The sequence below is a fragment of the Myxocyprinus asiaticus genome, chromosome 46 (assembly GCF_019703515.2).
Source record: "Myxocyprinus asiaticus isolate MX2 ecotype Aquarium Trade chromosome 46, UBuf_Myxa_2, whole genome shotgun sequence".
Lineage (NCBI taxonomy): Eukaryota > Metazoa > Chordata > Actinopteri > Cypriniformes > Catostomidae > Myxocyprinus > Myxocyprinus asiaticus.
In genome coordinates, this window is record NC_059389.1 from 17253379 (window position 1) to 17318920 (window position 65542).

Genomic DNA, 65542 nt, shown 5'->3' on the forward strand with positions numbered 1-65542 from the left:
CAATACACTTATACAAATACAAATCTACAGCAAAGACAATTACACTTTTGTACAGCGCTCCTTCTCTTTTAAATAATGACACGCTTCCTGCCTCCTCCTCCACGAGTGACCTTACCAACGAGCTTACATCATCCCTCTCATGAGCGCGTGTCACAGAGATGTACGGAAGCGAACATCTGTAGTTAAAAAGTATACAAGTATTGTTATGTTTCTAAAAATAATCAATCGTTTGGATTCAGAAGAACTTTATTTGACCAACTGGAGTCGTGTGGATTATTTTGATGCACCCTAAAAATGCATTTTGGACTGTCAAAAAAATGGAGTACATTCACTTGCATTGTTTCAAGGAGGAGGCCTGAAATGAAATCCTAAAAATCTTAAATTCTGTTTTGATGAAGAAAGAAACTCAGATACATCTTGGATGGCCTGAGGGTGAGTAAATTATCAGCAAATTTTCATTTTTGGGTGAACTATTCCTTTAATGGCACATTCAAGTCACATCAGAATGATCATATTTATGAGATGAGTGTAAATGAACACCATAGTCTATAAAAATTGAAAGACTGAAGGAGGGAGTTGAGTCATATTAGTGAACAGAACAGAGACTTGTGGGGGTGGGCTCTTTTCATTTGGGCCAATAAGCAACCACCCAGAACACCCCGGCAACTGCATAACAATGTGCTGAAACACAGTTAAAACAACTTAACAACAGCATAGCAACAACCTGGCAACCACATACGGTAGCAACGCACTAGAACCCACAGCAGAGATCACCTTGACAACTGCATAGCATTCCCCAGCAACCATCCAGAAAACCCTAGTCACCACATACTGTAGCATACATGTGCTACAAAGAAAATATAACACTTTAGCAACCACCAGAAAACTAGTTTTGCTTAGGCAAAGACCATTCACATCTTCATAAAATATAAAAATAAATATCATGAGCGCTGGTACAGTAATTATTCATACACATTATACCTTGTTGAAATGTAAAATGTAAACGCATGTGATTGACTTTTATATGAACAGGTCTCCTGGAAAGGCGGGAGACTGATCGCACATAACTTCATTATTTAAAAGCTTTCATAATGTTTAAGCCTAAACGTGTAAAATTAATTAGTAAAAAAAAAAAAAATTTAACTTGCACGAGCAGTTTCTTGTCTTCCCCAGTAGAGACAGACAACGTAACACGTAATCTAGTGCGCGCTTCTCTTGTGATTTTTATTCAGATTCATGATTCGCAAAATGAATCATTCATACCACTTTTTGAATCTTTTTGGTCAGTTCAGAGGAATCAAATTTAAAAGATTCGAATCAAATTAATCTTTCAACGAATCACACACATCACTATCACCGATCTGCATGCATTTTTGCATGTACAGCTGTTATTTTTTTTTTGCGGTATTCAGTCGCAAAAGTAACGAAAGGGTCTGGAGAATTTATCGGGGTAAAAGTATCAATATTCTCTTTAAAATGTAAATTTTATCTTCAAAGTGAAAGTAAAAGTCCAGAGAAATATTTATACTCAAGAACGAATATTAAAAAACTGTACTTCACTACAGTAACAAAGTATTTGTACTTCATTACTATACACCTCTGGAAACACATTACAATACATATTGCAACAGTTTCTCGGTGAAATTAACACAAGACACTACAACAATGACTTTATTACCTTTCAAACAAATCATGAGTAAAAGGGCAGATTATCAGTTCATAAACACATACTTTTCACCCTATTCCTCACACAATTCTCACATCAAAACACTTTTACTACAGCACATGATTTGTATGGAGATATATTTTTAAAATTTTGCATTACATTACAATTTATACAGTAAGCTTGTTTAAATGCAATTACGTTGTGCAGTAGCTCAGCTGATAATTGCATTTTTCATCGCTCATTTGCTTTTTCTGACACAATCGGTTAGGTTTAAGGTTTAAGGTATTGGCAGGTCGATCTTGTTGATATAAAACTTGATAACCATTAACCTTAAAAACCTCATCTGTTTGGGAGAAAAAAATAACAATCCAGTGGACAATTCACTTTCACTAAGCAATAAGTAGCCATGTAATATAATTTTGCAAAAATGTTTCCAGTCATAATCTGTATATATGCTTTTGTGTACAAGTAAAAAAAAAAAAAAAAAAAAGGTTAATGGCCTGTAGATTTGAAACTATTATTTTTTTATTATTATTGTCTAAACTACAGTTTGAGTTTCATAGCATGAATAACCACTTTATGTAGGCCTACTAATTAGGTTTTCTTTAAATCCATGGTAACTTAGCCCTTGTGCGTCAATAAAATAAAAAGTTACTCAGAGGTCCTTAGAGGACAAAAATGTCAGTGTCAAAAAACTGCCATAATAATATTATATATTAATATTATTTTCCATTTTTAATGAGTTAATTTTTTTTAACCAACATCAGTCCTGATCATAACTACCAAATATTTATTCATTTTCAGGATTTTAACCCTTTAAATGCCAGTTTGTTTACATAATTCCACTGTTTTTACACACACACACGCACAATTTCTCAATACACACAAACAAAACACACTCTGACATCCATACCAACACACCCACACAATTTTATCTGCATCATTAATTCAATTAGCCTGTAGTGCTCTATAATACAGCAAACAGAAAATAGGAAAAAAGCATGTATATGCTCCATAGGCTAAACAGGAGAAAAATGGCACCATCTGGTGGAAAACATTACAAATGTACATTTTGAAGCCAGGGCTCCAGAATAAAAGCATAATATCATAGAATTCATGATTTTATGCTTTAATGTCACTGGGATCAAATATTGCTGTTTTAATGGGTTCCAATGGGAAAATTTTTATCCTTAAGGTCCTGAGTGTAACTATTTTGTGTATACAGTGTATTAAAGATGTATTATAGGTCGCACAAGAGTTAATAAACTTGGGCAATATAAAAAACAATGCACTGTGCTCATAGGTTATTTTTCCAAAATACAAAGTGAAAAACAAATAAATAAATAAAACCACACTCATCAAAAAGGGGAAAATATCTGAGTATGATGTACAAGTTTACACATGCTTTTGTGCATACGGAAGAAATCTCACTGGTGTTCTATTTCACTTCTGCTTTCCTGCTCTTACACATATTGGGCTGGGCTGGTTTTCTACCAGCTCACATACTTATATTTTTTTCACAGGCAACAAGTGAGCTTCAGTTCATGTGGTAAGTGAAGCAGGTTGCCTTGATTTTCTAAATTGTTTTTTTTTTCTGAGGGGGGGAGGTTTTGTTTTAGCTCAATTACAAAATGTACTGTCATTTACTGGTTACTTGCTTCCATCAAAGGTTGACAAAGAAGATGCATTACATTCCCGTCTCTATATTAGTATTCCTGTGCATATTATCTCAAGTGTACGGAGGTGCAGTGTTGGTATTTCCAATTGATGGAAGTCACTGGGTGAATATGAAGGTGCTTACTGAGGAACTACATACAAGAGGGCACCACGTGACGGTGCTTAGAGCCTCTAACAGCTGGTATATCAAGGAGGAGTCTCCTTTCTACACCTCAATCACTGTTTCTAACAAAGGTGGCATTGAAAAGGAACTGCTTGATGCATTTGTGAGACAGATTCTGGTCATCAGAAGACAGAAACTGTCCTTCTGGAACCACCTCATAATGGCATTAGAGGTTGGAAAAGTATTTGAAGAGATGCACCGCAATCAACTTTTGATGATGGGAGAAATTTTTGAGAATAAAACCTTAATGGATTCAATCAAGGATGCCAAATATGACATGGTTCTTACCGATCCAGTTTTTGGAGCTGGAGTGTTCCTGGCCCACCGCCTTTGTCTCCCTCTTGTTCTAAATGCACGTTGGACCATGCATGGAGAGGCACATTTTGATATAGCTCCTTCTCCACTTTCATATGTTCCTGTACCAGGAGTAAAACTAACAGATAAGATGACTTTTGGTCAAAGAGTGCATAATATAATCGGCTACTTTTTTTCGCTTCTTCACAAAAAATATTTTGTCTACTCACACTACCAATCTTTCTGCAATAAATACTTCGGATCAGAAATCCATTATGTTTCCCTCCTTCAGGATGCAGACATTTGGCTCATGAGAAATGACTTTACCTTTGAGTTTCCACGACCGACTATGCCAAATGTGATCTATATGGGCGGCTTCCAGTGCAAACCCGCTAAGCCACTTCCATCTGATCTTGAGGAATTTGTGCAGAGCTCTGGACAGCAAGGTCTTATTGTCATGTCTCTAGGGACCCTGTTTAGCTATCTCCCACAGGACATCACAGAGGAAATTGCTGCAGCTTTTGCCCAGGTGCCACAAAAAATAATTTGGAGACACACTGGATCTCGTCCTGTTAATATTGGTAATAATACATTACTTGTTGATTGGTTACCCCAGAATGATCTGCTTGGACATCCCCAAACTAAAGTGTTTGTAACACATGGAGGCACTAATGGAATTCAAGAGGCCATCTACCATGGGGTGCCCATTTTGGGTCTGCCTTTAGTATTTGATCAACCTGACAATCTTTCTAGAATGAAGGTTAAAGGCACAGCTAAACTTGTGGATATTGCTGAGTTGGACAGGACTATGATTCTACAGGCACTGGAAGAATTGCTGTATAACTCAACGTATAGGGAAAACATGCAGAGATTGTCCCGTCTGCACCATGATCAGCCAATGAAACCCCTTGATCGTGCTATCTTCTGGATTGAGTTTGTCATAAAGAATGGAGGGGTGTCTCATTTAAGAACACAGTCATTCAGAATGTCCTGGATTGCTTACCACTCTATAGATGTTATTTTCACTCTAGTGGTAACATTTGTGACATTTTGTTTTGTGATTTACAGTGTCATAAGATGTATGTGTTTTAAAATGATATTTAAAAGGAAAATGAAATCTGAGTGATTTAGTGTTAAAAGTTTGCCTACTTCTAAGATAACATTTTATAATCAATATTGTTTTTTTTTGTTGTTGTTTTTTTTATGTGAAAAATGAAAATCTACTTTTGTTTATTTTTAATGCAATACATAGCTCATACATGAATCACAAACTCATTTGCAGTGTACAATCACTGAATAAAATCATCTTTTTCTATGTTATCTTTTCTGCTTGTTGTCAAGATCACAATTCTGGTAACTAATTGTTATCTTTAATTCAATAAAGTCCACAGGTGTAAGCTCACTGCAATGTTGCTTAACTATTCTGCATAAAAACTGGACTCACTTGCGAAAAACAAATTTATTTCAGTTAATCTTATACAATGTATGAGTATTAAAAAACCTTGTTGAACAACAATGTGTGCTGTGTTTGTTTAGGAATGGAGGAAACAAACAGTTCTTTATAAATCTGTAAAAAGGTTTGCATTTCAAGAAGGAAATACCAGTGCCTGCAAGGCAGCAAAAGAATACTGTTAAAGTTTAGATGAAATGATAATTAGATTGTAAAGAGAGGGGCAGAGATTGATAATAATATACAATATAAATGGAGCTGCTTCTGTGCCTAGAATATGGCTTAGAAATGAAAAAAAAAAAAAAAAAAAAAACAACAACAAACAAATAAAAAACAATCCCAATTCAGTAAGCAAATGTAAAAATTATATTATAGACCTTTTTCACAGACTGTGATGACATGTTTCCGCCTTATGTATCAGTGTAAATATATATATATATATATATATATATATATATATATATATATATATATATATATATATATATATATATAAAATTATATTATACATTTTTTAAATATTGAGTGTAAATTTATAACATTATACTTTGCTCACTTGTTGCCTGTGAAAAACCACAGCTGCGAGGGGTTTTTTATTACAGCTGCTGAGAGAGTGACAGTAAATTTGGCATCTTCTCCCATTTTACTGTGTTAATCCAACACTCTCTTTTTTTAACTCTTCTGGAAAGTCATTAAAATGTAATAGTGGATTTTTTCCTTTGATCTTGGAGCAAATGGGTAAGTAAAAATAATATTTGCTGTGATCTCCCATTCACTCCCATTCACCGCTGTCAAAGTTTACCCTGCAAATGTTTACTTCCATTCCAAAACCCAGAGTGTGAAAAATATAAAGGTAAAATAGTGCCTAAATGATTTGCATGTGCAAAGATTTGTAAAAGCATAAATGAAGTTACAAGTGTGATAGAAAAATGTACACGCACAGAGGAAGATTTGTGGAAGCGTAAACCAAATTGCAAGCTTAAAAATAAATTGCATGCGCACCGGACGTTTTGTAAAGGTGTAAATCAAGTTGTAAGTGTAAGAAAAAAATATTAGCTATACTTTAATGCTTTGCATAAGTGTAATTCATGTGTTGTGTATCTGTAATTGTGTATTAACACAAAGTAAATTTGGTGTGTATTCCTCTGACTTCTTTTTTTTTTTTTTTCACGCTTACACTTTTGGCACTGTTTTTGCACCTAAACATGGCCAAAAATATTGCAAACCTACAATCAGTGATATGCAAGCAAAGAAAGGGCGTCATGAACAGCTAAATGGATTGACCGCGTATAATCAGTCTGTATGTGTAAAATAAACTACTGCAAACGTGTAAATGACTTGTATTTGTGGCAAAAATATTTTCCAGAATTAATCCGATATACACTGTTCCACCTTCCCTTTGTTGCGCTCACACTTTTGGCACAAATTCCTTTCAGTTTTGCAAGCGCAAGGGGAAGGCAGGTCTACCTGATTCTAGTAACCAATCAAATTAGGTTTTCCTTGACCAGTTTACTCTGACCTGATTGGTTTAATGATGTGACATTAAACTGAAATATTAATACATACAAGATTTATTTATATTTACTATTAATCATCATTGCCAAGGCATTTTGGTGAATAGATGGAATTAGCTGGTATGACAAAACTCATGCTAGAAAACAAATGAATAAAGTAAGCCTCTCTGTAAAACTCTGTGAACTCTGTTTTTAGAATGAGTTCAATGATACCAGCAAGTTCCATCCATCCATCCATCCAACCAACCACCCATTTGCCATGCCAATGATAATTGAAAGTAAATGAAATATAAATAAAATAATGAACAAGAAGAAACATTTGAACACCAGTATATCACATTACAGTATATCAATATATGGTGTCAGCTCAACATTACACTCGCAATAAAAGAACGTGTATGTATTAATATTTCAGTTTAATATTTAAGAGAGGAGAGATACCCAGAGGAAGGACACTGAGCCATATGAAGAACAAGTGATCTGTCACGATATTAAACCAATCAGGTCAGAGTAAACTTGTCAACGAAAACCTCATTTTATTGGTTACTAGAAGCAGGTAGACACGCCTTCCCCTGCACACTTGCAAAACTCTTTTCAGTGAGAAATTTGCAGAAGTTTATTTGACACATTCAGACTGATTCTACACGGTCAATCCGTTTTGCTGTTCATGACACCCTTTCTTTGCTTGCATATCGCTGATTGTAGGTTTGCAATGTTTTTGGTCATGTTTAGGTGAAAAAACAGTGGCAAAAGTATAAGCGCAAAAAAAAAAAAAAAAGGAAGTTAGAAGAATACACAGCAAATTGACTTTGTGTTAAAATGCAATTTCAGATTCACAACACATGAATTACACTTATGCAAAGCATTAAATTATTGCTAACATTTTTTCATATGCTTGCAACTTTCCGTGCGCATGCAATTTATTTTTTACGCTTGCAATTTGATTTACGCTTTCACAAATTTTACTCTGTGCATGCAATTTTTTCTAACAGCTTGTAACTTCATTTTTACAAATCTTACTCTGCACATGCAAATTATTTAGGAACTTAGGGGCGTGGTTGTGTGTCTGTCTGGGGGAGAGAGAGCGGTAAGGCAACGAAGATAATCCCAAAGGTTGATCTCTAACACCTGTTTATTATTGTAGTGATGATGGAGGGAGACATAAAAAGGCGCACGAGGCTTCAGAGTGACAGAGAGAGAGAGAGAGAGAGAGAGAGAGAGAGAGAGAGAGAGAGAGAGAGAGAGAGAGAGAGAGAGAGAGAGAGAGAGAGAGAGAGACTGTACCATTGTGTGCTCGATAGAAGCCTTTACTTGTTTGTTTGTTTGTTTGTTTGTGTATGAGAGAGAGAGAGAGAGAGAGAGAGAGAGAGAGAGAGACTACTTGGCCACTGAGTGATTTTTTGTTTACATTTTATGAACCATGCTGAAGAGTAATAAAAATAGTCACGTTGACAGTTCGCTGCCTCCTGACTCATTCATTACCCAGACAACGAACCTTCTACAGCACTATTTTAACTTCATAGAATGACTACAGACCTGTCGCTCTCACATCTGTGGTCATGAAGTCATTTGAGAGACTGGTTTTGGCCTACCGGAAGGACATCACTGGACCCCTGCTGGACCCCCTTCAGTTTGCTAACTGAGCAAACAGGTCTGTGGATGATGCCGTCAATATAGAACTGCATTATATTCTGCATCACCTCGACAGAACTGGGACTTATGCAAGGATCCTATTTGTGTACTTCATTTTAGCCTTCAATACCATCATGCCTGATCTTCTCTCAACCAAACTGACTCAGCTCTCCGTGCCCACCCCAAACTGTCAATGGATCACCAGCATTCTGACAGATAGGCAGCAGCTAGTGAGACTGGGGAAACTCACATCTGGGACCCTCACTTTTAGCACTGGTGCTCCTCAGGGACGCGTACTCTCTCCATTGCTCTTCTCCCTGTATATGAATGACTGCTCTGCAAAAGAACCCACTGTCAAGCTTCTGAAGTTTGCAGATGACACCACGGTCATCGGCCTCATCTGCGATGGTGACGAGTCTGCATACAGACGGGAGGTTGATCAGCTGGCTGTCTGGTGTGACATGCTCAAAACAGTGGAGATGATAGTGGACTTCAGGAGAAATCCCCCCCCCCCCCCACATTCACACACACACACACACACACACACACACACACACCACCATCCTGAACAGCACTGTGGCAGCAGTGGAGTCATTCAGGTTCCTGGGCTCTACTATCTCTCAGGACCTGAAGTGGGAGACCCACATAGACTCCATTGTGATGAAGGCTCAGGAGAGGTTGTACTTCCTTTGTCAGCTGTGTAAGTTACATAGTGCAATAATGTAAATACATATCTCATGTACAAATGTAAATTCAAATTTAATTAAATAACTGTACATACCCCTACCTTGCACATACATTACCACATGCACATGTACATACGCCATTCTGTTATTTGTCTTATCATTTGTATATCTACTGTATTTATACTCTTACCTTTCTCCTATCACCAAAACAAATTGTGTACGTGAGAACACTTGGCAATGAAGCTCATTCTGATTCTGAAAAAGGTCTATAGCTGTCAACTAAAATATTCTAAACATCTAAACATTCTAAAAGTCTATATTTTTTCAAACTATAATTTTAAATGTGTCGTTAGGGATTTTTTATGGAATCGCATGCAGAAAATGTTCCTTCTCCCCGAAATATTATCACTGAAATAAGTGCCCTGAGATATTTCACTGGTCTCTCTGACAGCACTAGATTGTGTAACAGCTAACAAAAATGTGACCATGGGCCACAGACACATTCTATGATCAGCCAATCAGAACACTTTGATTTGCTTTTTGTCTGTCAATCATTTTTTGCTTTCTCATAGTGTAGTAGTTGAAGTGGAACATTCATGTCATATTCATATTCATAATTCTGAACATGTCATATTCATAACAGTTGTAAGCTGAGGGCGCTATTTTGCTAATTTGCACAAATGTATGTTGTGTTTAACAACTCTGAAAAGTCGCAATGCTGCTCTACTGTTTGGTGATGGTCTCAACGGTATCTTTGAAGGGCGGTGTTTTGAAAAGAGAGGGCATGTCTAATGTAATAGCTCAGTCTCATGGAAGTTCCAGAACGGCGCAAACAGTAGCACCTTCAAATTTATTTTTTAAAAGTATAATATTTGTAAGGACTACAATAGATATTACACCTATGACTGAAATTATCTACAAAAAAAAGTTTGAATGGAGTCTCTGTGCGGATTATACAGTGCTGCCTTTTTTTTAATTTTTATTTTCATTTCAAACTATACTTTGGGTAGTCATTCAAAATAATGTGGTGATCATGCTTCTTATTGCTTAACCTTGTCTGGAGGGTATGTGCCAGTATTCTGAGAGTGCAAATGATATGCAAATGACACATTGCTGTTTTAATTAGCAAAGAAGAAGAACATAATATTTCATGCCAGAGGCATCATTAGACATCACAAGCTTCATCAGAATTTGTTCTTTGTTACTTTCATTGCTCATTGCCCATAAGATGCCTAGTATCCTCTAGATATTATATTATTATTAGCCTACTGGTGAGGACAGATGTTAAGATGAGCAAAGTTTGCATGAATTAATTTGGAGGCCTGAAAAGCAGAGAAATCAGACATCATCAAATGTCCCTAAAACAGATTTTGTTCATAATAAATTGAGAAAAATAAAATGTAAGTTGTTTGTCATATTAGAATAACTAGAAAAATTTGAAAAAGCATATGAATCTTAAATTCAAATAATTTGGCAAAGTGATATGGGACTGTAATGCGGTCGAAAAACCTGAAACTACTTTACTGCAGTTATAGAAAATTAATCAGCACATTGTATCATCTGTCAACCAACTAGAATGAAGCATTGACATTCAACAGTGCTGTGGAATAAAATTCTATATTTTCAGTCTTAGCGAGAACTAAGACACAAAGTCACACATAAGGTTAAAGCATATACTGTATATGTCTAAATAATTATATCAATTATTATTATTATTATTATTTATTAATTTTATTTTATTTTTTCTGAGGAATATAAGATGCCTATCTACTTAGTTTGAGCACAATGTGGGACAGATGATATAAGGAAAAGAGATGGATGTAAACAAATGCTGCAGCCCCAGGCTATAGAAAGAGCAAGTCATTAGAACATCCATACACTGTTTCAAGCAACAAGATTTGGTTCACTGTTCAAATCTTTTCTACTACAAATCTCCACTTTCACTTTCAGGATGTGAAAGTGGAGATTTATAGTAAAAAAGGACTTAAATATTGATCTGTTTCTCACCCACACCTATCATATCACTTCTGAAGATATGGATTTAACCACTGGAGTCATATGGATTACTTTTATTCTGCCGTTATGTGATTTTTGGAGCTTGAAAGGTCTGGTCACCATTCACTTGCATTGTAAGGACCTACAGAGCTGAAATATTCTTCTAAGAATCTTCGTTTGTGTTGTGCAGAAGAAAGAAAGTGACACATCTGGGATGGCATGAGGGTGAGTAAATGATGAGAGAATTTCCATTTTAGGGTGAACTATCCCCTTTAAGACAAATGAGTCTTTTGTATCTGTACAGATACCATACAGATAATATAGGTTGTCAACCTCTTCTGACTCTTTTTCCATATTTAAAGAATATATTTAAGAAAAAGAAAGTGACAGAAATACAACATTGTATCATAACTCCCCTTTACATTGCTCAAACAGGGGTAGGGACAATCCATTTTATCTCTGTGAGAGAAAGAGATTAAAAATCAGTAGGGTGAAGTAGAACTAATCTGTTGTCATTTCTAACAGAAGGACTGCCAACATTGGTTTATCATCGCCAGCATAGACAGTGTCAGTTTGAGTAAACACCCATGCATCCCTATATAAACTGGTGAAAACATGATGTTTATGTAGACATAAATATCACAGTTAACATCTATTCTGGTCATTGCCAGTGAGAACAGCTTGTTCTTGACATAAAGTGCCATGTCCGCCTACTCAGGATGGAACTTTATCGACACAAGTGCAAATAATCACAAACTGGAGTGCAACATGAGAGACCCACAAATGAATTAGCATACAGGTGTCAAAATGTTGCAGTGGTGTTGTTCAGTTTGGGTAGACCGAGTGCAGTTGTATTAGAGTACAGTTGTAACACTGCGAATATTTCCCTTCTAATGCAAGTTTGTCATTTTCATTTTCACATTCACATTAGTATGTGATCTCTGTGTGGGAAATTTCAAGATCATAGTCTACATTGATTAGAAATTATTAGAGAACTTTTTTAGGGGGCACATTTTTCATTTTCTTACTTCTCTTTCATTGTGAATTAATCATTATTCCTGAATAACCATGAAAGGAAACTTTCCTTGTAGTAATTACTGATTTGTCTACTTCAAATTAACATTTTGTGACATGCTAGGATGCAAGGTCACTGAGAAAATCAGGCAAACATGCAACGTGATCAGAGGTGGACAAATGTAACACTGTTACATCTGTCCCCGCTGCATATGAAACATGGTTGCCAATGCTCCTAATAGAGTTTTTTTTAGCTTTTATTCAGTCAGAAAGCTTAGATAAGACAAATAAATGTATGAATTAATTGGTAGAAAGCCAGCCAGATATACAGTATATTATAAATAGGTGTGTGTGTGTGTCCAGGTATTCCCTACGTTGTGGGGACCAAATGTCCCCACAAGGATAGTAAAACCTGACATTTTTGACGTTGTGGGGACAATCAGTCGGTCCCCACGAGAACAACAGCTTATAAATCATACTAAATTATGTTTTTTTGAAAATGTAAAAATGCAGAAAGTTTTCTGTGAGGGTTAGGTTTAGGGGTAGGGTTATGGTTAGGTTATAGAATATAAAGTTTGTACAGTATAAAAACCATTATGTCTATGGAGAGTCCTCATAAAACATGAAAACCCAACATGTGTGTGTGTGTGTGTTTGTGTGTGTGTGTGTGTGTGTGTGTACAGACGGATAGATAGATAGATAGATAGATAGATAGATAGATAGATAGATAGATAGAAAAAAGAACATTACGGAGTGGAAATGATTTAGAAGATTTTGATTTTGAAGTAGATTTAGTCCAGATATATGATTGTAAATGTGTATTTTTGTTTGTTTGCATGCATATATGTTCATGTCACAGGATGCCTTGTATCAGGGTGAGGAAAACTAAGAGGGTATTTCCAGCTGATGTGTAAGAATTGATACATATGCAAGCATTAGAAATATTTGAAAACAATGTATAACATTTTATTATAAGTATAATGCCTTTTTTAGCTCATTACAAATGAGTGTTACAACTGTCCTGGTGTAGTGTTACAACTGTACCTGGTATGAGGACAGTTGTAACAAATGCCCTCCCTGTCGTCACACATTAATTGTGGAAAAATGGAACAATGTATGCAAGTATTTTCATATTTATTATGTTGGTGGACTACTTTGTTGGTTGGTCTATGATATATTAATAAATCACAACTATGCTGCAATTTAGATAACTTTTTTCCTCCACAAATTATCTTCTGCCACAACAGAGTATATGCTATTGGTTCAAAATCCCAATATCATATTTAGCACATTCTATTAACGTTTCTCATGTTTAAATGTTTCGGGTTTTTGCAAACGTATAAGATATTGAGAAGCTTGGACTTGACAAAGAAATTTAATCATTCAATTTATTAACCATATTAATTAATCAGAATAAAACTGCAAACTCATATTTGAGATGTCTTCTCTGAAATAGGAAATGCATGCAATAATTTGGACATGGCACAATCCTAATAAACCCACCAGCGAATTAAGAAAATGCTGTCTATTGCTGTAGTACGTTTATTGTTCAGCAGATGGCAGTAGACCGTCATAATGAGAACTATAGATTATTGTATACTTGTATTTTTTTCCTCAAGTGTTTGTTTCAGCAGTGAACAGCAATGTAGGCAGCACCACATCATAAGTGTGGTTGTGGTGGTAGAGTAGTCTTTGCACTTAACCTGGTAATCCAAATATTAAACAAACAAAAACTAAGCAAATCAGAACTATGATGTTAACCCCCATCGCTTTCAGCTGCCCCTTGCATTAATATATATAAAAAAGAAAAAATAAGTACATTTAGCAGAGAAGAATCTCTAATCTACTGTAAAGCTAGTTATATCAAAACTATAGAACAAAATAATAATAATAAGACCCTTACTGTTATAATGAAAGTAGTTTTGTACCAAAATTCTGTTACATTACATTTAGCATCCAAAATTGGGAAAGTATTCATAAACTAAACCATTGTCGTCTGATTTTTTTCATATATTAGACAACGTCTTCAGTGTACCAGTATGTACTATACAAAACAAGGTGTTGGGGAAGCTACTTTGAAACTGTAGTTTGACAAGCTACAAGCTATACATAATTTTAAGTAGTTAAGCTACAGTCAAGCTACTCTTTTGAAAAAGTAGTTAGCTACACTACAAGTTACTATCAAAAAAGTAGCTAGCTACATTGAAGCTACTTAATGAGGCAATATATATATATATATATATATATATATATATATATATATATGTTACTATCAAACCAATAATATTAATAACAAAATGTACACTAATGACATTTATTAATTAATGTATTAATTACATGAATTTAATGTGTTTAAATATATTAAATTTATTTAATACATTTAATGAATAGTAACATTAATACAGTTAATAATGGCCATAAAATACAACAGTATAAAATAAAAACAAAAACAAAAAAGATCAGATGCCATTAAAAAATCTTTCTTATACTATACTTCACACTTTTCAGTCCTGCTGTGGCCAGGTGTAGCCTACTTCCCTAAAGATCACATTTTTATGACAAACTCTCCTTGGGCTGGCATTTTTTGTTCTTGTCACATAATATTTATTGTGGATAATATGTCAATAAAGACTCGGGGCTTGTTTCTCCCCTCACCTGGGTTCATGCTCATTGTATTTTCTGACTTTTTTGCCATTGACATGCAAGTGCCAGCTTTACAGGTCACATAAAGAGGTTGCTATACAAATATTTTTGTTCGCTTTGTTCAGGTCCAAAGAAAAGTGGGCGGATGGTCATCCTAGATTGTTGCTTAATAATACATGCCATAAATGATTTCTTTTACCAATCATTTTATTTATTTTACATGAAAATAATAGTTCATTAAATGCTAAGAAATGGAGAAATCAAATTGTTCTGCATGATAGTCATTATTATAATAATATATACTGTATATTTATAAATATTATAATAATAATTCACTCGCTGCCCTCAATAACGCACAGATGATGCGAAGCGAAATAAACATATTTAAAACAGAAACAAAATCCCTCCAAAGGCAATAATAACTTTTTGAATTATTTTATTTAAAATAGTAAAGGTAAATATGCTGTTGTGTGATCTAATAAGAACAAAGTGTCTGAAACATTCTTTGTTTCATAGAAGAATAAAATGGTGTTCTTTCATCATTTTCAGATTTATCTGCCCCTGTATGTCTTGTAAAGGTAAACAAACTGTGGTTGCTCGCTTTACATAACCATCAGACAATCTCTTCTCATCCAAGTGAGCTGTAATAAGTTCTCAGTAGATGGTGGTAATTCACTATTTTTGTTTGTGATCTGCCATTACAAAAGAAGAAGACCATGCTGCTTGATTCTGATCAGCAGACAGAAATATGCTGCCAGATGGTCTGACGTTTTGTCGGTAAAAGTTTGGCTTCTACGCAATAAGGAAGGCTATTAGTTATAATCTGACCAGCATGATGTAGCGTTTGGTCACGCTACACCGCTACTTGCTGGAAAAAGTAGTTTGCTACTGGAAAAGCTACTCTGTTTTAAAAGCAGCTGAGCTACTGTCAAGCTACTGAAGAATGTAGTTAAGTTAGTAGCGTCGCTACATGTAGTTAGCTACTCCCCAACACTGCAAAACAGACCTAATTAAAACAAGAATTCTAAGGTTATAGTAACAGAGTAATAATTTATTTAAATTACTTTTCTGAAATGTATTTAGGGTTATTAAAGATAAGAAAAAGTGAACAGTGAAGCAGTGATCATAATGCCTCATAAGAATGTGTCTTAAATTATTACCTATGTATGTCATCTATAAAAAGTGTATTTTGCCATTAAGTGATCAGAGATCTTAGAAAGATAGCTAGGATGATGTGAAACTCAACCCAGTTCTAAAAGTAACATCTGAGGACTTCTAGGGTGTGAGAAGTTCATCTCACACATTAGATGTATCAGCCTATTTATGTGGTGTCAGCACCGTGTTGGCTTGAAGTATGCCTGTAGTCAGGGTTGGGGAGAAACAGAATACATGTAACAGGATTATGTATTTTACTGTATTCCACTACAGTTACAGTTTAAATCATTGGTAATTAGAATACTGTTACATTCTAAAAGTATTTTGATTACTGAAGAGATTACTTTGCATTTTATTGTCATTTGTTTCATTTGATATTAAATCGTTTCAGATGGAAAACATTTATACATATGAATGATGCGATTCAAAGTGCATTTGAACAGCGGTGAAACACTTTCTTATGATGTGTTACATTCATACGAGCAGACAGAGAAGTAAAATTGAAGTAAGTTTGGAGCAGAAGAAATAGAAATAAACCTTGTGTAAATTGTCAGCTTTATGCTAAGCTAAAATGCTATTTCTAGCCATTTTACATGCACATGTTACCAGGCACGATCATATTTTTTTATCAAGAAAATTCACGTTGGATCATAATTTCTTTTTTTCTAGTAAGACCTTTGATATTAGGGCAAAAATCACATTCTTGATAATAATTTTTGTATTGTTTTCCTGTAAAAATATCTACAAATCCTTAAAACAAGATCAATTTGATTGATCTTGTTTTAGAAACAACACTGCATAAGATATTTAGGTTTTTATAGTCAAAACAAGTGAAAAAATCTACCAGTGCTGAAGAAGTAATCCAAAGTATTTAGAATACGTTACTGACCTTGAGTAATCTAACGGAATACATTACAAATTACATTTTACAGCATGTATTCTGTAATCTGTAGTGGAATACATTTCAAAAGTAACCCTCCCAACCCTGCCTGTAGTTCATGCCAGTCAATATCTTTATGAGCTATCTCACATTCACAAATTAAGAATGCCTTGCTTTGATGCTGAATAAAGTCAACACTCTCCTCACTGATCTCAAAATTTAAATAATTCAAAATGAAATAAACTTTAATTGATCCTTGCAACTATGTTAGATATGTAGGGTTAGATAAAAAAATTATAAAAAAAACTGTTAACCTTTAGCAGAAATTAGCCTACTTTAGTTTGAGGGAATGGGAAACATAATGTAAAGAAATATGAGACACTTATTTAGGCAAAACTGGCAATTACAATTGAAATGTGAATATCTTATTTTACAGGATATGGATTTAATGGAATATTCGGTGTTTAATAAAAGTTAAGCTAAATTGACAGCATTTTTGTCATAATGTTGAATACCACAAAAATTCATTTCAACTTGTCCCTTTTTTTTTTCTTAAAAAAATAACAAATAAACAAGGTTATAGTGAGGCACTTACAATGGTAGTGAATGGGGCCAAATTTGGGCAGAAATGTGAAGCTTATAATTTTATATAAGCAATAAGCACTAACATTAATTCTTTTGTTAAAACTTGTGCATTTTTTGAGCTGTAAAGTTGTTTAAATCATTGTTTACAGTCGTTTTAGGGTTTACGGCATTACATCGTCATGAAAACGAAGTTGTAAAATTGTCTATAACTTTACACAGAAAGGCTAGTAAGCAATTTTATCACACTAAAATCATGTTAACACACATATTGTTTGTCTTGTGGCTATACTTTTGAAACTGAGTATTTTAATGTTTACGGATTGGCCCCATTCACTTCCATTGTGAGTGCCTCACTGGAACCCAGATCCTTTGTTTAAGAAAAGGAGAGACGAGTTCCTAATTATATATATATATATATATATATATATATATATATATATATATATATATATATATATATATAAATTTTTGTGGTAATCAACATTATGCCACAAATGCTGTGGATTGAGCTTAACTTGTAGCCTATTGAACAATCTTGTATTGACTTGTATTGAACACTCAAGTAAAATTTCTCCCTAAGGGTCTCCATATAACTCTATTATAAGAGACTTAACGAGATGCTTTAATTTGATAATCAGTTCTGTACACCTGAGGATTCTGACTCTCTATCTTGAATGAAGGCAGGACAGGTCTGCTGGTGCTATCGCGGGAATTTAAGAGGAGAGCACCAACGTCTTCTAGCCTCTTTTGAACCGGATATAAGTACAGCGGCGGCATCTACTTACCCGAGCGCGCTATTGCTAGGCGACGGGCTTCTGTGTGACCCGATTCGAGCTCCATCAAGGGTCGCCTCGTCATTGTAGCAGCTCTCTCTTCACTCACATCCTCCTCGACAACCCACTCGCCGCTTCTCCCTCTTCCTCCGCATCCCTCCACACAGATTCCAGGTAGTCAGACCTAGAAAATGTCTTGCGCGGGGAATCCGTTGGTGATATTATTCGGAGTCTTGATGCTGCATTCGGGCTCCGCTCAGAACGGTAAGGACTTTTTTTTATTATTATTTATTTTTTATTAATAATGTGTGTGTGTGTTTTTTTTTACTTGGCCTAAGGAATGGTGTGATCACAAATTATGAAGGTTTCCTGTGGGACGAGGCGATTGATAAAGGAATGATGTCTTCATGGTTGCGGCAGGTGCATGTAATTTGCCTCGACTCAGTGCACAGGATAAACTCACCTCTTTGCAAATACTCAGAAGTAAATGGACGCTCATGAGATGTGACAGTGTTTATTTAATATATATATATATATATATATATGTCCTTGTAGATTTAAGCGGCAAAGCGTATCGCAGATCAGTTTTTAAACAGAACTCAACCAGTATAAGGGGCCGTTCACACCGAATACGTTCTTGCACTAAAAAAAAAAAAAAAAAAAAAAAGCGCTATGCGTAACGCATATAAAAGAACGCAGGTGTCTCGAGACGCGCTTTTAAAAGTTGACGTCTTTTTCTTTTTTTTTTTCTTTTTTTTTTTTACCTGAAAGGACGTCTCAACCCACAGCTGGGCGCAGCGCAACGGTCTAAGATGGAAAACGATTGAAAACGAGCGCAGACGGACACAAAAACGCGTTCGGTGTGAACGGCCCTTTAAATTCGACTTCCCATTCCTGCCTACTTAAACATACTCGCAAATGGGTTAGATTTTAATATTTGGCCACTCGTCCCAAAGGGAGCGTCTATTTGTGGCTGTACGCGAGAGGCTGTGATCATTTGTGTTCAGGCTTCTTTTAGAGTCGATTCCCTTTCAAGAGAATCATTTAGATAGAACGATGCAGGAACCGATGAGATGGATCTGCTCCTTGTTGATGAAACCCAACCTGCCTGGTCCAACACAGACCGACTATATCGAGAATTTAGTGCGAACAGAATGAATGATAACGAATCTTTCGTCTTTTGTGTTTGATTTGCATGTGACAATCTAATGCTGAGGCTTATGACTCAGGAATTCATTCCAGCGCTTCAAAACCATTTGGTTTTCGCTTAAAATACGATTTCCAGTGACTTCTAAACTATTTTTGCGCATATGCTCGCTATCCAACTGGCCAAATAGGAAATAATGGTACAGTAGAGTCAGGTACAGTGCCAGCTTTGAGCACCGGTCCTCTGCAGCGACATAAATAGCACCGGTCAATTCTGCTGCATGTTTCTATTTATAGTGCCGATGCAGCAGCGGGATGCATGGTGTTAATGTCCTCCACGTGCGCGCGGACCTGTTAGTCTCAACAGAGGAGCGCCGCGGTGCATTATGACGTCATAGACGCTCTCAGTTAGTGAGCTGTAACACATTAGATCGTCTGACTTTAGTGGAGGCATCCATCTAGGGGCCCTGGAATGCACCTGAGCATTTGCCCATAACCTATAATTAATTACTGCCGTTTAAAGCTACACTAACTTTTGACCCTCTAACTGTTAAAAAATGAAACTGCATGCATCTTGCGGAAGAACATTGTTTTGGTAATGATGCAAGTTGTGCTTCGGCTCTGCTCAGTAGCAGTTTTAACCACAACGCAAACCACGCAATTGTGTAGGGCCCCGGACATCGGTGGGGCCCCCGCCCCTATAGGAAAGCTCCACAAAAAATGCTTGAGGGGTGACATGTTGTTCTGGGTATACGCGTGAATACGCTGTTATCAGCGATCTTAGAGCAGTTCACGTTAGAAGCCGCTGGGGTCGGGACAGGTGAGTTTTTTTAAAGTAGGGTTCTGGTTTGTAATTTATGAAAAAATATATAGACCGTCTGAACTTGTTTTGCGCACGCGCTCTCACTCACAGATACAAGATATGCGCAAATGGATGAGTGGGCTGTTCACACCGAACATGTTTTTGCCTGTGTCTGCTCTGTTTTGCCATTGTTTTCCTGAGTAAACACGTGCTGGACGAACATCCATACTTGCTGCACCACGTCTCGCTGTTTCTTCAGTGTCTCACGGAGGACTGGCACATTTTTAGACACTGTGTGAAGTTAATAAGAGCTTCAGGTTTCAAAAATGCATGTCGAGACACCTGCGTTCTGTATCAGTCGTTGAACTGTGTCTAGATTGTTTTTTTCAGCGCAGGTGTCACAAAAATGTAAGGTTCTGAACAAGTTCAGGTTGCAAAGAGGGGACTGTTACAATGTTTAACATTATTCCAGATTGTTCTGCAACAAGCAAAGTTTCAGCGCTTGATAAACGGCAATGTTTTTTTTCCTTCTAGTGTGCTGAGGAGCCGCCATGCTTTATATGTTTATTGTTACAATACGAACGTTGCCTACGATGCTTACATAAAATACAGCCTCAGTGTCAGAATATAAGCTCCAGGTGAAAGTAAAGTAAGTAAGACAGGAATATATTACTATTGCATACAACAAATCCTTAAAGTAATAATAATAATACTATATCATATTATAATGGAAAACTGGACAACAATAAATAATTGTTGGGTTATAAAATTAATAAATAACAACTGAATTCCAAAATGTTACTGGGTGAAGTAGTAGGTTTTGCACACCCTGTTGAAAATTGTTTTGTATAAATTTATGTAGGTAAATATTGCTTTTTTTATTACTGTATTTTGGAAAAACAGGTAAACATGAATTAATTGTCTTTAACGATTTTTATTTCATTAAACATTTTGAATGTACTTGGCTACAATGGTTGTTAGGATGAGTTTAAAATTATGATTTAAAATACAATTAATGTAATTTAAGCCAAAAATTTCAAAATGGGGCCACAGCTTTGTCGGTTGCTTGGGGCCTCAGAAATCATAAACCCGCCCCTGGCTCTGCTCCTCTGCGTGGATGAATGTAGTTCGAGGCACCGGTGTACACATGGATACAGGACATCTTATCTGAGCGAATGGACAAATAAATAATGAAAGAAAGGAAAAGACGAATATCCGAAAACATGTCAGCTGAGCAGATCTCATGCTGTTGTTTTGACTTATTGGAAATGTTGTTGTTTTGAAATAAATGACGTTACAAAAGTTAGGCAACGTTTATTAACATTAGACATAACGATTGCTAGTCTGATAAGGTCAAACATTGTAAAGTTTTTATAACTGCAGAATATTCTGGCCAAATAGACCACGATAGTAACTCCTTTATAGATTGTCATTGTTACCAAACAGTGGTCAACATCATTTCAAGACTCACATGTCCTTGATTTATTTATATAAATTATTGCTGTTATAAAGAAAAATACAAACATGTGCTAGCAAGTGAAAAGTTCTGCACCGATTACAATATAATTACTGTATTTCACACAGACGTGTGTGTGTGTGTGTGTGTGGTTACACAACTATACCTAAACCATACCAATAAAATATCTGTTTTATTCAACTGTTGAGTAAGAAAAAAGCCATCTCTGGGTCGCTTTTAAATCCTTTTAGATCTCGGAGTTGTCACCACCTCTGAAAAGCCAAGCTGATGTTGATTCGGGTTTTATTATGGACTCTGTCGCTTTCCCATTTTGCTTGTAGACTCTGCTCTGTTCGGGGTTTCTTTGTTTTTACAACCGGTGATTCCCCAGAGGTTTGCCATTTTGAATGATCCATGCTCAATTTTTCTCATTAGTTGTGACAACAAATTTTCACCATGCACGCGCTACAGTAGCCAGATCTTATTTTCTCTGTGTATGGATATGACGTCAACACGCACGGGCGAATGACATATGTATGCAATTTTCCGTGAAATCCGTCCCGACAGCTCTAAAATATAAATAATTATTATAGGTTTATCAAAGTGTATTTGGGTAAAGACATGGTTTGGAAGATGGATTTTGTTTTGCACTCTCTCATTAAAAACATTTTGTTATTTTTTGACAAAAAAAAGTAACATTGTGTAGCTTTAACTGACATGTTCTTTATTTTGACAGATTATCACCTCTTGCATCATAAATCTGACCAATTATAACCTCGTACACACATGACCTGTAAATAAATTCAGGTGCAAAAGTAGTTGATTTCTAAATAGCTGGTGGTGAATGCATGACTGAAGGTGACCCATTGATTGGACTAAATTGTGTCCTAATTAGGGATGCACTGATATGATTTGTTTGGGCGATAACCAGTACTGTAGATTTACACATTTATATTTCATCTTAAAAAAAAAAAATTTTTATTTTGCATTTGACCTTTTGAATTTTTTTTTATTTTTATAGTTTTAACAGTGGTATTTGTAACAAGACCATAGTAATCACATAGAAGCATGAATCTTCTTTACTTCCATGGTTAGATGTAACATGATTTTTGTAAAACAAACTATGGCATTTTTGAACTACTCTAAACACATGTAAAAACAATAAATACAAAATATAAATGTATAAGTTGTAACAAAAAATGAATATATTCCCTCACTCCCCTAATGTAGCCTATGACAAATTTAAAAGAGCTGAAGTAATGATATGATAATATGTATTATGAATCTATTTCTGCCTAAAATACAGTTAGTGTTACTATAGTAAATTCAAGGGTGGTCGTGTAGAAATCTGTGCCAAATTCAAATGGTTTCCATGTCTCATGGCGTGCTTCTCACTGGTTCTTGCAGCACTAAAAATGATCAGAGCTGCACGTTTAAGAGCTCGAGACCAGTCTGCGAGTAAAAACGCACCTTCTTTGTGCTCGTGTTGCTCTGTCCATTGAGACTTATCCACCTACAGAGCCATACAGGTGCATTAGTGGAGGTTGTGCCTCTGCCTGTCTATCTGACGCTGCTAAACCAGATACTTCAGCTGTGTCGCTAGACTTCAAAATCAGATGAACCGTGGTACAAATGCATACCAACCTGTGTAATTGAGAAGCAACTGATATACTCCAAGTCTAGATAAATATTTTAATGTAAAGAGGAACTTGATGATAGATTTGATTATTATGAGTGATAAACATCTCCCATTTGTAACCTAATGCCCCTCTCTCTACTAATTTGCTCTCAGCAACCCCTGGCATCCTTTGAACGTCCCCTGGGGGGCAGTACCATTTCGCTGCAGAATTTTGAAGCTGAGCATTGTCGATGTGTCCATACCTTTTAAGAAAATAACTGTTTGAAATTTACAATGCGCCAGGTGTGTCCGGTGTGCGACCCCCTTTAATTTACCCTGCCGCTCACACTTTACCAAAGTTGTGATGAGAAAAATGTTTGACAAGACAAACACTATTTGCAATGTTCAGCCCTATTTGTATCTGAAAAAAATCCAGATATATTTCGAATTGGAAAATTGTTCAGATTATCGATGCATGAAAAGGGCATCGATCCCAGGCCTAATGGATATCATATTGATATCTCATAAGTCAAAGTCTGCTGGTTTTAAAGTGTTTTGGATGGTTTTCGTAGTCATGTATCCTATAGGTAAGTGCCGTTTTCACAGCTGTCCCAACCATTTATGGCAATTTTTCTGCATTAATGTGAGAATGAGACAGAATAAAAATATTACATGTTCTTTCAAAGTGCCAACCCTTCTACATACTATGGCATTTTACAAAGTGTGTTACTAATTTCTTATAAATAAACTTCAGTTTTTCATATCAGCTTTTCATATCAGCATTTTATTGCTTATTACGATATGCAGATGGATTTAATTTGGTCAAAAAATTCTCCCATCCTAAACAAATTGAACAACGTTGCTTATGTGTTTCTTGTAAAGGGCCACGATATCACGAGATCAAAACCGACACCTCTCCTTTCATCTCACTCATGCTTTTTATCTTGCACATGCAAATGGATGAGCACACATACATGGCATACACATTTGATCAGATGGATCATTCTGCCATAGTTGTCTTTGCATGGTTCTGGTTATCAAGAGAAAAACAGGGCTATCTGCCTTCAGGGTAAAAAGGTTTTCGCTTCCATTCTTAGTGTGCAGCTATTTGTGTGGATTCATTAGCATGCAAACCCTGTCCACATATACAGCAACTACAAGTCTATACAGTGGTGTGAAAAAGTGTTTGCCTCCTTCCTGATTTCTTATTTTTTTGCATGTTTGTCACACTTAAATGTTTCAGATCATCAAACAAGTTTAAATATTATTCAAAGATAACACAAGTAAACACAAAATGCAGTTTTTAAATGAAGGTTGTTACTATTAAGGGAAAACAAAATCCAAACCTACATGGCCCTGTGTGAAAAAGTGATTGCCCCCTAAACCTAAGAACTGGTTGGGCCACCCTTAGCAGCAACAACTGCAATCAAGCATTTGCGATAACTTGCAATGAGTCTTTTACAGCGCTGTGGAGGAATTTTGGCCCGCTCATCTTTGCAGAATTGTTGTAATTCAGCCACATTGGAGGGTTTACGAGCATGAACTGCCTTTTTAAGGTCATGCCACAGCATCTCAATAGGATTCAGGTCAGGACTTTGACTAGGCCACTCCAAAGTCTTCATTTTGTTTTTCTTCAGCCATTCAGAGGTGGACTTGCTGGTGTGTTTTGGATCATTGTCCTGCTGCAGAACCCAAGTTCGCTTCATCTTGAGGTCATGAACAGATGGCCGGACATTCTCCTCCAGGATTTTTTGGTAGACAGCAGAATTCATGGTTCCATTTATCACAGCAAGTCTTCCAGGTCCTGAAGCAGAAAAACAGCCCCAGACCATCACACTACCATCACCATATTTTACTGTTGGTATGATGTTCTTTTTCTGAAATGTGGTGTTACTTTTACGCCAGATGTAATGGGACACACACCTTCCAAAAAGTTCAACTTTTGTCTCATCAGTCCACAGAGTATTTTCCCAAAAGTCTTGGGGATCATCAAGATGTTTTCTGGCAAAAATGAGATGAGCCTTAATGTTCTTTTTGCTCAGCAGTGGTTTTCGTCTTGGAACTCTGCCTGCAGGCCATTTTTGCCCAGTCTCTTTCTTATGGTGGAGTCATTATCACTGACCTTAACTGAGGCAAGTGAGGCCTGCAGTTCTTTGGATGTTGTTGTGGGGTCTTTTGTGACCTCTTGGATGAGTCGTCGCTGCGCTCTTGGGGTAATTTTGGTCGGCTGGCCACTCCTGGGAAGGTTCACCACTGTTCCATGTTTTCGCAATTTGTGGATAATGGCTCTCACTGTGGTTCTCTGGAGTCCCAAAGCTTTAGAAATGGCTTTATAACCTTTTCCAGACTGATAGATCTCAATTACTTTCTTTCTCATTTGTTCCTGAATTTCTTTGGATCTCGGCATGATGTCTAGCTTTTGAAGATCTTTTGGTCTACTTCACTTTGTCAGGCAGGTCCTATTTAAGTGATTTCTTGATTGAGAACAGGTGTGGCAGTAATCAGACCTGGGTGTGGCTATAGAAATTGAACTCAGGTGTGATAAACCACAGTTAAGTTATGTTTTAACAGGTGGGGCAAACACTTTTTCACACAGGGCCATGTAGGTTTGGATTTTGTTTTCCCTTAATAGTAACAACCTTCATTTAAAAACTGCATTTTGTGTTTACTTGTGTTATCTTTGAATAATATTTAAACTTGTTTGATGATCTGAAACATTTAAGTGTGACAAACATGCAAAAAAATAAGAAATCAGGAAGGGGGCAAACACTTTTTCACACCACTGTAGCATAGATATGCTTACACTACAAGGGGATATCACACAGTTTTCATACATTTAAACAAATCCCTTTAAAGAGGCTGCTGGAAGCATGTTAACTCAGTTAGTTGTGAAGGTCAGACACTATGTTGGTTTCTTTTCATGCACACAAAGGATCTGGGAAGCTCCTCATTAGTTAGCCTATGTGTTGCCTCCTCAGATTGCTTAGGCCTGGAAAACAAATTTTTAGAGTCTCATCTAAATCAACCTCAGCTACTGACTGTTTAACACATGCAATGCAATAAAATCCCTGGTAACTTGCATCACACTTGTTGAGCATAAAGGTGGTCTAGTTGTAATGATCGCATCTAGTTCTGCTGTATTTCTCTTTGTGATAAGTTTTATTTTTACACAATCACTATCAACAGAAAAAATGGTGCTGTATGTAAAAATAACTGTTTTGTTTAACATAATAATGAAATGCAATCATCAAAAAGCTCCTCTGCACATTTATACAACATAATCTCAAAGGAAACATTTTGTATTACATTTTTATTTGCTCTATTGATCTTTTTTGTCTGTTCTTCCCACTAGTTCAAATCTGACCCACTGATAATACATTCTTTAAACAAAGTAAATATTGACACATTTGCCTGATTTACATTTTTTTTTTTTAAACCGTTAGTACATTAACCAAAAAGTTGTGTATCGGAATATGAAACAAATGTTTCTCAAATATTTAACAAAAGTGGGCGATGCAAGAAGAAAACAACACTGAAAAAAAATTATATGCAGCATGATGCAGTAAGATTGTCCTCAGTAACATTGCTAATTGATTTGTTCACTACATGCAAAAATTATTGTTGCGTGAACTACTAATTTCTTGTTCAGCCAACTATCAGTTCACAATATGAGAACTTTCATTTTGTCACCACTTCAATTACTTTTATATGAAGTTTAAGGGATAGTTCACCCAAAAATAAAAAATTATTTTATCAACTCACCCTCATGCCATCCCAGATGTGAATGATGAAGATTTTTAGAAGAATATCTAAACTCTGTAGGTCCTCACAATGCAAGTAAATGGGTACCAACATTTTGAAGCTCTAATGTGCACATAAAGGCAACATAAAAGTAACAGATCAATATTTAAGTCATTTTTTACAATAAATTCTCCTCCTTGCCCAGTAGGTGGCGATATGCACGAAGAATGTGAATCACAAAAAAATTCAAATATCATGGCTTTCGACATTTATTTATGCATATACCTTTGTACTTTAGTTGTTGCTGTTTAGTTTTTGACATCATGTAAATTACTGTGCTTCCACTCACTGTTCAGCTTTTGTTTTTAATTTCAACACAATTGATTTTAATTCATTTTTTTTCCCGCTGCTGACATTGATAAGCAGAAAGCACTATTGGTAGATCACTATGCCTTTCAAATTTAGTTTATATAGACACTTATTGCATTACAGATTGTTTACACTTTGCGAAGCGTCATACCTCTGAATGCAATCAGCTTACACTGCACAGTTAATGAGCGGGCGGAAGAAAGCATGAAGTGTGGTTTGCAGCCCTACCCATTTTAAAAGACCTACCTGCTCAACTACTGTAGTACGCTTCTATGGAAACAGCCTGTCTGTCAGCACACCCACACATGAATAATGAGATTGCACTGAGGTGCTCGGATTCAAAGCGCTATAGACATGGCGTCACACTGTTCAAGGCCATCCACCTTTCTTAACGGCATCAAGGATCTCTGCATTATCTCCAAACTTTATGGCTACTGTATGTTCAGAATAGCATACTACCATACTACACCTACTTTATTTGTATTGTATAGAATTTATACTATCCACAGAATGCAAATTTTCTGTATCCATGGAACAGACTGATATCACTGTTAATTCGGTGACAGTAGGTCGAAAGTTCTACTGCTGAAATTGGTCTGTGCTTACTTAGGCCACACCCACACTAATACATTTTAGTTTGAAATGCATCTTTATCTCTACGTTTTGTCCTCCTGTTCACACTGAGATGCTGTTTTGTCAGCGAAAACTTAGCTTTTCGAAAACACTGCCAAGTGGATAAATTTAAAACTGCTGTCTTCACATTGTAGTGTGGACAGGGGAAACAGAGATATCTGAAAACAATAATTTATTTATTGTCATGTGACGCAGTCATGTGATTCATTCAACCCAAAACATTCAAGATGGTGGCGCCTGTTGTAGCGGCGTTGTTGTGCCTGATATTCACTTTGATAGCATTGTTAAAGATAAATGTTACTTTGTACAACCTGCACATTGCATTCCTTCAAAGGCGACAGGAAGATTACTCAGAATTGCTATCTGGCGATGGAACACAAGGACGACTGTGTTTCTGACAGAACATGGAATGGTGTTTTTTTTGTTGTTGTTTTTTTTTTTTTGCATTCATGCATGCATAGTAAAGTGATTTAAGAGTTTTGATACGCTTTAGTGTGGGCAAGCAACTTTTGGAAAACGCTTGAAAATGGCAGTGTGGATGGAGAGCGTTTCGAAATGAATCTGGATTAATGTGGATGTAGCCTGATATTCTAACTACTTCCCCCATTGGCCGACACTGGATGTGTTGTATCATGTATCAGCATGTGTGGTCCACAATGTGGAGCCAAATGTTTCACATACGGTAGCCTATAAAAAGAAAAAAATAGACAGTATAAACTGTGCAGTACTTAATTATTTGAAAGCTAGTATTCCATTTTAAAACACATTCCTTACCTTTGTTTTATCTTCTTGAGTTCAGTCATTTTCTATTTTTATTGTTTCTTTCTTTTTAAATGTTTTGTTTGTAGTTTGAGTTTAATCTTATGTTTTTTTTTCTTTCCACACACTGTTCTCTCTTTTACTGTCCTTCTTTTTCTTTCTTCCCAACCCTTTTTTTGTCATGTTTTTTCCCCACCATTTTCATCTGTTGTCCTTCCTCTTTGCCACCCCTCAGCGGGGTTTGTGAAGTCCCCTCTCTCTGAGATTAAGCTGATGGGCGACACCTTTGAGCTGTACTGTGATGTGGTGGGGAAGCCCACCCCCGAGATCCAGTGGTGGTATGCAGAGGTGAGCAGGGCTGACAGCTTCTTCCAGCTATGGGATGGCGCGCGCAAACAACGCGTGTCCATCAACACGGCGTACGGTGTCAATGGAGTTAGCGTATTAGCCATCACTCGTGTCACCATCGAGGATTCTGGGATTTATGAGTGCAGAGCCAGTAACGACCCACACCGTAATGATTTACGCCAGAATCCATCCATTACCTGGATACGAGCCCAGGCAACAGTTAAAGTGTTGCAGAGTGAGTTAACTGTAAAATTCCCTGGGTAGTAGGGGGGACTATAGAAACCAAACACCCCCTTGATTTTTCCTCAGTTAAGTATAGTGTGGTGGCCTGTGTTAGTGGATGTGGGATCTAGTTTTAGTGGATCTTCCCTTTTCCTCTTCCCTTTGTTTGAGTCCGATAAATCCTGTAACTGGTCTACTAAAAAGTCTGAGCAACTCCCTGTGTACATCACTCTTGCCCTTGTAGTCTCTTGATATGCTGCAATAAACAGTGCATTCAGAAAGTATTCAGACCCTTTAATTTGTTTTCCACATTTTGTTATGTTGCAGCCTTATGCCAAAATGCTTTAAATTATTTTTTTTTCACATCAGTGTACACGCCATACCCCATAATGACAAAACAAAAGCCATATTTTTAATAACTTTGTAAATGTATTAAAAAGAAAAAAACTGTAATATCACACTGACATAAGTATTCAGACCCTTTGCTATGACACTTGGAATTTAGCTCTGGTGCATCCCATTTCTCTGGATCATCTTTGAGATGTTTCTACACTTTGATTGGGGTCCACCTGTGGCAAACCCAATTGATTGGACATAATTTAGAAAGGCACACACCTGTTTATATAAGGTCTCACAGCTGAAAATGCATATCAGAGCAAAAACCAAGCCATGAGGTCAAAGGAACTGCCTGCAGAGCTCAGAGACAGGATTGTGTTGGGGCACAGATCTGGGGAAGGCTGCAAAAACATTTCAGCTGCATTGAAGGTTCCCAAGAGCACAGTGGCCTACATAATTCTTAAATGGAAGAAGTTTGGAAAAACCAGGACTCTTCTTAGAGCTGGCCAAACTGAGTAATCCGGGAGAGAAGGACCTTGGTAAGAGAGGTGACCAAGGATCATGTGTGGAGATATGAGAAACTTGCAGAAGGATAACCATCACTGCAACACTCCACCGATCTGGGCTTTATGGCAGAGTGGCCAGACAAAAGCCTCTCCTCAGTGCAAGACACATAAAAAAGCACCTAAAGGACTCTCAGACTGTGAGAAACAAGATTATCTGGTCTGATGAAATGAAGATTGAACTGCTTGGCCTCAATTCCAAGCATCATGTCTGGAGGAAATCAGGCACTGCTCATCACCTGAACAATACCATCCCAACGGTGAAGCATTGTGGTGGTAGCTGCTTGTGGGGGTGTTTTTCAGTGGCAGGGACTGGAGGACTGGTCGGGGTTGAAGGAAAGCTGAACACAGCAAAAAACAGAGATATCCTTAATGAAAACCTGGTCCAGAGCACTCAGGAACTCAGACTGGGCCGAAGGTTCACCTTCCAACAGGACAATGACCCTAAGCACACAGCCAAGACAATGCAAGAGTGGCTTAGGGACAACTCTGTGAATGTCCTTGAGTGGCCTAGCCAGAGCCTGGACTTGAACCCAATCGAACATCTCTGGAGAGACCTGAAAATGGCTGTTCACCGACATTCCAATCCAACCTGACAGAGCTTGAGAGGATCTGCAGAGAAGAATGGCAGAAAATTCCCAAATCCATGAGTGCAAAGCTTGTTGCATCATACCCAAAAAGACTTGAGGTTGTAATCGCTGCTAAACGTGCTTCAACTAAGTAATGAGTGAAGGGTCTTAATACTTTTGTCAATGTGATATTTCAGTTTATTCTTTTTAATACATTTGCAAAGTTATTAAATATCTGGTTTTTGCTTTGTCATTATGGCGTATGGAATGTATATTGATGTGAAAAAATAAATAATTTAAAGCATTTTAGCATAAGGCTGCAACATAACAAAATGTGAAAAAAAATGAAGGGGTCTGATTACTTTCTGAATGCACTGTATAGGCAATGGCATATATTTGTAGTCAACAAGCCCTTATTGAGTGTATACATCCTTGTCCTTCTCCTTGAGAAATTTCAGTGTTTCTTTCTTGGACAATAGTACAGTTTGTTTCTGTTCCAATTAATCCTTTGAATCTGGTAAGACAGCCAGTTGTAAACCAATAGGAGGTGATTTTTCAATGACAGATGCCGATATCTAGAGGGCAGAGTGGCTGATGGCTGATATTATGCCAATGCATATCATATAGGGCTTTATCATATGTGATATATAGTAGAATATGATACTTACACAAACATTAAATACTTTATTTGATTTAAACATTTAAAAATATAAATTGTAGTAATTTTATAAAAACTATTAACTTTTTATTTAAGTTATTTAACACTATATTTACTGAAAATGCACTCAAAAATATGTGAAAAAAGAATAGGGCACTCTGAAGTTCACACTTCAACACAAGTTAAGCTCAGTTGACAGCATTTGTTGCATATTGTTGATTACCACAGAAAATAAATTAATCTCATCCCTTCGTTTATTTAAAAAACAAAATTCAGAAATCACAGTTACAGGAAGGCACTTACAATGGAAGTGACTGGGGCCAGTGACAGTCCATAAACATTAAAATACACACCATTTCAAAAGTATAGCCTCAAGATGTAAACATGTTAGCATGATTTTAGAATGATAAAAAATTTTCACAATTATTTTATTGTGATAAAATTGATTACACTGTTTACCAGTGTTACATTGGCATGGCATCAGAGTTGTAATATTGAATATAACTTTACACATATAAGGTTAGTAAGCGATTTTATCACATTAACATTATGTTAACATGAATAATGTTAAAGTTTTGTGGCTTTACTTTTGAAACAGTGTGTATTTTAATGTGTATGGACTGGCCCCATACACTTCCAGTGTAATAGCCTACTTTAACCGTGATTTTTACTTTTACTTTTATTAAAAGTCGAAATTATTTTTGTGAAAATCAACATTATGCCACAAAGGTCCTCTATTGAGCTTAACTTGCATTGAACTCGGAACATTCCTTTAATCGGCCAAGTGGACATAATCTCAAAATAGCGAAATGTTGTGAAATGAATTGGCTTGGCTAATATTTTAGTCTGCTGTCAAAGGTAGCAAATACTGTTGTGAAGATGGCCACATTGTTATCGTACATCATCAATGTGTCACAATGTGTCATAATGAGTATGCTGGATTGGGTGAGTATGAAGAAGTGACACATAATGTAACACATGTGGTGTCATAAATGCTCAGTTGTTTAGAAACATCGTTGTATTGTTGAAATTGTCATAACCTTACCTTGCCTGATGTTTTTTCCCTAAAGATAGCTTTTTATCTTTGTAATAGATTGTAATAATTTTATAGTCATGTTTGTGTCTGATAGATTCTTAAGTATATGGTAAGTTCGATATTTATTTTGGAATATATAAGGGGTAAATATTTAGTCAGAAGGTCATTATTGCAAAATACACCATAACAGGGTGATCGGGTATCATCCTGAAGGGGTTTAGCGAGAATGACCGGCTGACTGTACATTATCCTGCTTATTACACAGCTGTTTACCAAATAAATGGACCTGAAATATTGATTCAAGTAGTTGTTTAATATGTAATAATATAAAAGGCTCTGAGAGCTACAAGAGACATGAAGCACAGCTTGTAGGAAACTGGTTACCAGGGACAACTGTCAAATATTCAGTTAACGGTCATTATATAAAAATGTTTGACAGCAGAACCCTGCAGTTGACCAACCAGAATTAAATATTCCAGAGAGCTGTGTAATAACAAATGATATTCTATGGAATATCAAACAATATTCTGTAGGTGCCAGTTAATAAATTGATTCATATGTGTGATTGTTTGTTTAGACAAATTGGCATGAAAGGCTGTGAACAAGCTCAGTTTCCTTTTTTTTTTAATGCAGTATATACAGCATATAACACACAGAGTATATAGAGGTATATTCACTGTCCTCTTCAATCAATACGGTAGTATGTCTTTGGCCTTGACTGAAGCATCTGTGTTTTCAGAACCAACAATCTTTTCATCAGATCACATGATCTTACCCATGGGTTACCACAGCCCACCAATCACACTTCAGTGCAACCTCACAACTTCTCAAAACGCCCACCAAGAGAGCTTCTGGATGAAGAATGGGGAGGAGATCCCAGACACAAAGAGCTACGACAAGAACACTGAGTACAAGTACGTGCTTCTGTGGTATTGAACATTATGTGTGCTGTTTAAAATTGATGGCTTCTGCTTGAGTTTGGTACATATTATAACATATAGGCGTATTGCTTATATGTTATATGGGGGGGATGAATTATTCAAACTTCAGGAGAGTACATTTGCCAGATCAGATCAAAATATATATAAAAAAAAAGCTTCTAGGGGATAATAATTGGTAGCTTTTAATCATTTTCATTAGCTGAGTCAAACTTTGTTTTGTAAACGTTTAATATCGGTGACTTTCAAGCCCTGGTTGACTGTCTATTGTTGATGGCGCTCTGCACTGGTCTAAATCCAGTCCAAGGCCTCCCTCTCAACTGCCACGTTTTGCTAATCTCTCTGCATGACTACTAATCTAATCAGACTAATCATATGTGCACAAGCTAGTGCACTGCTAACATTTAACCTGCTTTAGTGTTTACTCTACCTAAGGGTTATTCATTCTGTGTGAGTGCACTGATTCTTTTACCAATAATGCCAATGAGTTGAATTTATTACTGCCTGTTTAAACAGCGCTTCTCAACCTTTTGACTCAGGTCCCCTGTGTAGACTAAGATATTTCCTCCTGGTACTTCTGCTGTAATGATGACAAAGCTAATTGTTTTCAACATTTTTATGAACAGAAATTATTAGTGTCAAAAGATTAAAATAATTACAGTTCATTTTGTGATTCCAGAAGTTTCAAGAACTGTATGTTCTTATATATATAGTATCAGTTTACATGTTGTACTACTAAAAATCTAGATGAAATGTAATATATTATTTTAACATATCATAGATGATTATATCTTATTTTAAATTAATTTAAGTCATATTGAGGCCCCTTGGATGAGAACCACTCACCACTTGGGTAAACACGCTTAATAAGTAGTTTTTTTTTACAATACACACAAGGTTTAAGCTTGGGCTGGGAGTGTAAACTCTGGTTTTAATTTAAATCATAATATGCATTATGATTATGACATTGATTTATCTAAACATGTGACCTTGAGCTTTGCAGAGAACAATGTTTTAACCCTACAATAAAGTACAGTGGTGGTACCATAGTACAGTCTGATGGTACCACCATGGTACTTTGATATATACCATGGTACTGAATGATTACGTCACAGTGACATTCTTTTATTGTATACAAAAAGTCGCAGAATTACGCTAAAAATTGTGCAAACGCCTTTATGCATTTTTAAGATATGAGCAATCAAACATAGTGGCCCCGTTGTTTTGTGACGCCATATATAAGATATATACATATATATATAATTATGCATGCATAATAATTAAAACTATATGGAATATCTGTACTTTTAAAAAGTTAATCTCATGTTTTCTTTTACACAGACTTACTAAACCGAGGCCAGATGATGCGGGCGAGTATATGTGCGTGTACAAGTTTGACATGGCCCCCCCAGCAAATGCCACCATTGAGGTTAAAGGTAAGGTTCCCTCTTGTATCCTCACATTTCTCAGAATTTGATATACAACATAACATTTGAATGGTCAATGGCAGTGATACTCAAAGTCTGGCCTGGGGGCCAAATCTGGCCTCCTACGAGGTTATAAGTTGCTCGCCGTTGTATCTTTTCATTTATTTGTCCATTTTCCACTAAATTACATGATCTGAAGCACTAAAGCACTCTAATACTCTCATATGGTGTGAGTTCCATTCACCCAGGAAGCCAGGGAGCGCTCACGTGCATATCTTGTTCTAAATATGGTCATAGAATAAGAAAGTTATTACATTATGCCTACCTCAATGCCCCAAAAGATGTTTTGACTGATGAAACCTGTTATAAATAAAAAGACAATTACCAAAAATATATGGTTTGTTTACAGTATCCACTATGCACTCAGCCATGTAGTGTATGAATTTTCAAAGTGTAGTATCATCCAAATGGAACACTTAACGTTTTTACTACACGGAAGCATTCGCCATTTACCAGCTGACTAAAGTGACATTTCAAACGCATGAGATGTGTTGCCACTAGCTTTAACGCATTATCCAACCTTAGTTCAACACTTATATCTCAAACAATGTACATATTCACACAGCGTGGTTGATAGTAAAGCATTCAACTTACATTTGTAAGGTGTTGTTTTCACTGAAGTTTCACTGTAGCTAGTTGCTGCATTCTCTATTATTTACAATTCTTTTGTCAGACCAGCAACGCAGCCAGGTAACTCCGCCCCTCCTGCTATGTAAGGCAAGCCTTGCTCTAAATACATGAAGTGTCTAATATTTCACACTCTGTTTTGATGGTTAAAAAAGTGCATCATTAAGGTACTCATAGATTATTATAATTGTTTTTTTTTTTTTTTTGCAGTTTCACCGTTAACATACTACACACACTACAAACGTAGTGCAGAAGTGTGCGGTTTGGGACGCACCTTATATTTTCCAAACAGTCTTTGGTATTTTTAGATGTTTATTGTCAGTTCTGGAGCTGTCACTGCTGTACACTGGATATTCTATAAATAATCTGCTTTCTGCTTCGTTCTATGAATGTAATCCACATGAAATCAGTAAAAGCAGCTTTTTAAAAAATTCTATTATTAGTGGAATTAAGATTGTGTAATTTTTTTATGTTCATTCTGCATTTATGGCGCTAATGCTAATTGATAATACTATAAGTAGCCAGAATCACATTACATGGTCCTGGAAAATCTGTCATAATTTTTCCGATTAACACATTTTATTGATTCTAACCAATGAAACACTTTTTGTTTTGAAACACGTACTCATTCTTTATTATAATTTTTTTCTTCACATTTTAGAATAATAGTAAAGTCATCAAAACTATGGAATAACATAAATGGAACTATGGGAATTATGTTGTGACAAAATCCAAAATAAATAAAAACTGTGTTATATTTTAGCATCTTCACAGTAGTCACCCTTTGCCTAGAATTTGCAGACATGTACTCTTGTCACTTTCTCAACCAACTTCTTGAGGTATCACCCTGGGATGCTTTTTAAACAGTACTGAAGGAGTTCCCATCTATGTTGGGCACTTAGTGGCTGCTTTTCTTTATTATTTGGGCCAAGTCATCAGTTGTTTTATTTTTTTATTAAATTTTAGTTTTATAATGAAATAAATTAATATGGTGGCACAATTATATTTTTGTCTACAAAACTAATTTCAAATATTTAAGCATACACCTTCAGATCAAAAGATTTCTAAGATCATGAGAAACATTTCAGTCAAGTGTTTCAAAACTTTTGACCGGTAGTATATATGCACAGTATCAACTTTTAACCCCCATTATTCCTCTTCCCCCTCCCAATCCCTAACCTCATCCTGACCCCCAACAAAAATCCCTGTGGTCAAAGCCAAAGTACACACACACAAAAAACAAAAAAAAACTATATATATACAGTATATATACATATATATAAACTCGGCAAAAAAAGAAACATCTCTTTTTAAGGACACTGTATTTTAAAGATAATTTTGTAAAAATCCAAATAACTTAACAGATCTTTATTGTAAAGGGTTTAAACAATGTTTTCCATGCTTGTTCAATGAACCATTAACAATTAATAAAGATGCACCTGTGGAACGGTCATTAAGACACTAACAGTTTGCAGATGGTAGGCAATTATGGTCACAGTTATAAAAACTTATGACACTAAAGAGACCTTTCTTCTGACTCTGAAAAACACCAAAAGAAAGATGCGCAGGGTCCCTGCTCATCAGTGTGAATGTGCCTTAGGCATACTGCATGGAGGCATGAGGACTGCAGATGTGGCCAGGGCAATAAATTGCAATGTCTGTACTATGAGACGCCTAAGACAGCGCTACAGGGAGACAGGAAGGACAGCTGATCGTCCTCGCAGTGGCAGACCACGTGTAACAACACCTGCACAGGATCAGTACACCCGAATATCACACCTGCGGGACAGGTACAGGATGGCAACAACAACTGCCCAAGTTACACCAGGAACGCACAATCCCTCCATCAGTGTTCAGACTGTCTGCAATAGGCTGAGAGAGGCTGGACTGAGGGCTTGTAGGCCTGTTGTAAGGCAGGTCCTTACCAGACATCACCGGCAACAACGTCGCCTATGGGCACAAACCCACCTTCGTTGGACCAGACAGGACTGGCAAAAAGTGTTCTTCACTGATGAGTCGCGGTTTTGTCTCACCAGGGGTGGTGGTCAGACTTGCGTTTATCGTCAAAGGAATGAGCGTTAAACCAAGGCCTGTACTCTGGAGCGAGATTGATTTTGGAGGTGGAGGGTCCGTCATAGTCTGGGGCGGTGTGTCACAGCACCATCGGACTGAGCTTGTTGTCATTGCATGCAATTTTAATGCTGTGCGTTACAGGATCTCATACTCATGTGGTACCCTTCTTGCAGGCTCATCCTGACATGAACCTCCAGCATGACAATGCCACCAGCCATACTGCTCGTTCTGTGCGTGATTTCCGGATTTTCAGGAATGTCAGTGTTCTGCCATGGCCATTCATACAAATATTTACTCATGTTAAGTTTGCTGAAAATAAAAGCAGTTGAAAGTGAGAGGACGTTTCTTTTTTTGCTGAGTTTATATATATATATATATATATATATATATATATATATATATACAGTTGCAATAGAAATTATTCAAACCCCCCCCCCAAGACAGTAAGGATCTACAAAGGAAAGCTTTTCTGATGACCCAGAATTTTTAAACTTTACATCTATATCAGTTGACTGACACATTCAAAGTCATAGTGTGAATATATAACCTAATATTTCTAAATAGCAGGATTTTTTACAGCCATGTCATAATTATTCAACCCCTATTGCATGTAGCTGTTTCTTAAATATGTAAGGCTACACAAGTAATTGATTTAAAACAAAATTAAGTAATCAATCTGCAATGGCACTTAAGTTTTAAAATTTAAGTTTAGCGTTGTAAGCAAAAATTTATTTCTATGCATAAAATGCAATTAAAAATAAGCTGTCTCAAAAGCTAATAGAGGAGATTATTTCATTACACAAGAAAGGTCATGGCTAAAAGTACATTTCCAATGCACTTCAATTTCCAACAGACAAAGTTGGCAGCACCATTCATACATTTTTTTAATATGGTACAACTGCAACCTTCTTGGGGTGTGGAAGAAAGCAAAACTTCACCAAGGGAAATGTTGACTTGAATATTCAAGAAGTAATTAGGAAAGACCTGTGGAGTCCTGGAAGAAGGTTTTATAGATGTATGACACTAAACTGAAAATGAGTTTTAGACCCATGGGTCAGTAGTATGTCTGGAGTAAGATGACAAGGTGATGACAAGAAGACACCATCCCCACAGTCAAGCATGGAGGTGGGTCAGTCCTGTTATGGGGGTGTTTTGCAGCTGCAGGAAACGGCTATCCTGACTATGTGACTGACACCATGGATTCTTTCAGGTATCAGGCCATTTTGGCATGAAAAATTTGATGCCTTCAGTGTGTAAATTGAAGCTCGGTGATCACTGGACTTTCCAGCAAGAAAATAACACCAAGGATATATCCAAGTTGTCCAAAATCTGATTCAGGGATAGGTTGTGGAATGTCCTTAAATGGCCCTTTCAGTCCATCATCAAAATCCCATTGCAAACCTTTGTTGGGATTTCAAGGAAGCAGTGGCAGCACAGAAACCAAAGAATGTCAATGAGCTGGAAGCTTTTGCTCATGAGAAATGTGTAAAAATTCTAATAGAGAGGTGTCCGAAGCCTGAGAACACTTACCTGAAACATTTATTTGCTGTTATTAAGGATAAAGGATGCTCCACAAATGATTGACTTTGGGGGTTAAATATTTTTGACATGACATTTGTGGAGAGAATTAGTTGTTTTTTATTTAAAACTTTGGGTAAACTGAACTCTTTGTTCTCAAAATCACTCAAATGTGTATTAAAGACTTACTTTGACTGTTTACTGAGGTTTTAGTTGATGTGTTTTAATTCACATCACCAGAATGTATTACTGGTCAGGGGGTTGAATAATTTCGATTGCAACTGTATATATAATCACACACATTTAAACTATAAATCCCTCTCCACTGCCTCTCCCAGAAAGCCTTCCAGAAAGGTCAGATAGCTGCCCCACTTCTTATTAAACACCTCCAGGTTGCCTAGACTTCTATCTGACATCTCCTCAAATGCCACCACCCTGCCCATCTCTGTGCACCACTCCCAAAATGAGGGCGCACCAGCCAACTTCCATCCCCTCAGAATGATCTATCTACCAATCATAACACTGGCTAGGACCCAATTTCTTATGTATTTATCCCCTATACTAATAACCACCCCATCACCTAAAATACAGAGTCTGGGGCAAAATGAAATTTGAGTGCCTAATACATCACACATAAAACTCTGAACCCTCAACCAAAATTCTTGAATCTTAACACACCACCAAAAAATATGAGTTGTGTCCCCATCTTCTGATTGGCATCACCAGCAGGTGGGTGTGTCTTTAAGACCAAGCCTATACAATCTAGGGGGCATCCAATAGAATCGATGTAAAATCTTAAATTGCATAAGGCACACCCTTGCATTTCTAGATGCAGACTTGACATTTTTTAGAATCCTAGCCCACACTCCCTCCTCCAATACCAAGTTTAAATCTTTCTCCCATAATCTCTTGAGAGAAGTTGAAGCTTCGTCCCCAGACTCTGAATTAGCAGGGAGTAATACACAGTTGCCTCATGGCCTTTTCCAAAAGCAGTAATCACCACTTCCAGAGCATCTGCCGCTTTAGGGGGGTGCATGCTACTCACAAAAATAGTACAAAGCAGATGGCGCAGCTGTAAATACCTAAAGAATTGAGACCTGGGAATCCCAAAATGTTGAACCATATTTTCAAAGGATCTCAACACTCCACTCTCCTATAGGTCACTGAGTGTATTAACCTCCCTCATAATCCACTCTGTCCAGCAGAAAGGGGACTTATTAATACATAACTTTGGGTTCAGCCATATGCTCAAAGCGACATTTAAATAAATGTCAGAATTAAACACTCTGGACACTTTTGTCCATACCGCGTGCAAATGCGAGATAATGGGGTGTAACTTAACTTCTCCGGTTAGTTTGATAGAAAGGCTTTGCAGTGGCGAAATAGGGGCAAGAACTTCCTGTTCAATACAAAACCAGGGAGGAACCAGTGAGCCAAATGTCTGAGACCAAATGCATAATAATAAAACAAAATCTTGGGTAGGCCTAGCCCACTTTTGTCATCGGTCTATGCAATTTACTGAAATGTAATCTGGGACGTTTACCATTCCAAATGAAGGACATCGCTATGCCATCACATTGCTTGAAATAAGAGAGGGGGACATCTATAGCGAGAGATTGTAGCAGGTAGTTGAATTTTGGAATACAATTCATTTTAATAACATTAACCTTCCCAATCATAGATAAATGTAATGAAGCCCACCTGCCCACATCGCTCGAAAACCTTTTTATTAAAGGGTCAAAATTAACTCTAACAAAATCAAACAAATTTGCTGGGAATAAAATACCCAAATACTTAATGCCCTGTTTGGGCCACAGGAAGGTGCCCGGCTGAAAAGCCGCTACCGGGCAGTACGCTGTCAGAGCCAAAGCTTCGGATTTAGACCAATGAACTCTGTATCCTGAGAATTTAGAAAAGGAATTAATAATTCTGTGGAGCCAAGGCACAGATCTAGTAGGGTCAGAGACGAATAATAAAATATCATCTGTGTAAAGCAAAAGCGTAGGTGCCACACCTCCTGCCATCTCCCCTGGAAAATCATCCTCCTGTTTTATCATGGCTGCTAATGGTTCCAGGGCAAGACAGAACAATAATGGGAAAAGAGGGCAACCCTGCCGGGTGCCCCTATCCAGAGTAAAATGATCTGAAATTAATCCATTTGTTTGTACCACCGCTACCGGGTGTCTATAAAGTAACTTAATCCATCCACTAAACGTATTCCCAAACCCGTACATTTTCAAAATCTTAAAAAGATAATCCCATTCTACCATATCAAATACCTTTTCGGCATCAAGTGAGATGGCAACGATCGGAGTCTGATTGTTCACCACTGACCACATGACATTAATGAAATGCCTAATGTTATTAGAAGAGTTACGGCCCCGAATAAACTCCACCTGATCTATATGTATAAGAGATGTCATAACTTTAATTAATCGGGGAGCTAAAATTTTTGACAGTATTTTAACGTCTAGCTGGAACAGGGAAATTGGACGGTAACTCGTACACTCACTTGGATCTTTGTCTTTTTTTTCTCCCCATTTTCTCCCCAATTTGGAATGCCTAATTCCCAATGCGCTCTAAGTCCTCGTGGTGGCATAGTGACTCGCCTCAATCCGGGTTGCGGAGGACGAATCTTAGTTGCCTCCACATCTCAGACTGTCAATCCGCGCATCTTATCGTGTGGTTTGTTGAGCGCATTACCGCAGAGACACAGCTATTCTCCTCAGCATCCACGCACAACTCACCACGCACACCACCGAGAGCGAACCACATTATAGCGACCACGTGGAGGTTACCCCATGTGACTCTACCCTCCCTAGCAACCGGGCCAATTTGTTTGCTTAGGAGACCTAGCTGGAGTCACTCAGCATGCCTTGGATTCGAACTCGTGACTCCAGGGGTGGTGGTCAGCATCTGAGCTACCCAGGCCTCCCCGATCTTTGTCCTTTTTAAGAATCAGACTGATCCGGGCTTGTATCATGGTTGGCTTTCCATTCTTTAATGATTCCATATAAACATCTAGAAAAAGTGGAGCCAGTTCTGTAGCATAAGATCTAAAAAAATTGGCAAGGCCTTATTTACCTCGCCAAGCTCCTCCAAGGTTATCTCAGAATCAAGAGAATTTTTCTGTTAGTCATCAGTTTAGGAAGTTCTAATGGTTCCACAAAGTTTCTAATATCTTAATCAGTAGACGAAGACGTGGAACTATAGAGATCAAGATAGAATCCTTTAAAAGCATTATTAATATCAATGGCCAAGGTAAATATTTCACCGCCAGCAGATTTCACTGAGGGAATGGTAGAAAAAGACTCTCTCTGTTTTATATATCTAACCAGAAGTTTCCCTGCCTTTGTCCCCTGACTCAAAGTATGACTGGTCTTGCCCTGAATAGCCAAAACTCTACCTTCTGTGACAAAATAGTATTATATCTGTATTTCAGTGAGGTCAATTCTCTGAGGCCATTAGACGACATTCGGCACTTCAGCTCTGCCTCTGCACTTTTAATATTCCCTTCCAATTCCACGAGTTCTTGTGCTTTGGATTTTTTGGTGAATGAGGCATACTGTATGATCCGGTCCCTAAGAACCACCTTAAGTGCCTCCCAAGCCATGCCCACAGAGGATACTGAGGACCAGTTGGTCTCCATAAAGACACTGATTTCAGCCTTTAACATTTGTTGGAATTCAGGATTTTCCAAAAGGGATACATTAAAGTGCCAACTATATGATTTATTTTTCTCCGTATGTGGCAACACCTCTAAACACACTAGGGCGTAATCTGAGACTAAAATGTTTCCAATTGAGCAATCAACAACAAATGAAATGAGGGACTAATATATATATATATAAAAACATTCTAGAGTAAATCTTATGGACTGATGAAAAAAATGTATAGTCCCTACCAAATGGGTTCAAAAGTCTCCAAATATCTGTAAGACCAAGATTTTTACACATCCTGTAAAGCGTCATTGTTGCTCTAGGGGGCTTGCACACTTTTGCTTCACTATGATCAAGGACTGAGTCTATCAAAAGATTAAAGTCTCCTCCCAATATTATATCATGAGGGGTGCCAGCGGCTTGCAACATCCCTTCAAGATCTATAAAAAAGCCCTGATCATCAACGTTAGGTGCATATATATTAGCCAAAATAAGACTTTGTCCCTGAATTTCAGCTAAAACAATAGTGACTCTTCCTAATTTATCATTACTCTGTTTGAGACATTTGAATTGCAGATGTTTACTTATCAGTGTAATGACTCCCCTGCTTTTATTCAAGACAGTTCTATAAAAAAATGCCCACCCCATATCTTTCCAAATTTTTCAAATTCCTGCGGAGAAAGGTGCATTTCTTGAAGAAACACTATATCATATTTATTATGTATAAGAAGAGAAATAACCTTCCTTCATTTATGGGGTGCCCCAACCCATTCACATTCCATGTGGAGAGAGACAATCCGCTCATATTAACATTTGACATTTTGACATTGTAACACACTTCAATGGAAAGGAGGAGGCGAGAACTGGCTTGATGATATAAATAATATTTTAATGAGAAACTGAACCAAAAGACACACACACAGGTGTCGGGCAGCTGCCCGTAACTCTCTCTCTGTCGCACTGCCGTCTCCGGTCACCTTTATCCCTCTCGGGATTTATCAGCCTAATTAGGGGCCGGGTGTGCGGAATCACAACCCGGCCCCGTCCTCCACCCTGCCACATTCCTCCCTCATTCTCTCAGGAAAGGGGGAGGGCAGGTCATCCCTCTCTACCTGGATCAGGGAGGGGACAAGAGGAGGGAAACAATAACAATAACAAAACGCAGTACCTATATACTGTAACAGTGATCGTACCAACTAAAAAACACCATAATAATATTTAAAAGAGAGGGAAAGGCCAACGCGGAGCAGCAGCGGGAGAGAGAGAGGAGAGAGAGAAAAAAAAATGTACTCACCGGTTCTCCAGTAGCCTGGTCCTCGGCCACTCCTCCACACTCTAGCGGATGACAGCCACACTTCCCCAGGCAGTCCTCCGGCCCCTGGTGGATGGAACACCCCGCCACATTCCGGTGGATGGAAGGGGTCTCCTCCGCCCCTGGCAGCGGTCCTCCCACTCCAGATGGTCAGCCAGGAGCCCCTCCTACCCTCACGGTCGGCTCCTCCGTCCCCCAGTGGATGGCCGTGGCTGCTCCGTTGGGGTGGATGGTAGTAGCGAGGACTCTACTACGGTGCATCCCTCCTTCCCAGGTTGCGGCACCAGTGTAACACATTTCAATGGAAAGGAGGAGGCGAGAACTGGCTTGATGATATAAATAATATTTTAATGAGAAACTGAACCAAAAGACACACACACACACACACACACACACACACACAGGTTTCAGGCAGCTGCCTGTAATTCTCTCTCTCTGTCGCACTGCCGTCTCCGGTCGCCTTTATCCCTCTCGGGCTTAATCAGCCTAATTAGGGGCTGGGTGTGCGGAATCAAGACCTGGCCCCGCCCTCCGCCCTGCCACAGACATATAAGAAAAAATGTATTGTGTGTCAAAGACAAGATTATAAAGACCACATTCCAACATTAGTGCAACAATCAAACCCCAAACATCCCCTAGAACAAAAAAAAAAAAAAAACAGAAAAAAGAAAACATTTGCACCTTAACCACGCGCATGACAGTGCCAACTCCCGTCCATCCCTCCAAACTCAAACAGTCCGTGCACACCAACGAGAGCCCCCGCGACAACCCTGCCATCGGATTGCTCAATTCCGGTGTTTCTATACAAATTTTGTGAGACAGAATTACACAGCAAAAGATAATCTATAAAACAAACTCCAGCCAATAGGCAGAATAAACACAAAGAGCGTGTAGCTTCATCCATAAAACTGTCCTGAAGGTGTGTTATTCTACAAAATAAACTCCAGCCGCTAGGCGGAACCAGCACAAAAAGAGCGTGCAGATTCTTCAAACAGTCAAGCGAATGTTCAGTGAGTCGGTCCACTCGGCTGCAACATGAGTGCGAGCAAATGACTTACTCCAATGACTTTGCCAGAAATACCCCACAAAATAAATTCCAGCTGATAGGCGGACTGAGCACAAAGAGCATGTAGATTCATCCACAAAACCGTCCTGAAGGTGTGTTGCTCTACAAATTAAACTCCAGCCGCTAGGTGAAACCAGCACAAAAAGAGCGCGCAGATTCTTCCAACAGTCAAGCGAATGTTCAGTGAGCCAGTTCACTCGGCTGCAAGGTGAGTACAACAAGATGACTTCCTCACTCCATTCACTTTATAATGGACATCGCTTGCTGTGGGCATGTGAATGTTATTCAGCCATCCTTAGCATCTATTCTCAATTTGGCCGGGAATATCAGTGCAAAAGCAACATTCCATTGATGTAAATGTTTCTTGCATTCCTTGAATCGATCACGTTTCCCTCTTATCGAGTTCGCAAAGTCTGGGAACAAGAAAATGCTGTGGTTTTTCCAAGAAAGCCTTCCTTTACTCCTCGCCTTGTGTAACACAAGATCTTTATCGGATGATCTCAGAAATTTGGTCAGAACTGATTAGGGCCTGTCTCCTTCCACAGATCGCTGAGCCGGAACCCTGTGAGCTTGCTCGATTTCCAGCTTATGGCCTGCTATGTCGGGCAGACTCGGAAAGAGCCCATCCAGGAATTCCACCATATCCTGTCCCTCCACTTCCTCCGGGACTCCCACGACACGCTACGGTTTTCCATGTCCTCCAACTTCTCCCAGACATGCTCCAAATCCACCTTGGTTGCTAGCGGATAGCAGATAATTCCCTCTCCGATGACTCCAGGTAATCGATCCATTTCTCGACATCCCCCACTCTTGTAACCACATCAGTAAATTTGCCTTCATGGCAGTGATCGATCGACGTATCACAGCAAGATCTTCCAAGTCAGCAACGACCTTTGTCAGCATTGCCGACATGTTCAGCATCTCTCGCCGCATTTTCCGCACTTCTCCAACCAAATCGACTCCCTGGCCCGCGGCCTGCTCGGGGGTGTCAGCTTGAGCACGTAAGTGTCTTTTAATGTCTCCAGAGCCCGAGGATTTTTAATTCTTTGACATATTGTCCTCCTAGAACAGTTATGGAACAGAGTGTATTGAATCTCACCGGTTTATGTAATAAAAAGTATTAAAACTAGCAAAGTGCGTAGAGCTCGCCATTCACATGTCCAAACCTCGCATTTTATGTGAAATTTAAGTTATCATCCTCAAATTTCACATAAAATATTATCAGACTTGTGGCATATTTCTTCATTTGCTGATCCCTTTAAATTGCTGATCACTTGAAAACTTGAAAGCTTTTAACTTTTTTCTTCATGACTTTATTAATTCTTACTTAAAACTTCCAAGTTTGAAGTAAACTAGTTTTTACCAGGTCATTTTATTCACTGGCCCTTGTTTACCCATTACTTTCTAAAAGTTGCCCGCGTGCTATGTATTCTGAGTATTCCTAGTCTATGGTTTATTGAATACCGCTGCAAGTGATATTTGGAGGGATATTTTTTGATGAGTGTCGACATTTTAAACCTGTCTGTTGGGTCAGTCTGTCTTTAGCACACAGCACATGCAGAGTCAGAGCTGAGCTTGGCTGCTCAGAAAGGCCATAACAGCATAGCAGTGAGCATTAGCTTGGTTAGTTAGGCAGGAAAGATATCCAGGTTTTGTTCAGCAATACGGTGAAAATAATTTACAATACTGACATTTATGTGGACTATTATTAAGCATTATAGTGTATGCTATATTAATTAATAAGGTTCAAAAATCAACTTTTGAAAATGCTTCTATTTAACATTTAAAAAAAAAAAAAAAAAAAAAATTTTTTATTACCAGCCTAACAATTTGAGTGAAAAGTTGAATAAAAAAATTAACACGAGTTTCTCATGAGTAACATGAGGCGCGGTAATTTTTTTTTTCCTCAATTAAAAAGTTTTACTTCTAAAGAAATAATTTTGTAATTTTGAAACCAATGTCTAAAATCATGCCCACCTACATGAGATGAAGACTTTGGACATATAGATAACCTTATAAAAGCTGTTTTATTCTACATTGAGAGGGTCCCCTCATGAGGGCTGCCATGTTAGGATCACATGACCAGCCAGATTCTACTCACTTAATCTCAGTAACCATCTTGTTATTGGACAATTTAACTAAGGGATTTAATTAATCCTGGCTGGCTGTGAATAGTGAATTTCAACAATGGCATCTGTAACTGAAAACTATTGAGTTTGAATGATGCCACTAAGTGCCACTATAAGTCCAAGACAACGTGAACAAAAACTTACTGAGTGCACCTTTAATGACAGCATGCACTCAAGCTGATGATCCATGTTATTCCAGCATGTTTTAAGAATGCTCCATCCTTGCATCAATGGAAGCAAGAACATCTGAACTTTCATACAAGAATTAACATAGTCAATGTCACAAATTTGCTTATTTCATTAGTGACCTAGAAATAGTGCAGAATCTTAAATACTTCTTGATCATTTTACATCATAATGTTTATTTGTTTAAAAAACAAAAACTTTATTTCAAGGTTTAAATGAGAATTTAAGTCTGGAAATGTAGACATTTGAATCCCAGATTTTCAATGTGCACCCAGACTTTTGAACCCCATTGTATATTTTTAAGATATTTAATTTTTTTTTTTAGGTTTTTGCTATAGTTGTCAAATGTAATATACCAAATGTCAGCTACAGTGCCAGCTCTGATCTACTCATGATCCTCTGTATAATAATTGCCTTTAAAGCTAACAGGCTGTTTGGTTTGTGTGTGAGAGATTATCAGCTGGTAAAGTGCCATTCGGTTTAAGCCTGTCCTGGTCACCTCTTTCTGGTTATCCTATGGTCAGCTCACAGGCACCAGATGGTGGCCTGCATGTCTGAGGGGGTGGGGATGGAATCTGTCGCTCTCTCTCTCTCTGGCACTCTACTGAGGCATTTGGTGTCACTTAAGGCTGAATTAAACTTTAAAAAGACTCCTCTCAAGATTCGTCATTCGACTTATGAATCTCAACATGTGAAGCTTTATTTATTTTTTTCTACATGAATGTTTAGCCTGTTTGTGTGAGTTCTCAGTCTATCATTAATAATTTAATTAATTTAATATTATTGCTGGTTGCTCAGTGACTAAACATTGGAGACTTCACTGTGAATCATCTAATTATGGCTCCATATATTCAGTGTATATATTTTTACATGACATACAACTATTACATAAATGAGATATTAACTATTTACACTTCATATGCCATAAACAGCAGCATATGGTAAAATAATATCATTAAAGGTGTCTAAAAGTCTGAGACCACTCATGGGAATGCTTCTATTTGGCATTTTTCGAGTTTATACTTTTTTTTCCCATTACAAATACTATTATCAGCAAAACAATTTGAGTGAAAAGTGATTGAATTCAACCTTGAAACTAACATGAATTTTGTAGTATTTGGTATGTCCCTCTTTCGATTTAATGATGGTATGCATTCAAGCATGGCAGCTTTTGATTCAATATAGATTCCTATGGGTATATTTTAGTTATAATGCCTCTTTTGCTTACATATGAAAGAAATTCTCTCCCAGCTAACGCTGTTAAATATACAGGGGACCTTCTAACTAGGTACATTATGAAAATATTAATTTGACTAATTATATTTTTTTTAGTTTTTCATCATTTTGGACACATTTTAGCTTTTTATAAATGAACGAATCTATATATTCAATCAATAAATATGATATTATATTGCACATATTATTTTTTTGTTTCATGTTTATTGTTTAATTGCATAATTTGTACTATATACAGGTATTTACATTGATTTGTTGAATATGTGCTAAAAACTGGTACTGTCTCTTTAAGAAAACCGTCATTTCTGTAAAGAGCATCTGTAAATGAGCCCATGTTAGTGAGAGAGACTCGAAAGGCTTTATTTTATCTGTGCCATGCATGATTAGAATTAAATGTTTATTTTTTGTTGTTTTTGATCAATAACTGGCTGTATAGAACAGAAAGGGTATTAAAAGAGACATTATTCAATGACAAATGGGTTGCATGGAACTCGTCTTTGGACATGCATTACAAGGAACAACTTTTACTCTCAAAATGCAGTGAAAGGACCTCACTGCTGAATGGTGGTGATTTTGAATCATCTCAGTAACTTGAGTCTTTTGAATCCATTCACCAAAAAGATTCATTTAGATTTGTTCACTGATTTGTTCTTTGACCATTTTTGCAAATTTCACCTACACATTACACCTGTATATGTGCCAAATGACCGTCATTTACGTTTTGAAAGAATATTTACATTTAACCAAATGCAGAGAGTCATTCACGACCAGAACAGGTCTTATTCTCCTTTATTAAAATTTGCTTATCCATAATTCTACTAAGAGACTTCAGCACTGTGGCGTGTTTAAGCATCATTAGTGTTTCCACACAAATGACAACAAAGCATATCTATCATATTGTTAACTGCAGAACACAACTTTTTATCAAGCTATACAAAAAATGAGACAACAATACTAGTCTAAAAAATAATTATGAGTTTCAATAATATCCTTTTTGTCATTGTCATGTGTGGTTATCACTCACTTTTATTCATAATTAATCCAGCCACCTTTTCTTGTTAAACGAGATTGACAAAACTAAATGAACGCCATGCAGCTCCTCCTCTCGTTCAGCCAGTCAGCAGATCCTTCATGAACGAGATGACTGATTCATTCATTTCATTCACAAATGAGTGTACCAGTGCATTCAATTCAATAATGAACATCGAGATGTCTTGTCTTGTTCACACTCAAATGACCAGTGAAGGGTATATTCGTTCAGCGGTTCAAACCAATAATATGCTACTCACTCACGCTTTTGTCAGTCTTTTCAAGCATGACAAAGCAACACAAATGGAATTTGCATGTCTACAAATGTATGAAGAAACTTTAAACACCATAACCATTTTCACCACAAATGGCAGGTCTTATTTTCCTATATATATATATATATTTTCTTTACTATGTATTTAACTTTTAAATAGAAAAAGTTCAAGAAAAGTGTAAATATCTTGCACTGTGCACCGAAGTACAACATTTCCGTTCATAATTAATGTTATTTTAACTGTGTGGTCTTCAGTCTTTGTTTTGTGCACATACTGTATGTATCACACAAAATGTCATTGCAAATATCATAAGACAAAAACGTCCACTGCAATGGAAAATCTGTGTGCTTAAAGGGATAGTTCAAGCAAAAATGAAAATGATGTCATCATTTACTTCATGTTGTTCCAAACCCGTATGACTTTCTTTGTTCTGTGGAACACAAAAGGAGATGTAATACAGAATGTTAATGATGAAACCAACCCCAGTGTGTTCTGATATTGTCTCACTGTCCTTCTACTCTCCTCTTATAGCTGTGCCAGACATCACGGGGCACAAGCGCAGTGAGAATAAGAATGAGGGTGAGAAAGCCGTCCTTTACTGCAAATCCGTGGGTTATCCTTATCCCCTGTGGGCCTGGCATAAAATTGACAACGGCGCTTACATGGTATCTTTATGGTTCATGTTTCATTTTTTTTTTTTTTTTTGGGTTTGGTTTGGTTTAAAGGAATAGTTCACCAAAGAGTGACATTTCTGTCATCATTTACTCACCCTCATTTCTAAACTTAAACCCATATGACTCCCTTTCTTACTTGGAACACTATAGGAGATGTTTGGTAGAGTATTTATACCACTCTTTTCCATACAATGAAAGCATACAGTGACCAGGGTCTATCACGCACCACAAGTACACCATAATGTATTCTAAAAGTAGTCAAAATTATTTGTGTGCTATATTGCAAGTCTTCTGAAGCTATACGATTGCTTTGTGTAAGAAACAGGACGATAATCTTCTGTCAGATGTTTCCGCTGATAATCTTCCCAATCGCCATAGTTCTCAATTTTAGTGTGCTTATGCAAGCTTGGTGCAGGTTTGACATCCATACATCATAGCAACCAAACACGACACACCAAGTTTTAAATATGTGGAACTGTGCATGAAATTTGAGAGCTATTAAGTAAGGGAAGAATATCAGTGAATAATGACTTAAGCTATCGCATGGCTTCAGAGGACTTGGAATATAGCACGAGTCATATAAATTACTTTTATGATGCTTTTTTTGTCTTCTTTGGAGCTTGACTGTCCCTGGTCACAATATGCTTTCATTGCATGGAAAAGAGCAGCATAAACATTATTAAAAATTTCTCCTTTTGTATTCTACAGAAGAAAGAAAGTCACACAGGCTAGGAATTATGTGAGGTTGAGTAACTAATGATTATTCCTTTAATATCCTTACATTTCTGTTACTTTAGTTACCTTAAAACATTTGTGGTTTAACATTTTTTTATCAGATATGTGCAGTATAGTATCAGTGTATAAATCAGTGGCTTTCCTTCATCCTCGTTCACCTCTCCTTCTTGCCACTGTTTTTCCTCCTACCCCATCAATCACCTCCCAGGACATTGACAACTCTTCTGGCCGCTTCTTCGTCATTAACAAGGACGGCTACACCGAGCTGTCCATCATAAACCTGGACATCACCTCCGACCCTGGAGAGTATGAGTGCAATGCGACCAGTGCCATTGGCTCCACCTCCATGACATCTGTGCTGCGGGTCCGGAGCATCTTGGCCCCCCTGTGGCCCCTCCTGGGGGTGCTCGCAGAGATTATCATCCTGGTGCTCATCATTGTCATCTATGAGAAGCGCAAGAAGCCGGATGATGTGCCTGACGGTGAGTTTAATAGGGTGGAGACTTTTGCAGTTGATTAAAGGGTTATTTTGTTTGGACAAAAGTTGACAAAAGGTTTAAGGTTTTTCATATTTAAAAGATATTACTAGGAGTCCTCACCAGTCCTCACCATAATTTGACTGATAAAATACCAAGATATATAACTATAAGTGTCATTGGCATATAAGGTTGTCTGAGATAATAAAAATTAGAAATCTTAAAAAAAAATCTATTTCGGGGGGGCCTGAGTAGCTCAGCGAGTATTGATGCTGACTACCACTCCTGGAGTCGCGAGTTTGAATCCAGGGTGTGCTGAGTGATTCCAGCCAGGTCTCCTAAGTAACCAAATTGGCCCGGTTGCTAGGGAGCGTAGAGTCACATGGGGTAACCTCCTCGTGGTCGCGATTAAGTGGTTCTCGCTCTCAATTGGGTGCGTGGTAAGTTGCGCGTGGATCACGGAAAGTAGCATGAGCCTCCATATGCTGTGAGTCTCCGCGGTGTCATGCACAGCGAGTCACGTGATAAGATGTGCGGATTGACTGTCTCAGAAGCGGAGGCAACTGAGACTTGTCCTCCACCACCCGGATTGAGGTAACCGCGCCACCACGAGGACCTAGTAAGCAGTGGAAATTGGGCATTCCAAAAATTGTGGAGAAAAGGGGATAAAGTTTTAAATATATACAGGTGCATCTCAATAAATTAGAATGTCGTGGAAAAGTTAATTTATTTCAGTAATTCAACTCAAATTGTGAAACTCGTGTATTAAATAAATTCAATGCACACAGACTGAAGTAGTTTAAGTCTTTTGTTCTTTTAATTGTGATGATTTTGGTTCACATTTAACAAAAACCCACCAATTCACTATCTCAACAAATTAGAATACGGTGACATGCCAATCAGCTAATCAACTCAAAACACCTGCAAAGGTTTCCTGAGCCTTCAAAATGGTCTCTCAGTTTGGTTCACTAGGCTACACAATCATGGGGAAGACTGCTGATCTGACAGTTGTCCAGAAGACAATCATTGACACCCTTCACAAGGAGGGTAAGCCACAAACATTCATTGCCAAATAAGCTGGCTGTTCACAGAGTGCTGTATCCAAGCATGTTAACAGAAAGTTGAGTGGAAGGAAAAAGTGTGGAAGAAAAAGATGCACAACCAACCGAGAGAACCGCAGCCTTATGATTGTCAAGCAAAATCGATTCAAGAATTTGGGTGAACTTCACAAGGAATGGACTGAGGCTGGGGTCAAGGCATCAAGAGCCACCACACACCGACGTGTCAAGGAATTTGGCTACAGTTGCCGTATTCCTCTTGTTAAGCCACTCCTGAACCACAGACAACGTCAGAGGCGTCTTACCTGGGCTAAGGAGAAGAAGAACTGGACTGTTGCCCAGTGTTCCAAAGTCCTCTTTTCAGATGAGAGCAAGTTTTGTATTTCATTTGGAAACCAAGGTCCTAGAGTCTGGAGGAAGGGTGGAGAAGCTCATAGCCCAAGTTGCTTGAAGTCCAGTGTTAAGTTTCCACAGTCTGTGATGATCTGGGGTGCAATGTCATCTGCTGGTGTTGGTCCATTGTGTTTTTTGAAAACCAAAGTCACTGCACCCGTTTACCAAGAAATTTTGGAGCACTTCATGCTTCCTTCTGCTGACCAGCTTTTTAAAGATGCTGATTTCATTTTCCAGCAGGATTTGGCACCTGCCCACACTGCCAAAAGCACCAAAAGTTGGTTAAATGACCATGGTGTTGGTGTGCTTGACGTGGCCAGCAAACTCACCAGACCTGAACCCCATAGAGAATCTATGGGGTATTGTCAAGAGGAAAATGAGAAACAAGAGACCAAAAAATGCAGATGAGCTGAAGGCCACTGTCAAAGAAACCTGGGCTTCCATACCACCTCAGCAGTGCCACAAACTGATCACCTCCATGCCACGCCGAATTGAGGCAGTCATTAAAGCAAAAGGAGCCCCTACCAAGTATTGAGTACATATACAGTAAATGAACATACTTTCCAGAAGACCAACAATTCACAGAACAATTTTTTTATCAATTTAATCAATATCTTATGATGTATTCTAATTTTTTGAGATAGTGAATTGGTGGGTTTTTGTTAAATGTGAGCCAAAATCATCACAATTAAAAGAACCAAAGACTTAAACTACTTCAGTCTGTGTGCATTGAATTTATTTAATACACGAGTTTCACAATTTGAGTTGAATTACTGAAATAAATGAACTTTTCCACGACATTCTAATTTGAGATGCACCTGTATATATATATTATATTTCAAATCATGTCTAGTTTGTAGAAATGTAATATTTGTGTCCGTTTTGGTTTCATAAAATGTTTGCATTTAACATAGTATTGCATTTTCTACCAAAACATTGTATGACTTAAAAAATGACTAAAGTGGTGAAACTTAAAAAGGTGAAAGTAAAAGGTATTAGAACACTTTCCTTGCAACTTGAATACATGAGTGTACATGATTGAATCATTACTTTAAAAAAGTTTTCAAGGGAAAAAAATCATTTTGACAAATATAATGATTTTTTTGAGTTTTTTTTTTTTTAGGGTTACTCAATGTGACGTGAATACAATGTCCATTTTTAAAGAAAATTTCAAAATTACAGTCATAAGGGTGTAACGTTGTCCTCTCTGTTTTATTTTATTTTTTGTCACATGACAACATAATGGCTACCTGCATGTTGGTTACTCCGCCTGACTTTGATATGGTGGGGAAAAGTTTTTAAATATTTATTTTTATTATTATTATTATTACTGAACTACTTATGCCAACATTTTTTTTTTTTTTTTTTTAAGAATTTCAGCTTTTAATGAGAATTTATTCAATTTTAAGGGCAATTTATTTTGGTCTCTAGACGGTTACACCACTTTGACGTTTTAAATGTAAAAAAGTAACAAAACAAATATCAGAAAAGGTTGAGCTCATAAAAGCTCATATTTTCATAAAAGTAGAGTTGTATTCAAGTAATTGTTTTATGTGAATTTCATTTTTTATGTATTTTTGAATAACTTAATTGACAAAGAAATTATGTCAAAAATCATGTCATTGACCCATATACAATCCAATTTAATGTTAGCAAATGATGGACACAAAATTTCTGAAATCAGTGAATGCTTACTCTACATTTTATTTACTAAAAATGCCAGTAATCTCAAAATGGCCAAAAATTAGGCGATATATCAGCTTACTGATATAAAAAGCTTAAAAAGCTTACTGTTGTCAGTCAGGAATATTATATTGGCTTGTATTCAACACATTTCCATACAAGGAAATTTGATTTTATATTAAATAAGGAATACCTAACACTTTTTTTAGAGTCATATATACAGTATATATAACATATCGTAAATGTTTCTGAGGGCACCAGGAGTCTGTGATTGGTTTTAAAGTCTATCCTAAATTCAGAAAAAAATGTTGGTGCAAACTTATTGATGAATCATGATTTCTGTGTGGAAATAGTTTGTACACAAATGTCTGCACAAATATGTGCATACACATGTTTAGCTTTTGTGGATTGTACCAGGGAATTTGTACAGATCTACGTTTAAACCAATCACCTTTCCATGCTCCCAGAAAGCCTATTCTGCTGCTGCTGCGTCATAAGACCTTTCACACAAGATTATTGGAACCATACCCTCTGTTATCTGATACCGACTTGTTCTCTTACTTAATAATTCAGTCTGAGGCTGTCCAGACCAAACACACACACACTTACCCACACACAAACTCATCCTTCTTTTCCTGTAGTGCACTCGTGTCAGGTCATATGGACACTTATCTGGTTTCCAAGGGAAATATGACTCTCGTAGTGTATGGCTAGGTAGTGGGAAGTGAATTATTGATGTGCATGGAGGTGTAGTACCATGCCACTTAGAACTCACCTACAATATATTGTATGGAAAACCAGACGTTATCAGTCCATCAGAATGTATTGCTGAATGCCAGTAAGTTCACTTTAGCCCTGACTTAATATCCTTTGGAGTTCTCTTTAGGTACAAATCCCTCTAAAAGGGATACAAATAAAAATTTTGTCATAATTTACTCAATCTTGACTTTCTTCTGTGGAACACAAAAGGAGATGTTAAGCAGAATATTAGCCTCAGTCAACATTCACTTTGATTGCATCTTACTTCCATACAATAAAATTGAATGGCGATTGAGGCTAACATTCTACTTAAAATCTCAATTTCTGTTCCAAATCAAGTAAAATGGGTAATAAAGTAAATAAATAAAGGCAGAATTTCCATTTTTGGTTGAACTGCATCCCTAATATTCTTTATTTAACACAAGCTTCTCTTTAGGTTCAAAGCTCTTCTAAAACAGTGAAAGCATTTTCCGATTTTACTCCAACAGCAAGATTATCATATATTTGTTTTTTTCCTACATTTAATTGGCGCAAAGGAAGAGGTTTGGCACATCCTGCATTGCTAATTACTTCAGACACCATTACATTAAATGGGAAGTTGTTTGGCTAGCATCGCCACCTAGTGGTTTTACCTAGTATTGACCTTATTTGGTGCAGATAAAGCACACAGAGATGAATTTAGTAGATTGCTTTTTGTCAATATTAAACATTGTGTGTGCATGTGGACAAAAATCTGTTTACAAATGCAGCTGTAAGGTGTATACATTCCACTTCAGCTGTAATTTGTGAAACACAAATGTAGATTTGGGTTAATCTGCACATTTTGTGCACCACTATATGTTTTTTTTCTTCATAAATCACTGCACTATTCATTTAAGCAATTAAATCATGCATCTAGAACTTACTTAAAAGGATGTACCTGTGATTAATATTTAACAACGTAACACATTTCTTTCTCTCTTAATGGCACAAACTAAACACACTGTGGTAAGTGAAAGACTTGCATGCAACTTGAATGAACCTACAGGCATTGACCATATAGACCATTCATATATACATTTACTCATTTTACACTTGTCTTGTTTGATTTAAGCTGAAATGGCCTTTTAATTTGCCTTCAACACTGGAATGCTGCCTGTTTCTGTTTTAACCTTCAAATAACCTCTGTTTATATGTACATCCTCCACTTAAGTCTGTTCAAACATTTATTAAAGATTTTACTTTTTACTTTTCTCCTTTAAATTTGCATTTTCTTTTTATTTTATGCTAAAAAGCTGAAATGTCAATCAGTTTGACATATAATGCATGTTTTATTAATTTTGTATACAATTATAAGCATTTAGGGTCTTTAAATGAATGTTAGTAAGGTGTCTTAGTGGGTGGATTGGATCATTAGGTAGGTCGATGCTCCATGGGTTGCATGGTTTATCTTCTCTGTTCTTATATAGTGCAAGTAATTTAATTACTCGCACCAATGCATTTTTGTTTTGATGGAGGGAAGTCTTTGTTTACTGTATTATTATAAGGACAATCGCTTATATTGTGATACTGTGCAACAATAGCTTCAATATTGAATGAAAATATGGCACTTAGTTGATTATAGCCTATTTAATGCAGTCAGTTTATAGCATTTATTCAATAACTGGAGTATAATGCCGCTTGGAACTGTTGGAACAGAACACTAAAATTGTTATTGTTTTGCTTTCCATTCTACCCAAGATGACGAACCAGCTGGGCCAATGTAAGTATCAGATTTACATTTTAATAAGACTTACAATGCAACTGTCCTAGATAACTGATGCCAGCGGTTGTCTAATTTATACAGAATGTAAGGAGTCTATGGACATGAATGGATATGATGAATGAAATTTAATTATATATGGGAGGAAACTGCGGATTTGTAATTTGGACTTTTTTATTTTGGATGTGCTGACTAATTTTGTAATCTCACCTTCAAGGAAAACCAATTCCACCAACAACCACAAAGATAAAAACCTACGTCAGAGAAATACAAATTGATTTGATCATTACAAGGTGAGTGTTTAATTACACCAGACGTATTTCTTGTCCAAAATAAATAGCATAAGGGCAGTTGACGTGACATTTTTTTCAGTCCCTTTATACATCATCAGTGTTGAATAGCGAATCAGAATCTCATGAATAAATATTTTGTTAAAATCAAATAATAAAAAAAAAAGAACCTGACATTATATCATAGGGGTGTTCATTGAAAATTGTCTCCAAAGTTTTCTTTTAACCCCTTAAACTCTGTATCACGAAGTAAGTTTACGATCAAAACATCAAAGTCACCGGATACATAAGTCAGGCATATGGGGAACTTTTCATAGAATACCATCAATTTAGCATTTATTTTACATAAAAATAACAAAATAAGGGCTGAAAACAGCCACGTGGAAAAAAACGCCACCTAGAGGTTATGTGCTAGAAATATTAATGTGAATATAAAAGTCTTTCACATAGTACTTAAATGGACGAGTCATATATCAAATGAAAGCTTCCATTCTCAGGAATGTGATTGTACAGTTTATGTTGTTTCCCTAATACCACAGTTTGAAAATGTTTCAAAAGAATCACAAAGTGAAATATGATTTCTGTAAGACATCAAATATGCCGATCAATGCAGCTGTTAGCCCCAAATAGCCAAAGACTTTATATCTGCTTTTAACTTAGGCATTTTTGTTCATACTGTGTTTTTACTTGTGTGTGCGCTTGCTTGGGTGAATAATCCAATGTTATATCCAAGATGTCAACATCAAAATATGCAGTCCAGCAGAAAAAGCATGCTAAACAAATCATCGGAAAAATATGTTATTGTTTTATATCATCGCAAAGGGCAGAATCTCAGATTTCTATTGACACCTATATTGAGCTTCTAGTCCATTTAGAGGCCGAGATATTCGATAAAACAATGGGGGTGGTGCATGAACTAAAAATTAGACTGAATGTCTATGGACGAGCACATCTGTGAGGGCTAAAATGCATTAGAACGCCACCTACATTTCTGATCTGCATTTTGTGATGGAAGTTGTGAGGAAAATGTCTTTTTTTTTAGCTGCCGTCTAGTGGAAATAAATAAGACTTTTTAAAGGGAGATAGAGTGAACAGAACCTTTTTTTATTTCTATTCATCATAAGATTTTAAACATATACAATATTTATTATGAGCTTTTTTTCTTTATTTGGGGGATGTTCTGAAAGTTTTTAAAAAAAATATTTATTTTTTTTACAGTTAGTCCACAGTATGTATAAATGGTGAGCTTTTAATTTAAGTGTGAAAAATTGCAGGTGGCAGCCTAAAAATTCACCGGAGTTTAAGTGGTTAAATATGACATGCTTAACTCCACCTAAAACTATTCAAAAAGGTTTTATCGTCTTCTGTTGTACTTATTGTGCATGTAGGTATCGTGACCTTATTTATTGAGAGTCTATATGGAACGTTAGTGCGTTTAAAAACGATTCATCACCACAGGACCATTGAAAACTAGTGAAATCATTTAAACTGGTGGATTAAAACTGGTAAAAACTTGCAAGAAATAGCAACCAGTTACAGCATCTAAAAACATACTCTTTACCTTAAACAAATATGTATGGTAACCTTAAATCTTGATGCTGAAAATCTTGTCCTTGTCCACTTGTGAACTAACCTTATATATTGAGGAACTAAAGACAAAGCAGTAATGCTAATTTATCTATTTTATATATCTCCAACTTTCATCATTATTGTTTGTTGTTTACAGATAAAGACATTCACTTCATGACCATATGAACATTACTCATGGATCAGCGGACTGGTAAACTGGGCAAAGGTGGAAAAGTTAAATGGAAGAACGGAATAAAAAGACCACCCAAGGCATGCCATATATATCTGGTGTGAGGAGGATGTCTGAATGGAAGCTGATATATCACGTTAACATCTGAAAATTTTCTTGCATGCTTGTGTTGCTTTTTCTTTAGAATCTTTTACTCAAATCAACTATTTCCATGTCAGGCAAAAATTACAAAAATATTTTGCATACTGTTTGATACAGGCTTTTTGTTTTGTTTGTGTATTTATTAATGTTTTTTTTTTTTTCAAGCAAGCCTTTAACTTATCGTAAATATGCCACCATGTTTCTGGTATGGCAGTTTTTGTACAGATTATCATATGACTGTATACCATTTGGTAAGGTGGCATTAGATTCTATCAATCAATTAAGGGCTTTGCAAAATGTTCTACCATGTTTAATTTGTACATATATTGTACATTAATGTATGAAATCACTTGAAATATCTATAGTTATATGAATGTTCTTCATAATGATGCACATATCTCTTTAAATATTCTTTCAAACCATTTCTTCATTTTATACTTACGTACCTTATCCATCTCTGAGTCTATATGGCTGATTGCTTTTTATGTATGCATAGTATACAGCATGGCTTTTTATTCTATGCAATATATATACATGCGGTAGAACAATTTTTTTTTTTTTTTTATGTTAGCATTTGGTTGTGTATAATTAAGCTTTAATATTATATGTTAGCAGATTGCACAGTTCAAATCATGGAACACACTCCACATGGTTTACCACATCACTGCATGAGCTCCCTACACATATAAAAGGTCTACTAGGTCAGAATGTGAAGAGAAATTAATATTTACTGAATGGACTAAGGTATATACATGTCATCTTTAACAATTAAAATGTCCAAAGTCTAATGTGTTCTTCCTTTTATTGCATAATTTGTTTGTTTAAAGGAATAATTCACCAAAAAATGAAAATTCATCATTTTCTCATCCTCATAACATCCATGCTGTTCCAAACCTGTATGACTTTCATGGAACACAAAAGGTGATGTAATTTCCCATACAATGAAAGTGAATGGTGACTGATGCTGTCAGTCCCTTACATTCTACCTAGCATTTTGTTTTACGTTGAACAGCAGAAAGTCATATGGGTTTTTGCAAACAACCACAAACTATATGCAAAAATAAAATAAAAAATACAAGCTAAAAATACTCCAGCATATTGCAGTTTACACAGTGTTGCATTATTTTCAGCAAAAGGTAAATACCATCTGGTTCAGTATTTTATGTGTGGGTGTAAATGATTGTTTAGCCAGCATATGGCTGGCAGCATGCATTCTTTAAAGAAATATGTCTGTATACCAGAGGGGGGCATTGGAGACCAAGACTGAAACTTCAGGGTCTCCAAACCCTTAATGTCGAACTTTTTCCTTTTTTTGTTTTTATTCCCCACCATCTCGGTTTTCTCTTCATTATTATTGCATTTAAACTATTTCTGTTGGTGGAAATATACATTTTAATTGCATTGAATTTAAGATGTGAGAAGCAAATAGACAGAACTTTGAAACATTACAGACTCCAAACAGTCCACACTCATAAATCTGATTTAATCAGAATGTTTTTTTTCCTAATGTGGTAAATGTCACATAAATAGCCCATTCGCTATAAACCCACACTAAAATTACAAAGGTGAAATTAGCTTACCGAGTTACAAAGGTATGCAAAGGCTGCAGGATACCATATGATAAAATGAAAGGTGATCTGCATACACACAAAACACCACATTCATACAGAATAATCTCATGGTTATTTCTCCACTAATGCCATCGGAATGGAGTATTCCTGGAAAGGCAGTGTTTGTCACAATGCATTTTCTGCTCAAAAGGCAGAGCTGGCACTTACAGATTATCATGCCATTATTCTCTCAGTGAATATCTCGTCCCATCAGATCACTTGATGCCCTGACTTTACCATCTGACATGTTAAGTTGTTTCCGGATAGCACTGTAAAACCATGACATTAGACCCGCATTATAAATGTATGTTTTGAACTGTATGTGTATTGCTTTTTTAATACATATACATTCATGCATTTAGCATACACTTTTATCCAAAGTGACTCAAGTTATACATTGTATCATTAGGCTATGAGTGTTCCCTGGAAATATATAAGCTACTGTCACTGTAAAATGTGGTAGCCTGCAATTTAAGGAGCTATTTCTACTTAATCTAACCATCAAAATTAGTTTTGTTTGGTGTAACATAATATATTTAGATTGATTCAGTGATGTTAAATAATATTTCTGATTTGAAATAAACCAGTTAATTTACGTTACCACATGAAGCACATTTTTAGGTGAATTTTTCAGTGTATATGGGCATTTTGATATGGAAGCGCGCGATTGTTATTCATAAAAAATCTTTCAATGGGCTTTTCAGGAAGTTGTCATTAAAAAAAGAAGAAACATCTAAAAATGCACTGCAATGTGCAACATGTAGGATATATTTAATAAATGTAGGCTATAAATAAAATCTACAATTAAATACAAAAAAGAAACAAATTACATTCTAAATATATTTATATACACTGGCGGCCAAAAGTTTGAAATAATGTACAGATTTTGCTCTTATGGAAAGAAACTGGTACTTTTATTCACCAAAGTGGCATTCAACTGATCACAATGTATAGTCAGGACATTAATAACTGTGAAAAATTACTATTACAATTTGAAAAAAATGTTCAGAACTTCTTAAACTACTTCAAAAATTTCTCATCAAAAAATCCTCCATGTGCAGCAATGACAGCTTTGCAGATTCTTGGCATTCTAGCTGTCAGTTTGTCCAGATACTCAGGTGACATTTCACCCCACACTTCCTGTAGAACTTGCCATAGATGTGGCTGTCTTGTCGGGCACTTCTCACACTCATTACAGTCTAGCTGATCCCACAAAAGCTCAATGGGGTTAAGATCCATAACACTCTTTTCCAATTATCTGTTGTCCAATGTCTGTGTTTCTTTGCCCACTCTAACCTTTTCTTTTTGTTTTTCTGTTTCAAAAGTGGCTTTTTCTTTGCAGTTCTTCCCATAAGGCCTGCACCCCTGAGTCTTCTCTTTACTGTTGTACATGAAACTGGTGTTGAGCGGGTAGAATTCAATGAATCTGTCAGCTGAGGACATGTGAGACGTCTATTTCTCAAACTAGAGACTCTGATGTACTGATCCTCTTGTTTAGTTGTACATCTGGCCTTCCACATCTCTTTCTGTCCTTGTTAGAGCCAATTGTCTTTTGTCTTTGAAGACTGTAGTGTACACCTTTGCATGAAATCTTCAGTTTTTTTGCAATTTCAAGCATTGTATAACCTTCATTCTTCAAAACAATGATTGACTGAAGAGTTTCTAGAGAAAGCGGTTTCTTTTTTGCCATTTTTTTTTACCTAATATTGACCTTAAGACATGCCAGTCTATTGCATACTGTGGCAACTCAAAAACAAACACAAAGACAATGTTTATTTATTTTTTATTTTTTTATCCCCTTTTCTCCCAATTTGGAATGCCCAATTCCCACTACTTAGTAGGTCCTCGTGGTGGCACGGTTACTCACCTCAATTCGGGTGGTTGCCTCCGCTTCTGAGATCATCAGTCTGTATATCTTATCACGTGGCTCGTTGTGCATGACACCGTGGATACTCTGCATGTGGAGGCTCATGCTACTCTCCGTTATCCAAGCACAATTTACCACGCACCCCACTGAGAGCGAGAACCACTAATCGTGATCACGAGGAGGTTACCCCATGTGACTCTACCATCCCTAGCAACCAGCCCAATTTGGTTGCTTAGGAGACCTGGCTGGATTCACTCAGCACACCCTGGATTCGAACTCGCGTCAATACTCGCTGAGCTACCCAGCCCCCCAACAAAGACAATGTTAATCTTCATTTAATGAACCAAATAGCTTTCAGCAGTGTTTTATATAATGGTAAGTGATGTTCTAGTACCAAATTAGCAATTTAGCATGATTACTCAAGGATAAGGTGTTGCAGTGATGGCTGCTGGAAATGGGGCCTGTCTAGATTTGATCAAAAATGACTTTTATAGAATAGTGATGGTGCTGTTTTTTACATCAGTAATGTCCTGACTATACTTTGCGATCAGTCGAATGCCACTTTGGTGAATTAAAGTACCAATTTCCTTCTGAAACAGCAAAATCTGTACATTATTCCAAACTTTTGGCAGCCAGTGTGTGTGTATATATACAGAATATATATATATATATATATATATATATATATATATATATATATATATATATATATATATATGTGTGTGTGTGTGTGTGTGTGTGTGTGTGTGTGTGTGTGTGTGTGTATGTGTGTGCGTGTTTGTGTGTGTGTGTGTGTGTGTGTGTCTGTGTGTTACTGTATTTACTGTATATATATATATATAAGTATATAAATGTATTTATAAGTTAAATACATTTAATGAATATTGCAGGTCATTTAAGATTTTATTACTCATAAGATTACTTATATGTAAATTGGGGAAAAAAATATGTTAACCTAAAAAATGTGCTTCATGTGTTAGGCTAAAAACTAAATTAACTGGTTTTATTCAAGTCAAAAATAACTGAATCTGAATCAATCTGAATACATTACGTTACACCAGCAAAGCTAATTTTAAAAGTTAAATTAGGTAGAAATAGTTCCTTACCATAACCCTTTAAGCTCTAAGGGTTATAACTCTGAAAAAAAAAAAAAAAAAAAAAAAAAACCCAAAATAAAAACAAGGAGGGTCAAGTGTTTGGTATCATTTTAAAGAAAACTTTTCATTTTATTTAATAACATATATTATGATACATTCTGAGACTCTCGGCCTAAGAAACTGCTGAAAAATCACACAAAAAAGCTTGAGCCAAAAATGAACTATTTTTCTTATTTCTCTGATTTGACATTATATATATCTCAGGGTGTAAATAAGGTAGCTCCGAAAAACTTTAGTTTTGTTCTCAGTCATGTCACCTGTAACTGAGTCAATTTTGTGTTGACACGACAAAGCAATCAAAAGTTATAGCATTACAAATATAATTTATCCTAGTGTCCAAGAACATCTCCAAATGTCCAAAAGCCTCTCCAAACAAATAAAACATAATAATTTTTCCTTAAATCTAATTACACATGCAAATACAACAATGACTAAAGGTATGCTCTCTCTCCAAAGCATGCAGACATGAATAACGAGATCTCATTCAGTTCCATTCTGTGTTATTTGAGCCATCATTGAGTCTGTGTCATGTACTTGGCACCATCTCCTGGTGGCCATATGTAATTAGAGTGAACGATCCTCTCTGCCCATATTTGGATGACTTCTACCACAGCAATCTGAATACTAATACAATTGGTTAGCGTTCCATGATGCTGGACAACGAAATACATCATTTCCGATTAAGTCATCTGATCCAGGAAAGCTAACGTGTTTTTAGCCAGAAAGCACATTATGTGCAATGTGCACATCGTGCTTCATGTTGATTATCTAATGACCATTGCATCCGATTAAGTTGTGCGTTCTCTCGTTTTAAAGATAATCACCTCCTCTAAGTGATGGTATGTGACATTTTATGTTCCGTTTATTTTCCGTGAAGTTTTAAGCAAAAACGCGGCATATAAGCAAGGCCTGTTTACATATAACGTGTATGTCAAAGGCATATACTTAGCTATTACTTGCTATATTTTTGTCTGTGAGTAAACCAAATAGGCTGGTTGTATTCTACCCTTTGTGAGCTTTCCAATGGCATATGACATATGGCTCTTTGATCAGTATGATGTTTTTACCGATTACAAAACTATGTGTGTGCAAAATAATTAATAAATAAGAGCACTTCTGATTTGTCTGCAAATTTAGAAGCACTTATTCAGTTTTGGTCATAATGCCTACGTGCATTGTAAAGTACAGCTTCTAAGCTTTAAAACGATGCCTATTTTGTGTTGGTCGAGACTGTAGTTATTAATATTTTGATAATTTTTTTAAAGATTAAAAATGTTTTTT

General features: G+C 36.8%; 2 protein-coding genes across 2 annotated transcripts; both read left to right on the forward strand.

The window, feature by feature from the left end:
* The first annotated feature begins 3138 nt into the window (after positions 1-3138).
* Positions 3139-5305, forward strand: LOC127435597 (UDP-glucuronosyltransferase 2C1-like). Its single transcript, XM_051689168.1, has 2 exons — positions 3139-3215; positions 3336-5305. The coding sequence occupies exons 1-2, from the start codon at positions 3211-3213 to the stop codon at positions 4924-4926; spliced, it is 1596 nt and encodes a 531-aa protein (XP_051545128.1). The 5' UTR covers positions 3139-3210; the 3' UTR covers positions 4927-5305.
* A 12780-nt stretch (positions 5306-18085) lies between these two features.
* LOC127435603 (neuroplastin-like) lies at positions 18086-60717 on the forward strand. The gene is made up of 8 exons (XM_051689188.1): positions 18086-18391; positions 33123-33297; positions 34663-34757; positions 50450-50583; positions 51536-51809; positions 57416-57437; positions 57655-57730; positions 59454-60717. Exons 1-7 carry the CDS (start codon positions 18319-18321, stop codon positions 57713-57715), a joined length of 834 nt encoding a protein of 277 aa, XP_051545148.1. The 5' UTR covers positions 18086-18318; the 3' UTR covers positions 57716-57730; positions 59454-60717.
* Positions 60718-65542: the final 4825 nt, after the last annotated feature.

Excerpts from the sequence above, each read along its gene's own strand:
- LOC127435603 (XM_051689188.1), top strand. The coding sequence starts at position 18,319 with ATGTCTTGCGCGGGGAATCCGTTGGTGATATTATTCGGAGTCTTGATG. Across the intron at positions 33,298-34,662 it reads GACAAGAACACTGAGTACAA|ACTTACTAAACCGAGGCCAG; the intron begins GTACGTGCTTCT and ends TCTTTTACACAG. Across the intron at positions 57,438-57,654 it reads GACGAACCAGCTGGGCCAAT|GAAAACCAATTCCACCAACA; the intron begins GTAAGTATCAGA and ends CTCACCTTCAAG.